This window comes from Camellia sinensis, chromosome 12, assembly GCF_055761805.1.
Source record: "Camellia sinensis isolate YWXY chromosome 12, ASM5576180v1, whole genome shotgun sequence".
Taxonomy (NCBI): domain Eukaryota; kingdom Viridiplantae; phylum Streptophyta; class Magnoliopsida; order Ericales; family Theaceae; genus Camellia; species Camellia sinensis.
The window spans coordinates 30,734,188-30,806,276 of NC_138972.1; the positions used below are offsets into that span (position 1 = coordinate 30,734,188).

The 72,089-nt window shown below is 37.0% G+C and overlaps 1 protein-coding gene across 2 annotated transcripts; it reads right to left on the reverse strand.

Moving 5' to 3' along the window:
• Positions 1-14,049: 14,049 nt before the first annotated feature.
• Positions 14,050-49,632, reverse strand: LOC114281302 (uncharacterized). Of its 2 annotated transcripts, none has more exons than XM_082898272.1 (4): positions 49,526-49,632; positions 30,969-31,152; positions 24,733-24,885; positions 14,050-14,344 (listed from the first exon to the last, which is right to left on the reverse strand). In XM_082898272.1, the coding sequence occupies exons 2-4, from the start codon at positions 31,134-31,136 to the stop codon at positions 14,255-14,257; spliced, it is 411 nt and encodes a 136-aa protein (XP_082754398.1). In that variant the 5' UTR covers positions 31,137-31,152; positions 49,526-49,632; the 3' UTR covers positions 14,050-14,254. The 2 variants fall into 2 exon arrangements, with proteins under 2 accessions (XP_082754398.1, XP_082754399.1); XM_082898273.1 differs by lacking the exon at positions 14,050-14,344 and adding an exon at positions 18,965-19,956.
• Positions 49,633-72,089: the final 22,457 nt, after the last annotated feature.

A 72,089-nucleotide genomic window follows, 5' to 3' on the forward strand; every position in this document is an offset into this window, starting at 1 on the left:
CCATCTTTATGTGCTAGAATCTTGTAGAGAGGAGATACTTTGAGAATTCCACCATTCATGCCTTGCGGTACACCCGAGAGGCATGAAAATGTATCATGACCTTAGTCGCTAGTTTTGGTGGAGGGGGATGAAGAGAGATGCCGCTTTGTTTCTTTCGATGTGCCTTACTTCTTAACAAGTGAATGCCGACCATCAACGACCAGCTAGTTTGTTGCAACCTTTACCTATAGTCGAGTGGAAGTGGGAGCATGTCACGATGGATTTTGTTATAGGTCTTCCGAGGACTCAACGAGGTAATGACGCCGTGTGGGTAGTAGTCGATCGGTTAACCAAATCTACACACTTTATATCTATGCGCATGAGTGACTTGGTAGACTACCTTATTGATCTGTATGTTAGAGATACAGTACGACTTCACAGAGTCCCAGTGACTACTGTCTCAGATAAGGATCCGTGTTTTACAGCTCGGTTGTGGTAGAGCCTATAGAGTGCTTTAGGCACTAAGTTGACGTTTAACACTGCCTATCATCCTCAGACTGACAACCAGTCCAAGCACACCATTCAAATTTTAGAGGACATGCTTCGGGTTTACGTTCTCGATTTTAAGGGGTCGTGCGAGAGGCACTTGCCTTTGGTGGAATTTGCCGATAATAATTTTTTTCAGGCGAGCATTGGTATGGCACCTTTTAAGGCCTTGTATGGCCGACCATGTAGATCTCCAGTGTGTTGGGCCGAGGTAGGTGATGTATTTATGTTAGGTTTAGAATTAGTCCGGAAAATGACAGAGAAGGTTGTGCTTATTTGTAAAAAAGAGTTATGTTGACCATAGGAGGAGGCCCTTGTCTTTTGAAGTAAGGGATCATGTGTTTCCTAAGTTCTCGTCGAAGAGGGGTTTGATGAGGTTTGGGAAGAGTGGGAAGTTGTCTCCTAAATTTATTAGGCCATTTGAGATTCTAGAGCGAATTGGGGAGGTAGGTTATCGTTTGGCCTTAACACCCCAACTTTTCAGGGTTCATGTCGTGTTTCATATTTGAATGCTCCAAAAGTACAAACCTGATCTTTCACACATATTGGATTGGACCGATTTAGAGGCAGATGAGAATGCCTCGTATGAAAAGCGGCCGGTTCGGATGCTAGATACTCGGGATCAAGTCTTGAGGGACAAGACTATCCCATTAGTTAAGGTGTTACAATGGAGTCAAGAAGGCAACTTGGGAGCGCAAGGTTGAAGTCCGTGAGAAGTACCCGGATTTGTTTATTAATGTTTAAAACCATTGTATCCAAGTTCCATTTATGTCGTGATATGTAGGCATTGCAACTGTTTTGAAGACTAAACTTGTAATATTTGTGGTAAGGAGCATCATTTTACCATTGTTATTAGTTTGAATTGTCATTCAAATTGAGCTATGTTAATTATTGTCTTGGCTTAAATTTCAGGGATGAAATTTCTTAAGGGGGAAGATTATGACGGTTTCGGTTTAGACCTGACCCTTTCATGTCCTTAGATCCAGAATTCCATGTCTTTAATTGTTGTTTATATCTTTTCATCATGTTGTTTGTTGAGTTGGGTTGTTTGGACTTGTTGGTTGTGTTTGAAGCAGGTCGGGAGTTAGTTTTTCAGAAGTGTTGTTGTCCATTTCATTTCTTGTTCACTTGAGCGGTGCTTTGGTTGATCGAGTGGTGCTTTGAGATCTTCCAATATTTTTGCAGGTTTGCAAAACTTCTGGGAGCAGGGTGATCTTCACTCGAGCGGTCTTTTCTTCGTTCGAGTGGTCTTCTGTAGTCTGCAAAACTTCTTGGAGGGGGTCATTGTGCGCTCGAGCCATGTTTTGGTTGCTCGAGCAGTGTCACTTATTGTGTCTGACGCTCGAGTGGTGGTTTGGCCCCTCAAGCAGTCTGTGCGTATATCAGATCGGGCAAAGGGCTTTTTTTGTCACTTTTTCATTCTTCTCTCTCTCTCTCTCTCTCTCTCTCTCTCAAACATTTCTAAACTTAATTTCTTCACTTTCTCTCTATCTAGTTGTTTCCTAAATACCTCAATTACACCTAAATCCGTTGATCTCGCCGCTCTTGTGCTTTGGAAAAAAAAAAGTAGAGCTCATTAAGGAGAACATTTTAATCGATGAAAACTTCCATTTTTGACTCTGTCTCAAGTTAGGGCTTGCTCTCTTCTCTTTTTAACTTTGAGGTAGGGATTTCTTCAACCTTCTAGCATGATTCTTAACTTAGTTATGTGCTCCTTCTCAAGTATTGAGATTTCGGAGATGGGGGTTTTAATTTAGGGTTTGATTTTTGATATGCAAAATAGGGGTTTTCAAATGGGTTCTTGAGAAAAGTTGTGGGAGTGAATATTGTTGAGTTATGTTAAAATGTTGGAATTTCCTTCTTTAATTGTGTTTTTGAAAGAAAATTATGTTTTCATTGGAAAATCATCAATGTTAGATTTATGAAAGAAAAAGAAAAGATCTTGTTTGAAAGGATAAGATGAATGTATCTAATGATGACGAGAGAGAAGTTGGATATATATATTATCACTCCCATTTTGAGATTTATGAGATTTTATCTGTTGTTGGATATTTTTCTGTTGAAGTAGAGATATCAGTTTTGGGCTATCGATGGCAGATAGCTTTGATTATTATAAAAATTGCATGAGGAATAGGTTAATTGAAACTAATTACTCATACACGTTGCATTGAGCATTGTTTCATACTTAAACATTGAAAATGCATTGTTTTGAGAAAAAGAGGTGTATACTTTGGTTAATCTAGTTATGGGGTGTGGCTGTGGTTTATTATGTTGGCCCGTGTGTCCTTCTGGTTAGTAACGGTAAAATGGCTTTGGTAGTGCTTGTATAGCCTATTGGTAGACACGTACCTAGAGATTCTATAGCAACCCCGGGTCTCTACTCGACTGTCATGGTATTCTGGATCCAAATCTTGTTGTTTAATGCTGCTGGTTATGTCTTTCTTCCTTATACCTCTTGAATTTGAGTTTTGGAATGACTTGAGCGTGTTTAGAACAGGTTGGTTGCCTTTCGGTCTAGAATCTTGTTGCCCAAATTTTCGGCCTTCCGCTCGAGCGGGACTTCTTGCGCTCGAGCGGAGTTTGCAACCTTTCAGTATCGAGTGTCTTTGCAAAACTGTTGTAAGAGTGTTTTTCACGCTCGAGCGGCGTTTCTTACGCTCGAGCGTGTCTGAGCTCGAGCGGCCCTTCTGGTGCTCGAACAGCTGTCTGCAATCTGTGAAATACTGGGCGGGTGAAATCCACGCTCGAGCAGGTTATTGTTGCTATGTCTGACGCTCGAGTGGGATTCGCGTATATCAGATCGTAAAAGCGACTTTTTACATAACTTTTTCATCTCTTTTTCATCCAAACCCTAAGTTGAGAGTCTCTCTCTCTAGAAATACCCCTCTCTCTACATTTGACCTAGATCTAGTGGTCTTCTCACCCTCCTTCCTTAGATAAAAAGATTAAGCTCTTCAAGATCTTCATTTCCATCCAAGAAGAAGTGGGATTTTGCCATTTTTGGAAGCTTCACCTTTGTCTCGCCTTTCTCCTTGGGCTTCTACTTGGAGGTAGGGTTATTCTTGCGTTATATATATAGTTTTGCTATTTGATGATGTTTTAAGAGTTTCTATTAGATTTAAAATTTTCAATCTTGTGGTTTTGAAAGTGTAGAGATTTCCTTCAAAAGAAGGCTTAGTTCCAAACTTTAAAAAGGTAAATTATCTTGAGGGGTTCATCTTATTGATCTATGATAAATGTTTTGATGAGGGTTTCCACAAGCAAAAAGGGGAAAGTGATTATCTTGAGGAAAAACCCTAGAAATTGGGGGATTTTGCAAACACATGGAAATATTTGTGAAACTTTTTACTATTTTGTATTACGATGATGGGTAAGACGATATTATTGCAAAGTTGTTAAAAATGTTGAAAGTGTATGTTGTTGGGAGTGATGAATGACTTTGTATCATGATTATGAAACTTCGTAAGATCTTGGAATTGTGTTGAGAACATAGTTTGCCTTGAAGGGATTATTTGTTGTAAATTGTTGTTGTGAGAAATGGTGGGCACATGGGCATTTTGTGAAATGACTTGAAGGGAAGAAATGAGAAATGATTGGTTGATATTGTTGTAGAGATATTTTGAGAATAGTAATTATTGCATCATATTTCAATTTATCATTATTATTGTGCACCTTGACATGTTTTGGAAAGACATTTATTTTGAGAAAGATCATATTGTAATGAGAATTATGGAAATGTGAATGGGGTAAATATGTGGTAAGTTTGAATAGGGGGTGTAGTTGAATTTGATAAGTTGGCCTGAGTGTCCTTGGTGAAAGACCAGAAAATCGCGCGAATAGGTATCCAGCCTTCCGGTTAATACTGGTAAAAATGACAGTTTGGTAGTACTCGTAGAGTCTACTTGCAGACACTAGCCTAGGGATTACCAGTGTCGTATTTATTGCCCCTATTGATTAATGATTGGAAAATTTGGTAAAAATGTTGGGATTGTAAACAATTGTTGGAAAGATAGAAACTTTTAAATGTGCATGAAATGGACTTTCTTATAAGGATGCATGGCATGGAATTAACAATTGCATCATTTTAAAGAGTATGCATAACTGTACATACTTTGTAAGAATTCTCTACTGGGCTTTGTGCTCACCCCTATGGGATTTGGTGCAAGTAAAGATGTGGTGATCCCGCCGAAATGAGAGTGTAGATGTTTTTTAGAAGAGTACATAGCTTTTTTCTTTTGTGTAATTCTTTTTGAGCCAAGGGCTAATGTGTATGGGTTGCAGAACCATTTTTGTGTGACCAGGCTTATGCCTTGGAAGATGTAAGCCCTTAAGGGCATTGTATTGTTCTGAGAAATGATGCTTTACATGCTATAGATTCATATGTTTGTATTGATGAATGTATACCCACGTGTAAAACTTTAGTAAAGACTCATTAGTAATTATGTAAAGATGGGCAGATTATTGTTATTGCTGGGTAAATGTTGATTATTTATTGGTAGTTCACGTTGAATTATTTCGGGGCGTTACGACTTGGTATCAGAGCTACCATACTTGGGGCTCGCGGGAAGTGATTGTTATACCATAATGGGTTTATTTCTCATGATTAGGAAATGTCTTGTTTATTTGTGACTATGTGACTATGTGGGTATGGGATTAGACTTTTGGGATGTTATTTGCGCCTATTAGTTTCCTTGAATTCTTTTTAGAAGGGTACTTGATCACTACTCATTCTACTAAGAATTCTTGGTTTCTCATGGGACAAATTTCATCACTGAAGGATGATTCGTATGTGTTTATGTGACTAAGGTGCTTATGTGGAGTGAATTAAAATGTGGTGTAGTAGGAAGCATGAGGTTGCTTTAGCCTAACATGTGAAGTTGGTAGCGAGCACATTTGGAATCGTTTGCTTAATTATTTACCTTGTCTCTCAATTAGGATGTCAGGAAGAGTTCGAACCCGAGGTGGTAGGGGTGGCAGGCGGACGAATGGTTGGAACAAACTGTGAAGACCTTCGAAATGCTTCACATAGATGATGGCGAGTTGAGGGTGACCCTTGCTAGTTATTACCTTAAAGGTGACGCCGGCCAATGGTGGAAGTGTGCGAAGGGCCGGATAGCACCGACATGGGAGGCATTTGTGACGGCCTTCCAAGACAAGTACCTACCTCCCACGGCTCGGGAGAGGTTGAAGCAGGAATTCAAGGACCTTAAGCAATTGAATATGTCTGTGGCCGAATTTGAAGCAGCCTTTTCTAGTTTGTCCCGGTTTGCACCGGAGTTGGTAGCGACGGAGGAACGCCGTTGCTTTGAGTTTGAGCAGAGGTTGAGGACAAAGATTTTGTTCAAGGTTTCCGGGAACATGATCCGAGAGTATGATCGCCTTGTGGAGGCGGCTGCACATGTGGAGATTACGGTGGAGGCCAAGGAGGAGAGACTTTGAAATTTGAGGTCTAGGGGCCATGGATTACAGGGAGATTATAGGCCCAATAAGAAGAGTAAGAGTGTCTTTTCATCCCAGCCTCAGCAGCAACAGTTTAGATCCATATTTCCCTTGCCTAGTACGGGCTTGGGAAGGAGTGCACCGAGTGGGGTTTCTTGCTTCAAATGTGGCCAGCCGGGTCACAAGGCCTTTGCATGTCCGCAGAAAGGGGGAGGACAGCAGATGTTGCCACCACCAACACCTAACCGATCCCAGAGCCAGTCTCAGTCTCAGAGTAGGGGGTAAGGGCCTACTTGTTATCAGTGTGGTTAGTTAGGGCACATGAAGAGAGCTTGCCCACAGTTGGGAGGTGCATCTGGCGCATCCGGGTCGAGGCAGACCCAGAGTCATCAGCAGACCCATTCAATCCAGACTTCGAGAGTCCATCAGGGAGCCGCCTCAGCTTAGTCAGTACAACAGGCTTATGTTCCGAGGGATGAGCAAGTTGATCAGAGGCCATAGGGGTGCGTGTATGCTGTTACAACGCCAGAGCAGTTGCCAGGACCCTCGGTTGTGAGAGGTATTTTTATTGTGTGTAATTCTTTGGCCAATGTGTTGATAGACACAGGTGCGTCTCATTCATTCATATCTGCTGCATTCGCATCTACATTAGGGTTAGAAGTGGTACAATTAGCGTCTCTGCTCAGAGTTGATTCACCGGTTAGGGGTACAGTTGACCTAGATCGGGGATGTCGTGATTGTGAGATAGAGGTTGTCGGGCATAGGCTCCCGTCTGGTTTTGTGTTGTTAGACATGTCCAGTTTCGATGTTATTCTAGGCATGGATTGGTTGTCATTGTATCGGGCTGTGATTGATTGTTTTCAGCAAAGAGTCACAGTGTGCACTTTGGGTGGTGATTGTTTTTATTTTTGGGGGGATAGGGTTTATCGGGTTTTATCGCCGGTGTTTGATCCTCGTAGTAGGAACGAGCTTACCGACCTTCTAGCTACTCTCTTGGATGGTGAGAGTGTCGGAACTCGAGTTGAGTTGCCAAGGGTAGTGTGTGAATACCTGGAGGTGTTTCCCGAAGACCTTACCAGTTTGCCACCCCACCGGGAGATTAAGTTCACTATCGACTTAGTGCCTGGAACGGCACCCATTTCTCTGGCGCTGTATAGATTTGTGCTCGCGGAGTTGCATGAGTTGAAGATTCAACTCCAAGAGCTTTTAGACAAGGGCTTCATTCGCCCTAGTACATCGCCTTGGGGAGCGCCGGCTCTCTTTGCAAAGAAGAAGGATGGATCGTTATGGTTGTGTATCGACTACCTCAAGTTGAACTGAGTCACTGTCAAGAACAAAAGCCCTTTACCCAGGATAGATGACTTGTTCGATCAACTTAGAGGGTCTTGTTGCTTTTCGAAGATAGACTTGAGGTCGGGGTACCACCAGTTAAGAGTCCGAGAGGAGGACATCCAGAAAATGGCCTTTCGTATGCATTATGGCCACTACGAGTTCCTAGTAATGCCATTTGGGTTGACTAATGCACCGGCTTCTTTTATGGATTTGATGAACCGAATATTTAGGGAGTACTTGGATCATTTTGTGGTCGTCTTCGTGGACGACATCCTTATCTATTCGACCTCCGAGGAGGAACATGAGACTCACTTGAGGATTGTGCTTGACTTGCTTAGGGAGCATCAGTTGTACGCCAAATTTGAGAAGTGTGACTTTTGGCTCACCAAGGTGAAGTTTTTGGGCCACGTCGTGTCAAGAGAGGGAGTAACAGTAGATTCCTCGAAGATAGATTCTGTGGAAGATTGGGAGTAACCTAAGAATGTTTTTGAGATTCGGAGTTTCTTGGGGTTGGCGGGGTACTATCGTCGATTTGTAAGGGATTTCTCTAGATTAGCCGTGCCTTTGACTAGATTGACTAGAAAGGGGGTTAAGATTGTGTGAAGTGAGGCTTGTGAGAAGTCTTTCCAGGAGCTCAAATTTAGATTGACCACGGCGCCAGTATTGATCATTCCGGAGAGAGGATTGGGGTATACTGTCTTTTGTGATGCGTCTCAAGATAGGCTTGGTTGTGTTTTGATGCAAGAGGGAAAGGTTGTAGTGTATGGCTCCCGACAGTTGAAAACTCATGAGAAGAATTACCCTACCCACGACCTAGAATTAGCCGCAATAGTGTTTGCCTTAAAGATTTCTAGGCACTATTTGTATGGTGAGAATTTTGAAGTTTTCTCCGACCATAAGAGCTTGAAGTATTTATTCTCCTAGAAAGATTTGAATCTAAGACAACGTAGATGGATGGAATTTTTAGAAGACTATGATTTTGAGTTGCACTATCATCCGGGCAAGCCCAATGTGGTGGCCGATGCCTTAAGTCGAAAAATCGTGAGTAGCTTGGCGAGCGTAGCCATTAGGGAGTGGGTTATGTTGGGTGAAGTTGGCAAATTTGAATTGCAGTTGGGTGAATCAGAAGGAGGTGCGACCTTGTTTAGCTTGAGTGCACAACCTGTCTTGATTAGCAAAGTCATAGAGGCACAACAAGGAGACCAGGAAGTGGAGTTAATCCGGGATAGAATCACCAATGGAAAGGAAGAGAAGGGTTTGAATATTCGCTCGAATCAGGGTGTACATTACTTAGATCGCCTGTTTGTACCTGAATCTTGTAGAGAGGAATTGCTTCGGGAGTTCCATCACTCACACCTTGCGGTACATCCGGGAGGCACCAAAATGTATCGAGACCTTAACCGTTAGTTTTGGTGGAGGGGTATGAAGCGGGATGTCGCATCCTTCGTGTCAAAGTGCCTTACTTGTCAGCAAGTCAAGGCCGAGCATCAGAGACCAGCGGGTTTGTTACAACCCTTACCAATAGCCGAGTGGAAATGGGAGCACGAGACCATGGACTTTGTAACTGGGCTTCCTAGAACGCAGCGGGGCAATGGTGCCATTTGGGTGATTGTTGATAGATTGACTAAGTCCACACACTTCATTCCTATGCGAACTAGCGACTTAGTTGAGCACTTGGCAGAGTTGTATGTTAGGGAGATAGTCCGGCTTCATGGGGTGCCGGTCACCATTGTGTCAGATAGGGATCCTTGTTTTACCGCCCAGTTGTGGCAAAGCCTTCAAGAGGCATTGGGAACCAAGTTAACCTTTAGCACCGCTTATCACCCTCAAACCGATGGGCAGTTGGAACGCACCATTCAAATTTTAAAAGATATGCATAGAGCTTGTGTCCTAGATTTCAAGGGGTCTTGAGAGAGACATTTACCATTGATTGAATTAGCCTATAACAATAGTTATCAGGCTAGCATTGAGATGGCACCGTTTGAGGCCTTGTATGGCCGACCGTGTAGGTCACCCGTTTGTTGGGCCAAGGTAGGTGATGCACCATTGTTGGGACCGGAGATTGTTAGGGAGACTACCGAAAAAGTTGCTCTCATTCGGAAGAGATTAGCCACGGCCCAAAGCCGACAAAAGAGCTATGCTGATAAGAGGAGACGACCCTTATCGTTTGATGTGGGTGATCACGTGTTTCTTAAGATCTCTCCTAGGAGAGGTTTAATGAGGTTTGGCAAGAGCGGGAAGTTGTCTCCGAGGTTCATTGGACCTTTCAAGATATTGGAGAGAATCGGAGAAGTGGCCTACCGGTTAGCCTTACCGCCACAACTTTCGGGGGTTCACAATGTGTTTCACGTGTCAATACTTAGGAAATATGAGCCCGACCCTTCTCATGTGTTAGATTGGGTTGATTTGGAGGTAGATGAGGACACCTCTTATGAGGAGCGACCGGTTCAAATTCAAGATACCCGAGAGCAAGTGTTGCGGGGTAAGACCATACCGTTAGTGAAGGTGTTGTGGAGGCACCATGGGGTCGAGGAAGCAACTTGGGAAAGGGAGGCGGAAGTCCTCTCCAAGTATCCGGATTTATTTGAGCATGTTTAGTTGATTTGATTTAAATGGTAATGTTTCCTTATGGTGAATGGAAAATGTGTTAAATTGATGATCAAATGTTGTTGTATGTATTATTAAATTGAGTATGAGGTTGTGTAGGCATGATGTTTTGCTATGGATGCCTTATTTTATATGTCTTGTATAAGCACATATGGTTTTGATGAAATGATGATGAAAGGAACGATAAATGATAATTGAACATAAATGTTACGACTTGAGAATGTGGTTGAATTGATTAAAATTGCTACAACCTTGGTTTGGTGTTTTGTTTAAATTTCAAGGACGAAATTTCCTATGGTGGGGAGGTTATGGCGACCTCGGGTCTCTACCCGACTGTCATGGTATTCTGGATCCAAATCTTGTTGTTTGATGCTGCTGGTTATGTCTTTCTTCCTTATACCTCTTGAATTTGGGTTTTGGAATGACTTGAGCGTGTTTAGAACAGGTTGGTTGCCTTTTGGTCTAGAATATTGTTGCCCAAATTTTCGGCCTTCCGTTCGAGCGAGACTTCTTGCGCTTGAGCGGAACTTGCAACCTTTTAGTATCGAGTGTCTCTGCAAAAGTGCTGCAAGAGTGTTTTTCACGCTTGAGCGGCGTTACTTACGCTCGAGCGTGTCTGAGCTCGAGCGGCCCTTCTGGTGCTCGAGCGGCTATCTGCAATCTGTGAAATACTGGGCGGGTGAAATCCACGCTCGAGCAGTTCTCTTTGCGCTCGAGCGGGTTGTTGTTGCTGTGTCTGACGCTCGAGCGTGAAGCCCTACGCTCGAGCGGGATTTGCGTATATTAAATCGTGAAAGCAACTTTTTATATAACTTTTTCATCTCTTTTTATCCAAACCCTAAGTTGAGAGCCTCTCTCTCTAGAAATACCCCCTCCCTCTACATTTGACCTAGATCTAGTGGTCTTCTCACCCTCCTTCCTTAGACAAAAAGATTGAGCTCTTCAAGATCTTCATTTCCATCCAAGAAGAAGTGGGATTTTGCCATTTTTGGAAGCTTCACCTTTGTCTAGCCTTTCTCCTTGGGCTTCTACTTGGAGGTAGGGTTATTCTTGAGTTATATATATAGTTTTTCTATTTGATGATGTTTTAAGAGTTTCTATTAGATTTAAAAATTTCAATCTTGTGGTTTTGAAAATGTAGAGATTTCCTTCAAAAGAAGACTTAGTTCTAAACTTTAAAAAGGTAAATTATCTTGAGGGGTTCATCTTGTTGATCTATGATAAATGTTTTGATGAGGGTTTCCATAAGCAAAAAGGGAAAAGTGATTATCTTGAGGAAAAACCTTAGAAATTGGGGGATTTGAAAACACATGGAAATATTTGTGAAACTCTTTACTATTTTGTATTATGATGATGGGTGAGACGATATTATTGCAAAGTTGTTAAAAATGTTGAAAGTGTATGCTGTTGGGAGTGATGAATGATTTTGTATCATGATTATGAAACTTCGTAAGGTCTTGGAATTGTGTTGAGAACATAGTTTGCCTTGAAGGGATTATTTGTTGTAAATTGTTGTTGTGAGAAATGGTGGGCACATGGGCATTTTGTGAAATGACTTGAAGGGAAGAAATGAAAAATGATTGATTGGTATTGTTGTAGAGATATTTTGAGAATAGTAATTATTGCATCATATTTCAATTTATCATTATTATTGTGCACCTTGACATGTTTTGGAAAGACATTTATTTTGAGAAAGATCATATTGTAATGAGAATTATGGAAATGTGAATGGGGTAAATACGTGGTAAGTTCGAATAGGGGGTGTAGTTGAATTTGATAAGTTGGCCTGAGTGTCCTTGGTGAAAGACCAGAAAATTGCGCGGATAGGTGTCGAGCCTTCCGGTTAATACCGGTAAAAATGACAATTTGGTAGTACTCGTAGAGTCTACTTGCAGACACCAGCCTAGGGATTACCAGTGTCGTATTTACCGCCCCTATTGATTAATGATTGGAAAATTTGGTAAAAATGTTGGGATTGTAAACAATTGTTGGAAAGATAGAAACTTTTAAATGTGCATGAAATGGACTTTCTTATAAGGATGCATGGCATGGCATTAACAATTGCATCATTTTAAAGAGTATGCATAACTATACATACTTTGTAAGAATTCTCTACTGGGCTTTGTGCTCATCCCTATGGGATTTGGTGCAGGTAAAGATGTGGTGATCCCGCCGAACTGAGGGTGTGGATGTTTTTGAGAAGAGTACATAGCTCTTTTATTTTGTGTAATTCTTTTTGAGCCAAGGGCTAATGTGTATGGGTTGTAGAACCATTTTTGTGTGACCAGGCTTATGCCTTGGAAGATGTAAGCCCTTAAGGGCATTGTATTGTTTTGAGAATGGATGCTTTACATGCTATAGATTCATATGTTTGTATTGATGAATGTATACCCGCATGTAAATCTTTAGTAAAGACTCATTAGTAATTATGTAAAGATGGGCAGATTATTGTTATTGCTGGGTAAATGTTGATTATTTATGGGTAGTTCATGTTGAATTATTTTGGGGCGTTACAGATTCCAAGCGTTTTATATCCACTGCCCTGTTTTTTGATTTTAAAAGTATTGTTTTATGAATTGATATACATATAGCTGAGACATTGCATTGTTTTGAAAGAGAAAGCGTAATGTTTTGGCAAAATGGCATGCATTGCATTCACCATATAACTTTGTTAAGCTCCATACATTATGTTCAAGTATCTTTACTGGGCTTTAGCTCACCTTATGTGAAAAATAACTTTCAGGTGCTGATGATATGCCTCCACCAATGACGTAACTTTGAAGGACTTGGAGCCTTGAACTTCTTTTTGTTTCTTTTGTGTAATTATTTTTATACAAGCTTTGGGCTTTCTATTTATTAAGTTTAACTTACTTTTGTTGTACTCAAACATTGACTTGGAAAGATATAGCCATTAGGACATAAATTTATCTATTTTTCCTTTTATTCCAATTCATTTACACATGTCATATACTATAGATTCAAAATCTAGAATTTATGAATGTATATATGTATGTCATCTTTTGTATGGTAACAAGTATTGATTAAAGGTTAATTATATATAATTTGCTGCTTTTCCATTGAAAATCATGAGGTGGTTTGTTGTTATATTTTTGGGATATTACATCATTCATTCATTCTCATAAATGTACATACTCATTTCATAACAAAAAAATATATCAGAAATACAGTTAATGAGATATCAAATTGTCAAATAACACAATTAATCATAAAGCAGTCTATAAAAACATAAACAACTGTTATGGATTACATTCAAGACCTATTCAATTGGCAGTTTCTTAATTGTCTTTAACAATAATCCTTTCATCAATTGATTTGTACTTAAAAGTTGTGTACTTACATATTTTATTGACACTTCTGTTTCTGAAGCTTTTTGTTAACAACAAAATATTTTCAATTCTATGTGTTTAACATAATTAGAATATTTGTCATTATGAGAAAATAAAATAATTGTGAAATAATCACAATAAATTCTCAACAACTTGATAAGAAAGTTGACAATTCCAAATCCTAAGACTAAGTTTCGCAATAATGAATTGTGGTCTCAAAGCACAATACAAATTCAATTTTCATAGGAGATACTTTTTTATTATTCGTTTCACACTTTTAATGATATTTCTTCTTCACTTAATAAGAACAAATAGTTAAAGTGAATTTTCTACTATCAACGCATCCTCCAAAGTATGAATCTAAGTAGCCAATCAATTCAAGATTATCAAACATCATAAATGTGAGCAAGTAATCTTTTATTTCTTATGATTATTTTATCACTTCATTATTTTAACATTAAGCTTATTACAATAAGTGTATAAAGAATAGTTTCCATTCCAATTAATTTTATAAAAATTTGCACAAGGCTGTATTTATTTCCTTTTGGAACATGGATAACTTTACGTGAATATGCTTTCTATCACGACCCCATTCCGCTCCCAACAAAATGATGTCATGATGACTAATAATCTTAGATTACCGAAAGACAACTTACAAAGATTTACACATACAGCGTAAAAATATGGAACATAAATGTGTGGAAGTAATAAATTTAAATCTAACTCGCTCCCAACAAAATGATGTCATGATGACTAATAATCTAAGATTACCGAAAGCCAACTTACAAAGATTCACACATACAGAGTAAAAATATGGAACATAAATGTGCGGAAGTAATAAATTTAAATCTAACTAGCCCATAAGAGCTATACATAAATTAAATGAAATGACATTCATATTAATATGGTCTTACAACTTGGACACAAATAAAATAAACTTGATATTACATCTTAATCAAAAGGCTTCTCAAGCCAAAACATACAAAAGTAAATGATCTACAAAGCTAAGAAGCATAATTTTCAAAATGATACAAAACATGAAACAAAACATCTTCCAACAAAGTCTTAGACGACATCGTCTTCTTGTTCATTACCTACATATATATAAGGGAGAGAGGTGAGCTGAAAACTTAGTGAATAATATAAGTAACAAAGTTTTGAATGAATGATATCCAAGATTTTATCAAAACAATAAATATCATAACTTGTAACAAATCAAAGGATGAACCAAGTTCTCAATTAAAGGCTTTCAAAATTTCCAATGATGTTTACAAACATCTATGTAATACAAAGGATGAACATTTATTGACAAAACAAATGAATAACCAATCCAGAATCGATTCGACAAGCCCACCTATTGGTGGCAAAGGAGATATCTCAAACAAATGTACTAGTTATTTTAAAGTCTCCTAGCATACAAGGACTTCTCAAGAATGTCATCAAAACCAACATAATACTTGATACAAAAACTAAAGGATAATCATTCATGCTTTATCAAATACTTTCCAAAACAACGTAAAGCTTTTATCAAAATATTATGACATAACTTTATTAAAAATACCACTTACAATGGCTCCTCGAACGTGGGGATTAAGACAAAGATCTAAGACTTGCAAACACATGGCAAATCTCATTAAATGCACTTCAAGAAGATAAGAAGAGATGCTCAAAGATGGTTATGCAATACACTCTCAAAACAAGTTTCAAATGAGAAAAATATATCTCGGCATTTCTTCCCGAAACTAAGTCAAAACAGAGCAAAACATGTGCTAAGAGTTAAATCAATATTTTTTTCTTGTTGGAAAAGCATGCCGAGTACAAACCAGGTCAATGAATGGATGCACAAAGATGAACTAGACCGAAATGTCCTAGCTGGGTGAACTTAAGAGATCATGGCCGAGGTGTGGTCTCCTTGGCTGAGTTGTGGGCTTCTTGCCTGGGATATTACAAGATAGTCGGCAAAGATGTGCTGCAGTCGGCCTAGGTGTCATGCAAGGTATACCAAGGTGCAAGTGATCATGCTAGGTAGGCCTAGGTGAAATGCAATGCCTGTCCTAGGTGTAAACGTTGGACAAGAGTGGGTCTCGGTGACTACACTTAGGGAATAATGAAATCTGAAAATCTGGATTTCTCTTGAAGAACATGAACATGAAGAACATGAATACTAAAATCATAACTTCTTATTAAAAACTAGAGATTTCATGATTTGACTTCAAAAATATGGACTTGGTACCCATACTTGAAAATTTCATGAAAACAAATATAAAAACATAGAACTTGATACAAACTTTTAGATCAAAACAAAATTTTTCTTCAAGAACACAAGAACATCACTTTCTTTCTCTAAAGCAAAACTTTAAATCAATGCATAGCTCATGAATCATGCTAGATCATACAATGTGATTAGATAAACAAAAAGAACAACAAAAGTAGATCAAAAATCTAACCTCAAAACACAAACCAAATGGTTCAAAGTCTAAGGATCAAGCTTGAAAAATCTAACTTCCTCCTAGAAATTCCTCTTCTTCTTCCTAGAACTTCTCACTCTTCAAGACAAAGAAATGACAAAAGATATGGGTTTCCAACAGCTGACTAACTTAAACCCACTACTGGGACACGTGGCATCATCTGGTCATGTCTCCTCAAAAGGTATCAGAATGAAAGGACAATAGTAGGTCAAAGTATATACAACAAATAAGGTGGCATGGGTACTTCTGAGAAGGCAAGGATCCTGGATCAAAACATAGGCTTCGGACAGGTAAGGTCTCCTTGACCTCGGCTAGGAGGGGTAATACTTGCCCTAGGTGTAGCACACCTCAGCTTAGGTTATACAAGACATGAAACAAGGTTGTTATGTGTTGCCTAAGGTGCACAACTTGGCAAGAAGGTGCCCAACATGGCTGCAAAGTTCAAGGATCAAAGATCTCATATGCCTGAGTGATGCACATGCCTGCATCAATAACCTCCAATGTTATCCAATTTTGTGGCAAACAGAACTCCATGTGTTTGTAAAAAAAAAATCCAAGAAATAAATTTTGATGATTGTCATGGGCAAATTAAATAAACCTAATAATTTCATAATGTATATAATAATTTACTATTTGTGTAGATATTAAATTACGTTAGTTAGTTGGTTTTTAGATTTAATAGACACACTAATATATATTTAAAATTTTCTCATTCCTTGAATTTGAACATAAAACTTGAATAAAATCCTGATCTTATATAGTTTTTTCATACATAAATATAATTAATTGTTCATTTAATAGTTTTAACATAAATCTTTAAACCCAATTTAAATTTTTAAATAAATATGTACATAATTCTAATTTTGATTATCAAAATATTAACAGATATCTATTTATCGATTTAACAAATAAATTGGTCAAGTGATTCATAGGTTTGGCATAGAGTAATATAATTATTTAATGATTAGGCTATAATTAAATTGGCGTAAAGGTTGAGTCAACTAATTTCTAAGTCATTGTTAACGTCTAGACCAATTATACATTCACAAGCCAATCCTAATTCCTTTTTTATGTGAGAGTTATGACATAAGATAAGTTATAATTTTATACTTGATTAGACAAAGTTTTAGCCTTAAAAAAACTAGACAAGCTATAATTTGTATATTCATAAAATTGTAATATAAGTCTAATATGCGATCAACTAAAATTACACAAACAAAATCTATAGATTTAACAAATAAATTGGTCAACTGATTCATAGGTTTGGCATAGAGTAATATAATTATTTAATGAGACCCCATATGAATTATTGAAATGCCCCAAGCCTTCATATAAATTCTTACGAATGTGGGGGTGTCTTGCAAAAATGGCAGTTACAACCAAGCAGGTTAGGATAGGCCCGAAATCCATGGATTGTATATTCATTGGTTATACACAGAACAGGAGTGCATATCGGTTTCTTGTGCACAATTTTGATATTTCAAATATACACAAGAATACCATCATGAAGTCAAGAAATGCGTCTTTCTTTGAAGACGTATTTCCTTATCGTACCCACGTAGAGGATCCAAGTTCCGTGAAGCAAACTGATGAAGTTGTTAGCGATAATGATCACGTAGGAATTAGATGACCCAAGAAGGAATAAAAGGACAAGGACATTCAAGTCCTTCAATCCAGAAATAGTTGACACAACCCAGAATGTGCCTGAAGAATTCTTAATAAAGTGCTTCATTAATGGACTTACATATGAAATCAAGGCTGGTGTGCAAAGGTTCCAGCCCTATACCATGGATCAAACCATTGGTTTAGCCTTACTACAAAAGATGAGCAATTGGAGCACCAATTCTGAGATCAAATCTCATAGTAAGAATTGATTTTTGATGGAAGTGCTGGTAATCAAATACTTAATTCTTAGACAGTTCTTGATTTTCAATGTGGATCCAAATATGCATTGCAATGAAGCAAAGGAATTAGAAGACGGTGTTTTAAGTAGGAATGATGAAGATAGTGATTATAAAAAAGTGACGATTCAAAAGAGAGCTAAAAACAAGGGAATTATTATCCAAATTGATGATGCATTGAAGCCTACAAAGATTATGACAGAAAGAATCATTGTATCAAGTATGCTGGGTATGAGGAAGAATCTTATGATGGACAAGTCTTTGGATGGGCGGATTTCTAACAACAACAGCCACAACAGTTTAGATGATGGGTCGTATACAAATGAGAAGAATGTGGTGGTGGTAGTAGAATTGGGGAAATTAAAAGTAGATGTTCCATATCTGGGTATGAAAACTCACTATCTCTTCCATTTAGAGATTGTACCTAAATAGAAGATTCCTAAATCTGACAGTTCATCAATGAAAAATGACAAATGTTCAAGCATCATTGAATTGGGAATTAAAGAAAACGAAAAAATTCAGATTTCAAGGTGTTGGCACATAAATTTCAACCAAGTTTATGTTAAAGTTTCAAATACGGTCAATCAATCAATGACACGTATGTGATAGGAATGTTGTAGGTAATCACTTCCTAAAAAGATCAATATGATCCGTTGAAGTGCATAAATAAAACGACGTCGTGTCTCAAGACGTAGTTTAAAATACACAAATGACACGTGGAGCCTACGAAAGATGACACCTGTAGAGTTTACAGCAAGGACACCATACAGGATGAAATACAAATAATCAATACAATTAATCAAATATACAATTAATCGAATGTGATTATGCCTAAATTCAAATGACATTATCACTTAATTCAAAATTCAAATGGCGCTATCATTCAATTTGAAATTCAAATTGAGGATGAGGCACTCTTATCACTTAGATGACCCTCTATAAATATGAAGACCTTCACACAAGAGAAGGGATAAGAAAATCAGAAGGAAGAAGATCAGGGAGAGAGAAAAAAAATCAAGAGCTAAAGAAGTCGTTACAAGAAAGAAGAAAAGAAATCTAGAAAACTCAATAGCCTACGCTACAAACGCAGATTGGAGATGAATAGGTAAAGAGTTCCAAGCCCAAGAATTGTACTTTGTATTCAAGGGTTCAAAACCCATAACAATTTCAATAAAATATTTATTTTTCTTAAATTGTCTTCTATTATTTATTTTGTTCTTCATTAATCGGAGGTTTCATTTAAATAAAATATGTAATTAACGATCTGGAATACAGATCGGAAATAAGAACCTCCTATTCAAATAATAAACACTATTTAGTCCAAAAAACTTGATAGTGGGCATTTGTAACATGAGTTTTGAAATGTGTTGAAACACTTTGGTTTTGTTCAATTTGTTTTTGAGAAACAAATTTTGGAGAAAATTTTCTAAAATTTTATTTGGTTTAGTGATTTTCGAAAAAAAAATTTCCAAAATCACTTTCTAATCAATCATTTTTTCTCTCTCCTCTCTCCTTCTCAATCACTTTTTCTCTCATACATATTTACTCAACTACAACAAAATATCAAATCATCCCAAACTCCCACACTCCAAAACTATTTTCAAAATATACAACCAAAAAAATTTCTAAACTTTTTTCCCAAATTTTTTTTTGAAAATTTATCTCCCAAAACCAAACCAAACCAAACCAAACACACCCTTTACACTTCAAAATTTGTGTCTACACGGGGATTTCACTAGATGTGTTGGCTATGGGATATCAAGCCAAGGAGGTTTAAATGGTTTTTTTACAACATATCTGAATTCAACAATTTCTTTAGTTACAATGAGTTCTATAGCACAATATGATGAAGAAACAATTAATGTTGACATCTATCAGTTGTCTATTTGTTCTAGAGGGCATAAAAAAGTTTCTGCTAGTTTTGTTTGCTTATTTCCACTTTGCTTGCTTCGGTGAGACTTGAAACCCTGGTGGTTTTGAGTGTCATTGTATTTCAACTTTGGACACAAGGTTGAACTTGTAGATAGGTATGTGGCCTCCTGCCTCTACACAAGCTACAAAAGTCCAGAGCCTTATTTGGATTCAAGCAATAGAAAATAATCTTTCAGATGGAAGAGAGTCTGTGGCTCAATAACATATTTGTTTTGGCATTTTAATGCAGAGATAAATTGAGCAGCTGTATGTAGGGTCTAGCAGAATTGATACAATGACCATATGGGATCTTCTTGTTATGCAGGAGCTAGAAGTGAAACATAAGCAATGGCCTAATCTTGTTTAGCAGGTCATCATTTTGCCTCTTCTGAAGTCAGGCACAATTTGAGGCTTTGACTAAACAAGCTGCAAAGAAGAAGTCAGATAATGTGAAGAGATTTTTTGTCATCTATGTCTTCTAATGTTTCTGTATTTGATTCCAACCTTAGTCATCTCTCTCACTCTAGCTTTGTTAATGACAGAATGATGGAGAATAATATAATGAGGACTTAGGGTTTTATCCTATCTTTTGTATAAGCATATGATTGACTTCCAAAAGTAATTAATCTCTTTTATTTTATTTTGTCTCTCCATTAATTTACATAAATTACAATTATTAGATCAAATTATATTTTACTATAATTTTCCTCTTAAAAAATAATAATAAATTTTAAATTTTAAATTGTAATTAAATAGATAATTAATTAATTGAAATTCTGGTTCTTACACATGTAACATAGAATTGGATTTATGAGAAGGAATACCAACATTAACATGGATCAGATGATAAGCATGCAGTGTGCGTAGAAAAACGAAGCATGCATGAAACTTTTTGGATTCATCAATGCAAATTGAAGAAAATTGTTATGGGTGTGACTTGAATTCAATCCGGATTATGTCATCACTCATTGGGACCACATGACCCGAATAATTGCTAGGTCCACTATTTGTATTTGGGATATTTTGTCCCGGTTTGATTCTTTTCATACCCTTGTATATATTGGATTATTTTGGGATTTTAGGTTTGATGGTCTTTTGGAGATCTTATGTAAGAGATGGTTGTGTTGAAAGAGCCAGCTCATTGTAATCTTTATATTTATAGTGAAACTCACTCATCACTCTTCACTCTTCACCCATGGAAGTTATAGCCAAACCACATAAATCGTTTGTGTGCTTGTGTATAGCGATCTCGGTATTCCCTGTTGTTGTATATCTATAATCTGGACTCAGTTCCATAGATTCGTTGTTGTCTTATCCTCATTTCTATCCCTTACTCTTTGTGTTAGAGTTTTGGGCTGTGTTGGGCAAGTTGCGAATAAGTTGGTTGTGTTTTGGAGCTTTGAATTTTTGCCCAGGTTTTGGTCTCTCTGCTCGAGCGGAGATTTGACGCTCGAGCGGGCATTTGTTGTTGCCTTTCCGCTCGAGCGGCAATTTGGACGCTCGAGCGTGAATTTCCTTCCCTCAGCATTTTGGACGTCTGCAGAAAATTCTGGGTGAGTGCATCCGGCGCTCGAGCGGATCTTTGGACGCTCGAGCGTGAACCTGTGTCTGACGCTCGAGCGGGGTGTTGTACGCTCGAGCGGACCTGTTATTACATCAGTCCGTGAAATCACTTTTTTGTTCACTTTTTGATTTCCTTTCTCTCTCTTACTTTTTCAAAACTTCTATTGGAGAGCACCTCACTCTAAAACCTAACTTCTCTCTTAGGATTGATCTAGCTAGAGTGTTTTCCTCACCTTGGGCCTTTGTAAAAAGTGTGTGGATCGTCGAGGGCTTCGTTGTGATCCAAGAAATTTGGGATTTGGAGCACTTCCGAGTTTTGCTCATCTTCTCCATTTGAGTTCTCCATTTGAGGTAGGGATTCTCCTTGTTCTTTTTCAATACCTCGTCTATAGATAGACATGTGGTAATTTTGTATTGCATAAAAATCATATCCATGTTGGATTTGTTTGAAATCATGAGAAGGAACCTAGGGTTGTGTATATGAAAATGGTTATGTTATCATTGAGGGTTGTTTTGGGCTAATTGGAGTGTAAATTAGCATGTTGTAGTTGATAAAGGAAAAAGGCCTAAATCATATTTTGATTGATAAATTAAAATGGAGAATAATGAACCTAAATTGTAACTCTCTATTGTTGATGTGCGTGGGTGAAGGTGTTAATGCCTAAGGGGTTAACTTTGGCTTTGGAATGGGTTTGAAATGTATGTAGTGTACTAATGTGAGTTATGGCTTCCTTATTGGTAGAAATCGATTTTTGTAAAACAAAAGGGATGGGTTTGGTTTTGTGACAACTAAAGAGACGGAGTTGGTTTTGTTAAAACAAAGAGGGAAGTGGAACTTGTTTTGTGAAATGGGAAAAGTGTTTTGAAATACGTATGAAAATTGGATTATTGTTTCATGAGTGTTGAACACACACATGTGTGGAATTGTATCTTGAACTACCATGTTAATGTTGTTGTCGGGTTTGTGGTCTCATAGTAATTGAGTCTTTAATAGGTGTACTATATATTTGCATCTAGAGGTTTTGTCCTTGGTCATCGGTGGAGGATGACGTGGTTGTGTTGAATTGCCGTGTATGTAATACACCATTGTTGATTGAACATCATATGTAATGAAATGCTGAATTACATTATATTTGTATACCGGTTGGGGAGAAGAGAGGGGTTGTACTCCAGTGTGTGTGAGAAGATAGGGGATGGACTCCACACACTTATGTGTTCAGCGCTTATAATCAGATGTATCATACCCTTCCAGCTAGCGCCTGGAGAACTGACGCGCTGATAATCTAAGGTACCATACCCTTCCAGCTAGCGCCTGGTAAACTGGTAGATTGTGGTGAGAAGTGTATCTTTGGCTTACTACGCATATAGCTAGTAGTGCAGTGTTGTTTTGTTATTGTTTTAGTGTATCTGGAAACATTGTGGATTGTATTTGTTACAGTGTTGGAGGGACGAGTTGACTCATTGATTGATTTTATGTATGTAGTTGAGTTGTTATCTTTTTTATAGAGGTGTGCATGGATAATTATGATATAATTGGAATTGTATTGAAATGCCAAATATGTTTTGAAAAGGCACATCTGTTGTATGTGTGGCAAATGGAAGAGTAATGGGCTTAGTGAATCTATTTTTCTAAGTAGTTGTTAATGTTATAAAAGATTGGGAACGAGGGTTAATGGAAGGAAAAAGGAAGGATAAATCGCTTATAGCGGTGAATTAAATGATTGTTTTCAAGAAAAGTTTATATATATATTCATATATATATTTTGTATAAACTGTCACATTATTATTCTAGTATGAGAATGGGTGTTCATGATCATAGCTATCTGTAATGTTGTTATTGTTAAGGAGCATGTTGAGTTCCCTACTGGACTATATGTTCATCCCACGTTGTTGAATCTTTTTCAGGTGTTTAGCAGGGTGTGCTACAAGATTTGGATCTTCTTATTTGTTGGCCACGGGGCCTCAGTTATGTTGGCGGAATGCCATTGTTGTAAAGGGTTACACCCTTCTTCTTGTACTTTTAATGATGTAAGCCCAAGGGCAATTTATTAAGTTAGTTCATGTAATATTTACTTTGCATACGAATGAGAGTATTGTTAATCACTTCTACGGATTGAATGTATGAGTTTATTTCCGCATGTTATCTCTGAAATTGAATTAAGTTAAAGAATTTGGTAATGACTCCGAGTAAAAAAAAAATGGGGCATGACATTGTGTGTTTATTTCCTGTTTATTATTTCTTGATTTCTGTTTTTGCCATAAAAAACACCATTTTTTAATAGGACATTTTATTGTTTGGCTTATTATGAAAAGAAAAGGTCAAGCCTGATAGAGAAAGAGGGTTAAAATGATAAGAAAAATCATAAATCAATCCTGACTTTGGGCAAGAAAGAAAGAGTGGAACAAATGAGGAAGAATGTAGTATGCATAAAGACTTTCTTTTTCGATTTTATTTTCCCCAATGCAAAATCAAGATAACGCATTGGAGTGAGCATTCTACAAGACGACCCTGAATTTCTGAAAGAATGGGAGGCCAACAACCAACATTGACATCTTTGCTTTGTTTTACTTTTTATTACTTATTTATTTATTTTATTGGCACTGGGGTGTCCAGATCAAAGCCCAACTAATCCCCAGGGGTGCACAGGCCCTCAACAATGAGTTTCCCGCAAGTGCACCACATTTAATTCAAAGGTTTTTCCTCAGTCCGATGGCCCCAAAGAATTGCTAACACCTAAGAGGTTTTGATCCTTGAACCTTGGAGGGAGCACACCCCCAAGACCTTGCCATTAGGCCTACTCCTTGGGGTTACTTTTCTTATTTTTATTTTTGAAGTTCTTTTGCCCAACAAAGCTGTCAGACTCATAGAACAAAAGTAGGCATAAGGAGTATGTTGTTTGATAAGTATATAAAATAGAGTCAATGATACATTCAACACAATGATACAAAAAAGAAACTGCAAGGCCATTACTTGAAATCCTGAATTATTGGCACATTTAAACACTATGAGCACCATAAAGTCCTCTCAAATACAATGAAAAACATGATTCCCCTAATTCAATTTCTAGAGGATGCATAACACTTCAGTCAAGCATTGCTTTCTGAGGATCCCTGAATTCTAGATAACACGACATTCATGTAAACAGGCAACTGCAGATGACAGTTATTCAAAGGGAACTTCTAAGTAGACTCGCACAATTTGTTTTTACACCCACCAGATGCATTGAGATCCTTCCGCCTTACGAAAGAAATTCATGTACAGTTGGTGTAGAGAGATGCTTTCGATGTATTTTCCATCTCCCTTATTCAATGGGGTAAACTTGCAGGTGTAGAAAAATGTAGAAATGGGAAAGGACATGGATGGTCTAGTCTATTGCTTATTGAGGTGAAGTAAGGCAAATAAGCGATTATTAACCCAAGGCGCCCAAATACAACACGTTCACTTTTTCTCCAGAAAAAATGCAAACCTACCCAGAAATGTACTTACAGTGCATGCATATATGGCATAAAACACGAGCCAAAAGATGACAATACAAAGTGAAACAAGAGTAGGAAAACAATATATTAAACAAAGGTGGCATGTAAAAATAGCAGTCAGCTAATGTAGAATCACACGCAACCGGAGACAAAGATGTTCACCTCAAAGTTAAACTTCCTCCTAATCCCTGTCTGGTAAAATCCCATTAATTCTCCAGCTGAGATGGTGAAAGCAGCTCCCAGGAATAAAAAGCAACTTCTTTTCAATACAATGCAATTGAGAAGTGCAGTAGCAGCTAGAATGAATACATGATCCTGCAAAATTAAAATGAGAAATGAATATTAACAACAGTTTCAGTTGTTCAGAAGTATATGACGACAGACAACTAACTGTACTAGGCCCTAGAAGTTGGGAAAGGTTTCAGATGTTCATCCTGACTTGGATAAAGTTTTTCATAAGGCAGCACTGACATAGGTATCCATTCGTGCCCCACATTATTTGTCATCCAAGAGGTCAACCACCAAAACATTCATGAACACCATAGACATTATTCTTGTGCCTCTACATCCATGATTTATTGGCAGCCTTCTTCCAGATGGAAGCTGAAGTATCAACAAATCCAGAAAACAAACCTTTGATTTAGACGCATATGTAATTACAGCAGAAAGTCAAACCAAGAAAAGATTTTAAAAAAGAAACCAAAAAAAAAAAGGCATCTAAATATATATATAATGTCCCTGATTGTGATGAAAAATGATCAGCTTCTTGTTCCAGATTAATAAAAGGCATCATGAAGCTCATACTAGAATTTAGGTTGGTAAGAACAAACAAAAAAAAAATAAAAAGAAAAAAAAAAAACACCTTTCAGCAGGATGTGGACGTACTTGTAAGTGAAATCAAAATGATTACGAAGAGTAATATTAAAAATAATAACCTGAAGTCAGATTGGGAGTGCAAAAGGCAACAATTGCTCAGCATCTCCATGAATTTATATTTTGTTCAATTACGATTGCCCAATACCCCTAATGTTTCATTCCATGTCAAATTCTTCTGATATAGCTAACGGGAGGAGAGCTTGATATTCAAGCCACTAGGGAATTTAGGCATCCTGTGACAACAGTTTTTCTAAACCCAATTTCCTCCAATTTTTGCAATTTGTGCAGATTCAGTGCGTGCAGCTACACGCAATGAATCTATAATGCATCCAATGTTCGTTAGTTCGTTAGTTCTAGTAATCTGCACAAATTAAAGCCTGTGGAGAGGGCAATCTGCATCCAATGTTCGTTAGTTCTGGTAATTCCCACAGATATAATGTCTCTAGATTTTGCAATTTGGGCTCTGGAGATGATTGTTCAAATACTGTCTCCAATTTATCACAAAATCTGACTTGAAGAACTTCGAGGTTTTCTAGCAGCTGGGATGACGAGAAAACAATTGAAAGCTTAGGACAACAGTCAAGATATAGACATTTAAGCTTTTGAAAGCTCCGACAATGCACATTCCCACTGTGTATACTACTCAAATTTTTGGCATTTGAAATCCCTAAAATTTCTAACCCCAGTTCAGCGATATCATCTTCCTTTCCTGCTTGAAAAACACCCTCCATTTTTGTGCATCTTTCAATCCAACAGCCTTTGATTGCCTGAAGGCTGGAAACACCAATATCAGAAAACCATTTGTTGAATGTGTTATTGATAAAAAGCACACAGTCAGCATTGCAGAGCACATCCCCTACACCACTGGGGAAAAGATCAAATCCATGTATCTCCAATGATCGTTGCTCTTTAAAACGGTCAAATTCTGCAGTCCAGAAGAGGATATCTCCGAAAATATGGTCATTTCTATAAGAATATGTATCCCCATTCTTATTTTTCTCCTTGGTAGGATAGACACATAAATGAAATCGTGTCTCCAGTGAAGAGGGGTTTTTCTTTAAAATTTGAAGAAACTGAATACCACTTATAGCAATGTGAGGATTGTCAAAACTGGACATACTCCACTGATAAGGATCCTCCACTTCTGGCAGGGACTTCATATTTCTGCTCTCAGCTCCTTCTATTTTTTCCGTGTGTGGCAGATCAAGGCACTCGAGATGAGTCAACTTTGAGATTCCATAGGGAAGCTCTTTAACAGTGGTCCCCAACAGATCAATCATTTCCACATGCATGAACCCTTTCAAGTTTGAACAACCCCTAATGAGGAGCTGCCTGAGGTTGCTAAAATTCTCAAGGGATGGTATATGAGTGACTGCTGTGCCAGAAAGATCCAGAACCTCAAGGCTCATGAGCACTTCCAGATTTGGCACTGTTTGTAAATGCTGACAACCTCTTATAGATAGCTGACGAAGGCTTTTGAGGTTTGACATGGATGGTAACTGTTCAATCTGGGTTTCAGAGAGGTCAAGAATCTGAAGGCGGCTCATGTGCACCAAAAAACCAGCCCCAGTTTCCTTCAAAGAACTAACACCACATAAATTTAGCTCCTCAAGATTTGATAGAGTTTCTAGAGGTGGAAGTGCTTTCAAGTTAGTACATCTTTTAAGAGAGAGCACAGACAGGTTACTCAGATTTGAAAGTTCTGGCAGGCATATTATCCCACTGTCAGAGAGGTCAAGATGTTGAAGGCAAGACATCTGCTCAAAAGATGTATCTTTTATCTCTGTCAAAGCAATACAGCCACGTAGTGAGAGATGAGTAAGTTGTCCAAGATTTTGAAGTTTTGGTATCCTGTTAATAGAGGTATATGAAAGATTAAGCGTCTGAAGTTTTGGAGTGTGTCGAAAGGTTTTGTCGATAAAATTTGTCAAAGATGTAGCACCTGAAACATCAAGCACCATGAGATTTTTGAAAATTTTCAAACTGTGTACTGTTTTAAAGGAAGAACACCCTCTAAGAATGAGCCAGCGTAATTCTTTAAGGTTGTAAAGAGATGAAGGTAAAGGATCAACCTTCAATTCAGATATATGCAAGCTTTGAAGCTGGAGCATATGTGCAAAAAAATCATCTGGAATTCTTTTCAAGGAGCTAGCATTAGATATCTCAAGAACAGTCAATCTCGTAAGTTCAAACTTGTGGTCCATCTCCACCAAAAATCACAACCTCTGAGAACAAGCACAATGAGTTGGCGCATTTCAGACAAGAGTTGTGTCAATGATTTGGAAGTCAGGTTGAAAAGGGCAAGAACTTGGAGTTTCTCCAACCCAGAGAGACTATCAAGGATTTCCAGACAACGATTTCCATTAAGGAAAAGCGTTTTAGTTGAACAAATTGATTTTATCATGCCATCTGCTTGATTGATTCTCCCAAAGCCTTCCCACTTGCAATCCTCATACAAATCAGCCAAGCCAAGACTGGTGGTCCCCCCGAATCCATAGCGATCAAACTCATCCAAATTTATGATTGCTCGGTCACTATCCATGATAACATAACCACTATCCAATTTTTTCAGCAATTGGCAATCCACAAGCTCCATGAAAACAGAATGGTCCTTTTCATATGCCTTCTCCATACAATCAACATGCCCAAGGTATCCTTCCAATATCCAGTAAGCTATCAACTCACTGTAATGAATGCTTCCACGGTCGCGAAAGAAGTGACTACCATGCCGACAACAGTCAATTAAAACACTCCTTGGCAACATGTCATACCCACTACGTAGTAGCCATGCTAAATTATAGTTTTCACCATCAGATTCAGATGCTTCCTTCAAAGCACTCTTAAGCATCTGTGTTCCAGAATCACATTGAACAAAATAACCGAAGGTTTTTGCCATCAACATAATTGCAGCAGGAAAATATTTTGTCTCTTCTATGAAAGTTTCAGCTAAACCTTGAATGACTGGATCTTCATAAACTCTTCTCCCAACCCTATCTCGAAATAAGGACAATGACTCTTCCACAAACAAGGGCTTCACCAGAATCTCCTCTTTGGATCCCATGGGAGCATTTGTGCTAGTGATTAGAACCTTGTATGAACTTACACTGGGAAGATTCAGCAGAAGTTCCAATTTGGGCATTATCTGTCCTTCCTTCATTTTGTTTCCCTCATCATCCAAAATTAAAAGAACCTTCTTCTTCTCAAGGGATTTAGCTATCATCATTTGCAAGTCTACATGGTTCTCCTCCTCCTCTTTCCCCTTATTTCTATCCTCAGCTTCCCACTCGTCAACAATGGGAAGAAGAGACAATTGACGAGCAATACTCTCACTAAGAGCTGTCCCATGATATTCTCTGTTGCAGAATACCCAGAGAACAATCTCAAATAAACCCTCTTTAATTGCATGCTTACTTAACTATTTAGCTGTGTAACGCCCTCAAAATAATACATAAAATCCATCACTATAGACATGCATTGATATAAAAGAAACCAACCATTTCTATTCATCAGAGTAATTCTTACAACAGTATTACATGTTAACAATAAAAACAAATTCCCTATGTGCTTACAGCTTTCCAAGTCAACACCTGGTTACACAAAAGATGAGTGCTAACTCTATACAAAATAAGCCCTTGGCTTGATATACATGTAATACAAACAAAATAAACAAAAAGAGTCTTCAACTCTCATCATCATCTAAGCTATGTCCTTGGAGGTGGCATACTACCTGTACCTGAAAATAATGTCCCATGTAGGGTGAGCCAACGTCCAGTAGAAATATGCTAAACACAGTATGAGCAATAACTAAGACATAAGCAATTGATAAATGTTCAATTTCCATAAATCAATTCATAACCCATTTCCATTTCATGACCACTATATTCATGTTTCATTTCAGTTTCCATTTCTTATCAATTTCACAATTTACATCAACGGCTCAGAACCTAGCCAACCACTTATACGAGACAGTGACTCATATTAAACATTTCCCATTTTACAATAGATAAACATACTAGTTGTATCAACATCTCAACAGATAAGCATACAAGTTGTATCCACATTTCAACAGATATGCATATTAGCTATATCAGTACTTCCAAAGATAAGCATATGAGCTGTATCAATACGTTAACTGACAAGCATATGAGCTGTATCAGTGGAGTCCATCCCCTATCTCCTCCCAAACAACATCCGGTTTAGAGGTCCATCCCCTATCTTCCCCTAAACCGTGGAGTACATCCCCTATCTCCTCCCACACACACAACGTATATACACATATACATAACGTTAATGTATTCTATCAACCGTCATACTCTATGACATATCCAATTGATTAGTTTTAGTTTGCCTACTCATCATGCATTGTCTACTACACTCAAAACTACCCTCCACCGGTAGCCCAAGCAATTATTTCTAAACAGATAATAAAAGCTCCAACAGATAAAATATCAATGTTTTCAAAAGTGAGCGATTAATAAATCCAACTCCACTATTCTACTATATAATGAGCCAATTTCATTATTCCCAATTCAATTCCATATAATCACAATTTTTGCAAATTAATTATACCAATTAATTTATACAACCAATTAGGGTTTTCTACGCCATTTCCCAATATTGACCCAATGGTCTATATATCAACAACCAACAACAATTTAATTATTTTGAAACCCAAGATACACATTTTAGAATCAAGATAGCAAAACCCCTTTTCAACATTTTCAAACCCTAACTTTCCAAAATTAACCATTTAACAAAATGCCCAAAAATCTAGGTTAAAACGCATAGTAGTGAGTAGGAATCCCTACCTCAAAAGATGACACCCAACGAAGAAGATGACGAAAACGAAGTTGTTCCAAATCACAAGTTTCTCGGATCAAAATGTAGCCCTCGACGATCAACCCAACTTTTATAAAGGCCAAAGGTGAGGAAACAACTCCTACTAGATCAATACTTAGAGAGAAGTTTGAGTTTTAGAGTGAGGTGCTCTCTAATGGCTTTTTCGGAAAAGTAAGAGAGAGAGAGAATGAGAGAAAGTGATTTAAAAAATGCCCTACAGCCAACTGATATACGACATTCCTGCTCGAGCGGAAAACACAACGCTCGAGGGTCAAGAACAAAAACTAGGTCCGCTCAAGCACCAAGACACAAGAATAAAGTACATCTGATCAAGCGCGAAAACCAGTCCGCTCGAGCGTAGATTTTCCCCTCCCAGAACTCACACCAAAAATGTACTACCCGCTCGAGCTCCAGAGTACCCGCTCGAGCGCGACCGCTTGAGCGTAAAGAAACCTGCTCCAGCGTGAAAAACATGCTTGCAGAAGTTTCGCAGAGCACCAAAATACTGGGAGTGTGCAATCTCTGCTCGAGTGCAAGAAGACCCGCTTGAGCAGACCTCCTAAAAACTGGGCAACAAGGAATTGAAACCAAAGTCCAACCAACTTGTAACAACTCTGCCCAATACAGCCTAAAACTCAATCAAGTGGAATTAAAGGATGACAGCAAGGTATAGAACCACCAACCTCACGGAACCAAAGTCCGGAAAACAACAGATACAGAAAGGGAAAACCGGGATCGCTATAAGCTGTCCATGTTTTCCCAACTCCAGAAGCCCCAACAAGAATAATTTTCTCTACACTAGTGTCCCTCAACATATCGTCCCCCTGCTGAACCACTGTACTGGATGCCATTGCAGAAAGAATTCCACTGCAAAATTTTGATCAAGGAATTAATAGACTTTGGAAAAATAAATTAATAAAATAAAAATTGAAGATAGCAGCCAGTTCAAGTTTTGTCCAAGTTTAGATGCAAATGAGCAAGACCATCCCAACATTAAATGTTGCATGCCCTCATTTGACTTGGGTTGTATTGTAAATACCTAAAAACACAAACATTTGGAGGTTCTGTGTGTTGGACATATATTGGACACATTCATTGGATACTTTTTGGTCCAACACATTGGACATGCATTGGAACATCCCTCATTAATTTTTTAGAAATGGACATTCTTCAAATTGTTAGGGGGACACTGAGGCACTTATCCATCTTTGAGACAATCATGAAACACAATGCAAGTTTAAAACAATGCTCAAATAATACACATTAATGTGTTTGGCAGGGGAAAGATTAGGTACACACCTAATCTTTGGGATCTAATGATAAAATAAAAATAATGTGAATTTGCACAGATTAACATCTATTTCTTTAGAATTTTTAAATTTTCGGAATTCTCAATCCCACAATTTCTAAAGTTTTTTATGATAGAGCTTTCTAAAATAGATGTTAGGATTTGTTTGTCATTATTTTCCAATATGTAAAACTAGCAATGAACTCATGCAATGCATGAAATAAGAAAATATTTTTGAAAGAAATAATTACGGACAATTATTTTATTACTGTATGTATATATTTGAAATATTACATTATATGTAAATTATTTATGATCACAATTATTGTTTCTTAAATTTTAATTGATAGCAAAAAGGTATATAATATATATATATATATATAATAAAAAACTTTTTCGCAGATTAAATGCAGGAGAATAACTATTTTAAGTTACATTTTTTTTTATATGCATTTAGAATAATTACATGAAAATTAAGTTTAGCATTAGGCATTTGGTACGTAATGCATGGTTTTTAACACGACAAACCAAATGTTTGTTTGTAAAATTAACTGATCCAATGAAATTTAGTTTATCTTGGCTAGGACCTACAACTTTATATCATAGACAATGCACCCTAAAAATTAGGGCAAAAAATTTTGGTTAAGAGACATTTGACTCATACTAGTACCTAATTACCTTTTGATTTATTATAATAATTTTAAGGATTAATTACCTATAAGTCCTATTTGGTGAGGTTATGCTAGGACAAGTCTCATGTGAAAATTTTTATCCCAAGAAGTCCATTTTTCCCAATTGTTTTTATTGTGAGATGATTTTGCCCTCAATTAAAAAGGGAAAGGAGCCGGAAATGTGCTGATGCAAAAGCTTGATGATATGGCGAAATATCTTTTTTGTATTTTAAACTTTAAAATTTCATAATTTTCATATTACAGATCCGCTTTTTTATAAAATTTATATTTTTAGAACCTACTCATGGAGATCTATCAAACAAGACCAATATTGAATGTAAAGTTATATAAAAAATAATAATAATATTTTGACGAAGCAACTGTATGCAACATTACTGTGTGAAATTGAAAAATTTCACAATTTTAAAACTCAGAAAAACTAAGAAATTTATCAATTTTGCAAATTGAGAAATTCTTAGTTCTTTATAGCTAAAATAATAATATTTTAGTTTTACAAAATTTTATATTCAATTGGTCTTGTTTCAAAGATCTTATTGTGTAGATTCCAGAGATATAAATTTTATTAAAAATGAATGTGTATAATGAAAGTAATGTAGTTTAAAAGTTTTTAAACAATAGAAATAAACGCCACATCAGCATTTGAAGTGTGTCTGCAACTAAGAGAAGTTATTAGTGCTCTTGGGGCATGGTCAGGTGGTACCATAGGAGAGTTGTGTTAGTGGGAGAAGTGGGACTCACAATTTTGTGTTGGGGCATAGAGGCATGTTGTTTGGTGATTGATGGATGACATTATGTGATGCACCTAGAGCACCTAATAATTTTTCTTTCAACTAGGTGTACTATTTGCATGTATGGGTATTGAGAGAGAGAGAGAGAGAGAGAGAGAGAGAGAGAGAGAGAGAGGGAAGAGGGGGGAAGAGAAAACTAACAAGACTAATTGGAATAAAATATCTTAAGTAGGACCTAACCCCAAACAATTTTATAAAATAGGACTTCTCACTTAATGCCTTTTTAACATGTCAATATAATGTCTGCATATCTTGATCCGATAACCTAATATCTATGTGTGAGAGCCGAAAATAAATAATCAACTTTGAAGTGAACCAGTCAATTGGGCCATACGAGGCCAAAGCCCATTGGGCTATGGATCGTCGCCGAATAGGTGTTAAAGACCACATGGGATGCTGAGTAAGAGATATTCATGCCATGTGTCGAAGCCGAGTAGTCCAGGGTAGTAGGAAGGGTCCCGTTGGACAACTATGTTGGGCCATCCTAAAACAAGCATGACAAGAAAGTGGGACCAGAGAAAGACTATAAAAGAGGAAAGGAGCCTGAGAAAAGAGGGGGGTAAAAACAATGTATGCTCCAAGAAATATACAAGATCAATGAGCCAGAGATAGAACTGACAAAACTGTCAGAATGCTAAGTCCGACACTACCGACCAGAGTTGTTTATTTGTTTCAGGTGACAGTGCAAGGATCTTTTAGGCCTGTCTAGATTCGAGGAGTATTTCCGAAATTCTCATCCCCACACTATGTTACATAGACTCAGGTACGGGTGTTAGATGAAAATGCATATCTAGAGGTCGGATCCATCAAAGCTCAAATTCAAAGTAAACAGATTTGGCAAAAATCTTATTTATATTTTTTAAATCTATTATATGATGGTGTCATATGTGACATTTAATGTCAAACAAACATTTTACTCATTATATAGCAATTATACAACAATACATACATATAATGATAGTGTTAAATACACAAATATAAGAAGCATCCGATGAAAAATATTGGACACATATCCCACACCCTTATCCAAGTGTTGGGTGTCCGACATATGGGTATTTATTTTTGAGAGTCCATGTAACATAGCCTAATATCATAACATAAAGCACATGACAATTAGGTTGGATTATTTAAATCGAGTGGGTTACTCGGTGCATATATCAAATTAAGAATAACCTCTTCATAATAATTTGGATGCATTCATTTTTCATTCCTTTCTTTCCAATTTTTGTTTTTGATTTTTCTTTATAATTTAATAAGAAAATTTTCTCTTCGATTGAAAATAAAACGTAGCGCCAATAAATTTCAATAAATAATTACGGTAATTATAAATAGAAAAAATATATATATCATATAAAATCACTAATTTTATTATATAATCAATGATTGTACGCTAAATGGTCGCAATCAATTGTAGGGTATAGATTATGTTGGAAATAGTAATATTGTTTAAGCTCCTTTCCAACTTTTGCCCCCTCCCCTAAGAAATAGAGAGCATGACAATAATCTTAAATATTAATCTTTAATAAGTTGATAATATAAAGTTTGAATAAGATCCCATTGAAACACCTGCACACTTAATCCATTACTCTTTAAAAATAAATAATTTTTTTTTTAAAAAATGTTAAATTAAATCAACCTCCTAAAAATTTAATATTATAAGCTTAAACCTAACCTATCTTAAATTTTGTACATAATTTTTTATCTCATAGATCAAAAGAGTTGTAATTATTAATCTACTCCTTATGTTTTTGGCAATTAGTCATTTATCAACTTTTTATTACAAATTAATTAACCTTCATTAAAACTTTTCAAATTACATGAATTTCTCTTTTAATTTTCGATTTTTGGGTTTACAATTTTACCAATTTTAGAAATTGCTGATTATTTCTTAAGGCCAAAAAAAAAAAAAAAAGATTCAAATGACTCATGGGCTGCCAATATATATTGCGGTAATAGAAATGTATTATTTTGAGGTATATCACATGTTCAATACCCGGACCTAATACAAGCACAATAGCATGAGATGAGTACAATGAGGATCAGACCGAGACATAGCAACTCCAGCACATATTGATTTTGCACCTTCTAACATCTCAAGTTGAGAATTCTCGTCAGGTTTTTACATTCACTATTTTATGTTATAGATTCCTCATCAATTCTTCCCCTCCTTCCTTTTCTCTTGGGCATCTCATTTGGAATGCAAAGCATTCTTTGCAATCTTGTACTAACAAATTCGGTAGATTGAACACCAATCGATGAAAAAAAAAACTACAACAAATAACCTACGTCAACGGATACTTTCTTTTAGTTATAGTTCTATAACTATATAAATAAATATAATGAGAAACTTTTGTGTTTTTTGTTAACCCGTCTCATGTTCTAGGCTACACCCGCGAACTGGGACAACAAATTGATTGACTATTAAGTGCCACCCTATAACTAGATAGACTTGCCTTGCCTTCTTAGAGAGATATAGCCACCATAGACTAGATCATTCGTAGGGCTATGATCAGGCTAAGATTTGCCAAGCGATCTAGAGATCTAGTTAACACTTGGAAGGAGTACATTGATATCCTTAAGATATACATATATAGCTATATACATATATATTGGTGTAAATTTTTACATTTGGTTTCTATTTTTTTCTAGTCCTCAATGAAAATTATGCGTGAAGCCAACTTATATTTATCCCTTCTTCCAATCGATTCTGTACGGGGAAGAAATAATTCTCCTCGTATAATCCTGTTGACTAAGTCCACGCTCCTCCGTACGACGTCGCTTTGTCACCTGAAAACACAAATGTGAGCTAGCCGGCGGGTGTGTGCCGGAAACCTCTCCGATGCCTAAGTCAGAAAACTTGACAAATAGACAAAGCTCAATGTATTCAGGAAGCAAAAATGGTATATTGTGTTATGTTACCTCCTCCAAGGTGATGCTTGTGAGCTTTTATAGGTTTCGAGTGACTCAATCCTAGTAGGACTTTTATTCCTCCATGCAGAGTCCTCCTAGGATTCGTACTCCTAAAGGATAATGCTTATCCTTTTACACCCCCCCCCACTGCTTAAACCAAGTGGGATGGTTTTTATCACGGCCGAACTACTATTTGACCGAAGTAAAACTGGCTATGCTGAGCCACAGAGTAGGCCGAACTATCCTTAGTTCGGCCCTTCCTGTTACTCCTCCTTATGTTGGTTCTCACCTGTTCAACCCATGGTGCGTTTGGACCGAACCAACGATTCTTGACCGGTATAACTCCAAGACCGGTATACCTCTAAGGCCGGTATAACTTCAAGACCGGTCTAACTTCAAGTTGCTCCCGGACCGAAGTAGATTTACAATTCACGAGCCGAAGTAACTTCATCTCTTTTGGCCGGAGTAATTTTCAACCCTCTTGGGCCTGAGTAACTTTTCGGCCCTTTTTACCCTGTCCTTCATACTCTGGGCCATAAAGTCCATCTCACAGCTCGGCCCAATTTTCGCCAAAAATTACCCTCTCAATTGCCCCTTAATTCCATCTGCACAGCATGATTGGGATTACCTGGTGATCAGCCAAGCTAACGTTTTTAAGCCTTTCCAGCCGAGCTAAAAAACCTCTTTAGCCTCTCCAGCCGAGCTTATTTCACTCCGGCTCTACTTGTTCGGTCAATACGTCTCTTCAATCACTGTGACTGTAACGCTTCTCATTCTCATGACACGTGGCACACTTTGATTGGCCGAGGACGGCTGTCACGCCGTCTTCGTACTTCGTGATTTTGAAACAGTCCCGCCTTTTTCTTTTCGTCTTTTTCACAAAACAATCCTTTCATTTTCGAATCATTTACTCTACTCCTTACTTCTTCTCTCTCTTGTTCTTGAGCCCTGAGTTTGAGCTTTCTGTGTTCGTGCCCTTCATCGCTGCCATTGCTTCCATCTTCCAGCTTCTTCCTTTTTACTCTGGTAAGCAAATCTAACCTCCTTGCTTTATTTGTTTTCGTAGTTTGCTTTCCATGTTGTTGCGAAACATATTAGTCTATTTTCTGCTTTGCTTCTGTACTTTACTGGAAAAACTTCACTGAACTTGTACATGTATGTAAAATATCCTGTAGAAGACTAGTCTTTGATCCAAAAACATGTCCCAACCGAACTAGGATACTGTTTTGTGCTATATAAGTAGATTAATTCAGGTGATAACCGAACTACAACTTGTAGAAATAACCGTAGTTGCAATAAGTTACCAACTCCTGATTTACTTCAGCCGAGATAACCCTACCGAATGAGGTTTAAACTTAGTAAACTTAGGAACCCCAGCCTTTAACCGAGCTAGGCTTTTGGGGCTAAGCCAGCTTTCTTAGTTTCTAAGCCAAACTCAGAAATCTGCCCCAAGAGGCTCCACCGGAGTAACAAAACTCATAGGTCAATCGATTTAGGCCTCGGGGCTAAACCAGCTTTCTGAGTCTTTAGACCGAACTCAGGAAGCTGCCCCTAGACGATGAACCGGTCTAAAAATTGATTTCAAAGCCAATATGCCGAGATATTTGCCAAGATCTGGCTAATAAAAACCCTGCCCGAACCGAGCTACCAATCATTTTTGCTGAACCGAGATAAAACCTTTCCATGAAACCGAAGTAGGGCTTTTATTACCTTGTTTTTAATTTGTAGCACGGTCTTATGATCTGTGCTTAACCCCATTGTTTTCTTCTTTGCAACTTAGGTTGCCCAGACACTCCTTCGTGCGCTCGACCGAGCTATCGAGCACCATTTTTGCACCGATATAACTTATTTGTAATTTATACCACAAATGGGGAAGTATAGGCACCTAGTAAATACTCCGGGCGGTCTAGCCGAATTTAGGAAAGACTACCAAATACCTGATGATGCCCATCTGATCTTGGCCGAAAAAGACGTTATTCCCTGGGATAATGAAGGCTTCGTCCCCTTCACCCTTTTGTCCATTATTGAAACCGGACTGCGATTTCCAGTCCAACCTTTAATCTGTGAATTTCTTAGGCAAACTAGATTATGCCCTACCCAACTATCCACCAATTCATACCGAATAATTATGGGAATAGCCGAACTGAACCGACAGGCCAGACTAAACCTTGGGCTGGCCGAAATCTTCCATCAATATTCCATTGGCTCAAAAGAGGATGGATGGGTTTATTACCTTAGAATACGTCACCGCCGAGAGAAGATAATAAAATATACACCGGACAAAGACTTAAACGACGACGATTTTTTCTGGGTCTCTGGGAATTTTGAGGATTTTCAAGCCCAGATTCCTGGCCGACCTATAAATTGGAAAAAAGGAGAGCCTGGTAATTTAACTTCGGTTCTATGCATGTTTTTCTTTCTTGCACTTTTTTATTTCGGTTTGTTAGTCTATCAACCGAACTAACAGTTCTTCTTTCGCAGATTCTGCCCACCTTCATTCCTTGTACAGCTATCCAAACCTTGCAACTTTGTGAGCCGCACTACGATATCCTGAACGTAGTTGGGCCAAGTTGCTGAAATTCGAGCCGACCTACCGATACAGTGGTCGCCGGAAAGCCAGAGTAACCGACTTTCTACTTGAGGAAGGCCCAGAACCGGACCCATCCTTGCCTCAAATCAGATTAATTCCACTTACAGCCGAAGAAGAGATGGCGAAAAAGAACAGAGTCAGGGCTCTTTTAACCGAGACAACCAGGCCCAAAGTAACGCCACCCAGCCAATCGCAACCTGCTATTGTGGCCCTCCCTTCTCAACAACCGTCCTCTTCCCGCCGAACCAAGCGCGCCCGGACTGTTGAAACCGAACAAATTTTGGTTGATGAAGCAGAACCTGCACTTCCACCGAGCTTGCCACCGAGCCCCCAACCAGAACCTTCTGACCGAACTACCGGCAGCTGGGCCCCAAAACTTACTTTCAACGACCGAGACATCCGAGATATAGACTCGGTTGTTGCTGAGAAAGACCACCTGTTGGCCATTAATCTGGCCAAGAGTGTGTGTCTGCCCAAAGACATGGAGCACCACCAGAAACAGTTAAACACCGAACTGAAGGCCATCCGGTCTACGACTAAATCCATGATTCTGGTAAGCAACTTCGGTTCTCTCTGTCTACTTTACTCAACTTTTACTTCGGCTAAAAGGAGATCTTTGCTTTGTCAGGCCATTCAGAAAAATCAAATCACTCACCGGAAAGTGCTAGAGCTTAGAAAAATAACAAGGCAAGCCGCGGCAGAGGCTGAAGCAAAATCGACCGAGCTAGAGGAGGCCAGAAAGCAAGTGGCCGAGCTACGAGGTGAGATCGGCAGACTGACCGGACTGGTTAGTTCAGCCGAAGCCGAAAAGCAAAAGACTGCTATTGCTCTGAAGGACAAGTACCTGCGCGAGCTGGTAAAACTTGAAAAGAAGAAAGACACTGAGATAAACCAGCTGAAAGAGAGAGCAAAAGAAGCCGAGAAGAAATGTTTCAAGAAGGCAGAGGATGTATACGTCAAGCAATGTGAGGTTGCCAAGGAGCTGTTCTTTAAGTGTGGCTGGAGGGGAGCCGTTGAGAAGCTCGGTCATGATCCACAGACCGAAGTTTTCAACCCTCCAGCCCACTTCATACCGAACTCCCTTCTGGAATATGCAAATGCCATGCAACAGGAGTTTCTTGAAGGCTCAGATTCTGATGAAGACTCTGCCTCTGAGGATACTCCGGTTGTCGACGTAGATCAGGCAGTTCGGTCGGAGCCCATAGTGGAAGATCTAACTATTGGACAACCAGGTGAGACTGTGGTTCCGACCGAAACCACTCTTGCGATTGAAAACGAGCTTCCGCCTGAAACCGGTCTTCATGTTGATGCTGATGCTGCCTTCGACGCCGAAATTGAAGATCTTTTCTCTTGACTTTGTACTTTTTCCTTTTGTTACTTTTTTGTCTTTGTAACCGGGCTATGCCCCTCCTTTGTAATTTCCTTTGGATGAATGAAAATTTACTTCAACTCTTACTTCGGTTGAACTGTATGTTTTGTACTTGCTATGATTTTTTCATGATCTTTGTACTTTCAACTGTTATCTCAGTTTTTGCTGCTTCAAACTAGCTATGCTTACCAGCCAACCACTCCTTAGTCGACATAATTACTTCGGCTGAGGAGTACTCAGAGTTGGTTTAATCCAGCCAACCATTCTTCAGCCATAACCATACTTCGGCTGAGGAGTACTCAGAGTTGGTTTAATCCAGCCAACCACTCTTCAGCCGTAACCATACTTCGGCTGAGGAGTACAAAGAGTTGGTTTATTTCAGCCAACCACTCTTCAGCCATACCCATACTACGGCTAAAGAGTACAGAGAGTTGGTTTAATCCAGCCAACCACTCTTCAGCCATACCCATACTTCGGCTGAAGAGTACAGAGTGTTGGTTTAATCCAGCCAACCATTCTTCAGCCATACCCATACTTCGGCTGAAGAGTACAGAGTGTTGGTTTATTCTAGCCAACCATTCTTCAGCCATACCCATACTTCGGCTGAAGAGTACAGAGTGTTGGTTTATTCCAGCCAACCACTCTTCAGCCATACCCATACTTCGGCTGAAGAGTTCAGAGTGTTGGTTTAATCCAGCCAACCACTCTTTCGGCCATACCCATACTTTGGCTGAAGAGTACAAAGAGTTGGTTTAATCCAGCCAACCACTCTTCAGCTATGCCCATACTTCGGCTGAAGAGTACAAAGTGTTGCTTTATTCCAGCCAACCTCTAAGTTAGTTTTTTCCAGCTAACTTAGATCAATGTTTGGTTATTCCGACCAAACGTTCTGCAGCCTGGATCCTTATCCTGGGCTTAGGAAGGGTGTTGGTTTATTTCAGCCAACCTCTAAGTTAGTTTTTCCAGCTAACTTAGAATAAAAGGTTTGCAATATTCCTATCTTCACTAAAGCTAACTTTTACAAAGAACAACTCATGCTGAAAAGAATTGATTGTCTTATTGAGGAAAAAAGAAAATTACATATGTTTGAAAGAGAAAAAGCTAAAAATAAAACAACTTGAGATTGGCCGTGTTCCATGGCCTAGGGATTGCTTTGCCGTCCTTGTCTTCTAGGTGGTATGCCCCTTTGCCTGCTAACCCAACCACTTTGTAAGGACCTTCCCAGTTCGGCCCTAACTTGCCATCTCCTGGTACCAAGGTGTTTCCCATTACTTTGCGCTGTACCCAATCGCCGATCTTGAATTGTCTTGGATGTACTGTCTTGTTATATTTTCTGATTAACTCCCGTTGGTATGAGGCGATGTGAACCAGTGCTCTTTCTCTCATTTCTTCCGCAAGGTCGAGTTCTAATGCTATGGCTTCTCTATTCAAGTTTGGATCAAAATTTTCGCTTCGAATTGTGGGGAGGCCAACTTCCAATGGGATTACTGCTTCCATTCCGTAGGCTAAGGAGAATGGTGTTTCTCCTGTTGATCGCCGAGGTGTGGTGCGGTAAGCCCATAAAACATGAGGAAGTTTATCCGCCCACTTGCCTTTTGCCTTTTCTAGCCTTTTCTTTAGTCCATCCAAGACGACTTTATTTGATGCTTCTGCTTGTCCATTTGCTTGAGGATATGCCAGTGTAGAATTGTAGAACTCTATCTTGTACTCTTCACAAAAGCTTGTGAAGATTTTGCCGTCGAACTGAGTACCATTGTCTGAGATTAGGGCTTTTGGTATGCCAAACCGAGTGATGATATTCTGCCAAACGAACTTCTTCACATCTTTTTCTTTGATTGATGCCAATGCTTCTGCTTCCACCCACTTTGTGAAGTAGTCTGTTGCTGCGAGAAAGAACTTCCTGTTGCCGGGTGCTATTGGAAGTGGTCCTACTATGTCCAAGCCCCACATTGCGAAAGACCATGGGCTAGTTAATGGTAGGAGTTCTCTTGCTGGTTGATGTATTTGGTGCGCGAATTTTTGGCATTTCTCACATTTCTTCACATATTTCTCTGAGTCTGCTTGCATATATGGCCACCAATATCCTTGTGAAATGGCCCTGTAAGCTAGCGATCTTCCCCCTTGATGGCTTCCGCACACCCCTTCGTGTATTTCAAACAAGAATGCTTCCACTTTGCTGGGATGAACGCACTTTAGGTAAGGCCCTGAGAATGACTTCTTGTATAATGCCAAAGATGGAGATAGCCAAAATCGCTGCGACTTCGCTCTTATTCTGTTGGCTTCTTTTTCTCTTCTGGTAGGATGCCGTCTTTTAGGAACAGGATGATGGGATCCATCCAAGAAGGGCCTAATTCTGCGCAACATACCTCTTCTGTTTCGGGGTCTTCTATGCTTGATCTTGGTAAGTAGTCGATGAGCAATGGATGAGGGATGGATGCATCTGCCATTGAGGCAAAGCCTGCTAGTTCGTCTGCTCTGCTGTTTTCCTCTCTGCCGATTTGTTCTATCCTTACTACATCAAACTTCTTGATCTCTGTTCTGACCAATTCTTAGTACTTGGCCATCCTATCATCCTTTGCTTCGTAGTCGCCAGAAATTTGGTTTACCACTAGCTGTGAGTTGCTGTATACCATTAGTTCGGTGGCCTTCATGTAGTGTGCTGATTTGAGTCTTGCGAGAAGCGCTTCATACTCCGCTTCATTATTGGATGTTGGGAAGCCAAGGTTGATTGCTTGCTCTACAACCAGGCCGTCTGGAGAGATGAGGACTATGCCAAGTCCTGCACTATGCCGGTTAGATGCTCCATCCACAAAGAGCTTCCACATCTCTCCAACGAACAACTTCCAGCAAGTGGAAGGGTCAGATGATGTCGTGGGGTCAAGAATGGTGTTTTCTTCAAGATCCATGCCTGTTGTTTGCCCCTTGTCATCTCCTTGGACTGTTGGTGAGTCTTGGTTTGCTTCTTTCTTGCTATCTTTAGTCTGGTCTACCTTAGAGTCTGACTGAGTGCTTTTTGCTAGGGGCTGCGCTATTCCGGCGTCAACTTCCATCCCTAGTTCGGTTGTGTCAGTTAGGTCGACGGGGCAGATATGGTGACTACCAGGAGTAAACTCTGCGACGAAGTCTGCCAAAGACTGGGCCTTTACTGCGGTTCTGGATTGGAACTTGATGTCGAATTATCCCAACTCTACTGCCCACTTTAAGATTCGCCCCGAAAAGTTCGCCCTCTCAAACAAAGCTTTTAGTGGAAAAGCTGTGAGGACGACTATGGTGTGGGCATGAAAGTAGTGTGCCAATTTCCTGGAGGCCATCATTAAGGCCAATGCTAATTTCTCCAAGGGTAAGTACCTTGTTTCGGCTCCCAACAATGTCTTGCTGACATAAAAGATGGGCAAGTGTTGTATTCCTTCTACACGAACCAACACTGCGCTTACTGCGTGCTGAGAGACTGCCAGGTACAAGAAGAGTTCTTTACCAGGTACTGGGGTAACAAGCAGAGGTGGGGAAGACATGTATTCCTTCAAGCTTTCCAGAGCTTGGTCACATTCTTCATCCCACTCAAACTTGGCCTTTAAAGCTTGAAAGAATGGTCGTAGTCTGTCTGACGATCTGCTTATGAACCGATTAAGCGCAGCTGCCATGCCGGTGAGATGCTGCACTTCTTTTACTGAGTTTGGTCTCTCCAAATCTTGGATTGCCTTGATTTGAGAGGGGTCTGCCTCTATACCTCGGTTGGTCACGAGGAAGCCCAGGAATTTGCCAGATCCTACTCCGAACGCACACTTGGACGCATTGAGGCACAACTTGTGCTTCTTCAGGATCTAGAACATCTCGCCTAGGTCTTTAAGATGGTCATTCTCATTCTTGCTTTTGACCACCATGTCGTCGATGTAAGCTTCCATTGTTCTGCCTAACAATGGTTCAAACATCTTGGTGACCATCCGTTGGAATGTTGCCCCTGCGTTCTTCAGGCCAAAGGGCATGACCTTGTAACAGTATAATCCTCTTGGAGTTGTAAAAGATGTGACCTCCTGGTCTGGTTCATGCATGGCGATTTGGTGATAGCCTCTGTATGCGTCCAGAAAGCTAAGTCGGTTGTGCCCCGCCGTTAGGTCCACTAGTTGATCTATCCGTGGTAGAGGAAAGCTGTCTTTTGGGCACGCTTTGTTGACTGTTTTGTAGTCGACGCAGACTCGCCATTTGCCATTTTTCTTTGGCACTATGACTGTGTTAGAGATCCATCTTGGGTAGTGCACTTCTCTAATTGCTCCTGCCTCCAGCAGGTTGCCTACTTCTTCCGCCACTATTTTGGCGTGGTGGAGTGCCGATCTGCGTGTGCACTGAATGACTGGTCTGGCGGATGGGTGGACATTGAGTTGATGACAGATGAAGTTTGGATCAATGCCTGGCATGTCGTAGGGCGTCCAGGCAAACACTTCGATGTTAGAGGTTAAGAATTCCAAGACCTCTAGCCTCTCAGTGCTGGACAACGACGAACCGAGCAAAAAGAACTTATCCGAGTTCTTTTCATCTATTTTAACCTCTACCAAGTCCTCCACTGCTTTCTGATCCGCTGCTTTGCCGACGTCTGCGAATAGCTCATTACTCTCTGGTTCTTCCACCGAATGAACGTATCCTTTGGCAGCGCGGCTGCCATTCACCGTGGCGAAGCATTGTTTTGACATGATCTGATCTCCATAGACTTCTTCAATTATACCAATGTCGTTGGGGAACCGCATTACTTGGTGGTAGGATGACGCCACCGATCGCATGGCATGCAGCCATGTTCTGCCCAGGATGATGTTGTAAGTGGAGGGGACCTTTAATACCCAAAACTCCACTTGTTTTGTTACTGTTCCTGCTCTGACTGGGAGAATTATTTTGCCGACGGGCCATTCTGGCATGGAGTTGAATCCAATTAGGGGAGAAACTGCAAGCGCCAAGTCTTTGTCTTGTAACTTCAGTTGTTTAAATGTGTCGTAGTACATGATCTCACATGAACTACCCTGGTCAATCAGAATCCACTTGACGTCAAAGTCCTTGACTCGGAGAGTGACGACCAGAGCATCATTGTGAGGACAGTATATTCGATCCAGGTCCTTATCCGAAAAAGACATGACGTTTGCTGCCTCTGTCTTTCCCTTCTTGATGGCAGGTTGGGCACTTAACACCTCTCTGAAGTGCTTTGCCTTCTTGATTGATCCCCTGAGCTCGCATACACGCTCAGGTTCAAAGACTCCATGTATTACATTGATAACGCCTTGAGGCGGGGCGTCAATTGGCATTCTGTTGGGGTTATTGTGATCCTGGGGGGCTGGTTGCGTTCCTCCTTTGATGTACTTATCCAAGTGACCTGCTGCCACCAGTTCTTCCAAGTGTTGTCTCAGGGGCATGCAATTCTCAGTTCGGTGCCCCTTTTCTTTGTGGAAGGTGCACCGCGATCTGTCATCGTAGTCTTTCTGAGCTTCTCCCAGCTTGGCTGGCCACTTGACGAAAGGCTCATCTCTTATTTCGCTCAGTATCCGATATATCGGTTTTTTGAACACCGTTGTTATGGCAGTGCGGATTCTCAACCATCTTTTGTCTGGGTCTTCTCCGTTATCTCGTCTGCCACGTCTGTTTCTGTTCTGTCGATCTACTGCATTAACCTTTGCTGAGGTTTTCTTTTCTGGCACTGCGGTCGCACTAGATTTTGCTTTGGCACGTGCACCATCCTCTTCTACCCTGATGTGCTGATGCACTCTTTCCATCAGGGCCTCCATGGTGAGGGGTGGCGTCATGGTGATCGAGTCCCTTAGTCTGTTCCCGACTGGAAGGCCTCGTTTATACTGTGCAATGGCAAGATTGGTGGGGCAGTCTCCAATCTGATTGAATGTCTCCCAGTAGCGACTGTTGTAGGATCTAAGGGTCTCTTTATCCCCCATGTCGATGGAGAGTAGCTGGTCGATCTCCACTGGTGTTTTAGTGTTTGTTCGGAACCTTGTTACGAACGTTTCTGCCAATTGAGCCTAGGAGGCTATACTGCCCTCTGGAAGTTTCTCGAACCAAGTCAAGCCTAGGTCGCCAAGGCTTGATGGGAAGAGTATACACATTAAGGCCTCGTTTCGCCTGTACACAGACATGACCTGGCGAAAGTGGCTTAAGTGTGAGTAGGGATCCGTCTTCCCTTCATACGTAGTGAATTTTGGCTGAAGGAAGCCTGACGGTAGGGGCGCGTTTTCAATCGCCGGAACAAACGGCGAAGTCTGCAGCCTTGCCAATGCTTTGTCTGTTGGTTCATAGGCAGGGCGCGGCACTGGCATTCCAACCTCGACGCTTCCATGCGTCCGAGGAGCCAACCGCTGTAAAGAAGAAACTCTGTGTGGATCTCGTGCCCTGGCATCCTCCTTGCATCGTGCTTTTTCTTCGAGCACGGTTCGTAAGTCGGATGACCTGGGCAACTCCGTCTGTCTAGATCTCGTTTGGTGCGAATGTGAGGGCCAATATGTGCTACCTTCAGTGTATGACCTTTCGGATCTCGTCCTCTCAGACCTGGAGTGACGAGTTCTGGAAGACAAGGATTGAGTGTCGCCTGTCTTGAGGCTTCTGCTTTCTCCTTGCAAGGGTGTGGTATTCCTCCCTCGATTTTCTGAGTGGCGAGGGGGCGTCTTGTTTTTGCGCCCCTCTCCTGTCGTCACTTCTTTTTTCTTCATCTGGCACTTCAGGGCCTCCATGTCCGCCGCCATCTTCTTTATCAATTCATCTTGCTCTTTTACACGGTCTTCCAGAGCTTGAGGATCAATCCTCCTCCTTTGCCTGTCAGGACTTTGCGAGCGCGAGTGACGGGGGCTGTTAGTCCACCTCCCCCTAGCATCCCTCCTGGAGTTATGTCGTTGGGGCTCCAAGTCTGCCATGGGAGGGACAGAGGGTAATCCTTCACGTCTTGCGCCCCCATCTGGAGTTAGCCCGTCGACGGCGGACTGCGGTAGTTCCTCAATGTGTGCCATTGATCGAGAGAAGGAGAAGCTTTAGTCAAGAGGTTTTGTTCTGTCTGTTGTTCCCACAGACGGCGCCAATTGTACGGGGAAGAAATAATTCTCCTCGTATAATCCTGTTGACTAAGTCCACGCTCCTCCGTACGACGTCACTTTGTCACCTGAAAACACAAACGTAAGCTAGCCGGCGGGTATGTGCCGGAAACTTCTCCGATGCCTAAGTCAGAAAACTTGACAAATAGACAAAGCTCAATGTATTCAGGAAGCAAAAATGGTATATTGTGTTATGTTACCTCCTCCAAGGTGATGCTTGTGAGCTTTTATAGGTTTCGAGTGGCTCAATCCTAGTAGGACTTTTATTCCTCCATGCAGAGTCCTCCTAGGATTCGTACTCCTAAAGGATAATGCTTATCCTTTTACACCCCCCACTGCTTAAACCAAATGGGATGGTTTTTACCACGGCCGAACTACTATTTGACCGAAGTAAAACTGGCTATGCTGAGCCACAGAGTAGGCCGAACTATCCTTAGTTCGGCCCTTCCTGTTACTCCTCCTTATGTTGGTTCTCACCTGTTCAACCCATGGTGCGTTTGGACCGAACCAACGATTCTTGACCGGTATAACTCCAAGACCGGTATACCTCCAAGGCCAGTATAACTTCAAGACCGGTCTAACTTCAAGTTGCTCCCGGACCGAAGTAGATTTACAATTCACGAGCCGAAGTAACTTCATCTCTTTTGGCCGGAGTAATTTTCAACCCTCTTGGGCCTGAGTAACTTTTCGGCCCTTTTTACCCTGTCCTTCATACTCTGGGCCATAAAGTCCATCTCACAGCTCGGCTCGATTTTCGCCAAAAATTACCCTCTCAGATTCTATTTTTAACTGTAATATATCTCTTTGTTAGATGAATTATACTGTTTCAATCAATTTCACTAATCAAACAATTCACATTAATGTAATTATTTAAGTCTTAATTTTATTTTTATTTTTGTTTTTGAATTATACTATTTCTATCAATTCCACTTATCAAACAATTCACATTAATCCACGTCTTTTAATTCTCAATGTAGTCATTTAAACTTTTCTTCACATTTCAGATTCTTTATGATAATCGTAGTTTCGTATCATGAAAAATATTTAAATTCATTCATTTCAAAAATTGCTTTCATTTTTTTTGTAAATAGTTGACAATTTTTATGCCCAGGTTTCGTTTTTGTTTTTATATTCAATGCATCATATAATTTATCTAAACGTTAGCCTAAAATCGGCATGCCTATCCAATATAAACCACTAAAATTGGTTAGGAAATAGACCCAACAACATATGTTAGGTTATTTAACACTCCTCATCCCATGCAACCCTATCTCGTATGTGGAGAGGCAAACAAAAAAGTTGAACAAAGTCCATAAATACACACAAAGTGCAAAATAATAAGGGAAATTACATAAATATCCCCATGCTTTCAACCCATTAACAAATTACACCCTGTGTTTTATTTTTTCAGTTAAACTTTGTATTTTTAATTGATATAGTTTCAATCCAAACTAACAGAGAATGGATAATTTAATCCTTTTACCAATCTCCTTTTGGATAATTTTTCAATTTAATCCTAGTTCCGGTGAGTGGCATTGTTGTTGTCATAACTTGGGGCAAAAAAGGAAAGAAGGAGAGTGACATAACAAAAAAAAGAGGAAGAAAAATAGAAATTATGAGAATGAATTAAAAATATTAACCTTTCTCTTTAATTCTAATTAACAGAAATGGGCAAATGGTTTGAATTGACATCACACTGAAAGATCAAGGTTTAATTTGACAAAAAATTAGAATAAGAGGGTTTAATTCATTGCAAAGGTCAAACCTTGATGTTTATTTTGTAATTTCCCCTAACAAATATAATGGGCAGACAAGAGTATACCATAAGACTTGTACCCCAAAATTTTTTGGAACCAACTACATAAATCTTTAGAACACTTGGTGATCTAACACAACAAATGTAAAGATGATAATCATTTAATATGTGTATAAATTCCAAAGCATTGGCGCGACCCTAACCTAGAAAGGCATATACATACATTATTATAATCAAGAACAATCTTACAAATGTATACACAGATTTATCTGCTAAGAAATTAATTATAGAACTAATATTTGCCAAGGAAACAATATTTGTAATTTGACTTGAATGGCACTCAAAATTCTCAAATTGCAAGCAGACATCTGAAATATCAATTTTATAGTTCATCCATTAAATCAAACTGTTTAACTTTATGCTTATCCAACCAGTTGTCAAGGGAAAAGAAAATCAAAGGAAAAAATGTAATCAACTTATACATATACATTTTTTTAATGGTTATTTATTTATTTATTTGACAAATACTACTCACTTTCTTTTCTTAATTCAAGCAAAAAAAAAAAAAGGGAATTTAGTATCCTTCAATTTATTTTCATCTCTTATCTTTTTCCTTTTCCTTAACAATTTTGAAATCCAAACATAGGATACTTACAATTTTATTTTATTCTTCTAGGTGTACTTACAAATTTGATCGGGACGATATACTAACATAAACAGGGGAAAAAATGTATTGGATCATGAGAGAGAGACAGAGACAGAGACAGAGAGAGAGAGAACCTAGAAAGGAAGAGGGCTCCTTTACTTTTTCGTCTTCGAAGTAGCTTGGATCAGCAAAGTTGGAGATGCTTCGCATTAGTCAACTGGAGTCGCTGATAGACGTAGAAGGGAAATACTAACCATGGTCAATTTAACCATGATTAATATTATTCATATGGACAACATTTTCCTCCAACATATTAGGTTAGAGATGCTACAACCCTATGTGTTAGTTCATAATTGGCTAAAAAAGTTACACAATTCAAAATTTAAGGGTTGTTTGAGATGTGCTAAATAAGTGCACTTTTTGACTTTTTGGACTAAAAAGTTGAGGAAAAAAAGATGGTTATTTGGGATAATTTTTTGACTTTTTACGAAAAAATGTGATTAAAAATTTGTATAAATTAGTATATAGGAGAAGCTTTTTGGCGAGTAGACAATACGGTGGGCAGCATGGTGCAGAGTAGTGTGTAGGAGATGCTTGCCTCCTTTTCGGGCATTGAATTGAATGGTGTTGTTCGGCCTATGGGGCCCATCATGGGTTCTGTTTTGCTAATCGAAACCGTTCAATGTGTAGAACTCGTCGAGTACTATGTGCTTATAAAAAATCATGTTAATCGGATATCGATAGCTATCTGATCGGATTAGTTTTTTTTGTCAACCGTTAACTATAACACCATCCATTTTTTTATACAAAACTGATTTGATCATGTAGTTAGCGATATCCAATCAACGTGATTTTTTACAAGCATATAGTACTCGACGAGTTCTACACATTGAACGGTTCATATTATCAAAACGGGATCCGTGATGGGCCTCCACGGGCCAAACAACACCATCTTGTTTGTGCACCCACCTGTTCACTTTGTCCAACCAAAGTCAGCTAAAGTACAACTCACGTGAGAAGTGAGTTGTACTTTTTTTGTGCAAAATTATTTATTTATTTTTTTTTGTGAATAGTGATAACATTTTAACTTTTTTAGTAACTTTTTGACTTTTTGATTTTTTTGAAGGATGCCAAACGAACCCACTCTTTCCCCAGTTTCACATCAATTTTCTTTTTTTATGATATATGTTAATTCTAATTTTAGGGAACATGTATTACGAACAGTTGCTTTTATAAAGCAAGTTATTCGTTGATCTTGGGACGCAGTCACATGATGTTTTAGGTGTCTTATAATTGATAGAACGGCATAATTAATAATTTTATGTTAGATGATTAAGAAACATAAGGAGTATTGTAAGAATTTTTCCTAAATATTACTTAATGTGACTTATACATGATTATACTAGATTCATCTCATTAAGCAAAATACATGTACATTAATTAGATGGTGACTAATTATTGATAAATGCACCTATATATACATAATGTATAGAAGACTAATGGAGATAGTGCCAATACATTGAATGTGATAGATTTATTATGAATGAATCTTAGAGATACATTATATATCTATTGTGTATCTATTTGAATGTAGAAGATACATTAATCTATCTAATGAGGTTCATTGAATAAATGAATTCTTTAATAGGAAGATTACTAGTATAAATAGTGTAAGGTCCCAAACCACATTCTTTAACACAAAAACTCAAGTTATCACCACAAGAAGGCTTACATCGCATAGAGAGAGAGAAGTGGCTTGAAGATCTTAGACAAATAAAGAACTTGAAGATCAAGGTCTTCTTTTCAAGGTTTCTCTTTCTTAAAAGAGGTTTTCATACTATCACAGATCAAGGTATACACTTATTTTGTATAGTAGAAATTCATATAACTTTCATATATAAAATTGAATCCTTAACAGTTTTTATTTTATGTTTCACAAAGTTTTCTATCAATTGATATCAGAGCTTTGGTTCTCAATTCTGATGCATGAAACGTATAAGCATGAATTTCATTTTATGATAATGTTTTGTGTAACTAGTGCATAGCCTTGATTTACACTTGTCCAATTTTATCTTTGTTTTTTGTCAATATTTTATTCTATTGATATTAAAATATAAAATTGTAAATTATTAAACAAGTAGTAATTAAGATAATGACTTATGCACTTATAATGTTTTGTTGCACACCTTATGAGTTGAAATATTGTTGATTAGCTTAACGGAGGTTCAACACTACTGAGATGATTAGTTTAATAAATATAGCAATAAGTTTTTCTATCCAACGGTGATAAACTTCTCACGTGCTTTAGTTAATTAAATAATATAAGACATTGAGTTTTTCTGCCTAACGGTGATAAACTCGTTACAGTCTTAATGATTATTTTATTTTATTTTATTAGTCATCTCATTTACTTTTATGAAATTGCTAAAATATATTGTTATTCGGCCCAACAGAATGATAACTTGATTTTGTATCTAACTAATTATGTTTTCTAGTTAGATATATTTAACTTGTGGTGTTATTTTTATTCATAACATGTGAAAAGTAATTTTCTTGATTATATTTAGTTATGTAATGGATATTATGTGTTTGCAGTATTGAATCCTACTGCAATTAATAGTTACTTGTCTAGTATTGAAGCTTTGAGTGGAACTAATTTTAAAAAATGGAAGCAACAAATTGGAATTGTTTTGGGAATTATGGATTTAGACTATGTATTAAGAGAGCCAGCACCTACAAAGCCTAATGATACAAGTTCTAAGGAACACATGACTTTATATGAAAAATGGAAACGCTCTAATCGTTTAAGTCTAATGATTATAAAAGGCTCAATTATGCCTGCAATTCAAGGAGCAATCCCTGCTTCTGAAAGTGCAGTAGGTGATATGAAATCTATTGAAGAACAATTCATTGGAACTTCCAAATCCCTTGCTAGAACTCTTATGATTAAAATGATGACAATGAAATATGATGGTTTGAGTGGTGTTCATGAACATATCTTAAAGATGAATGGCATGGCCTTTCAATTAAAGGGAATGGACATGGAAATTTTTGAAGGTTTTCTTGTTCATTTCATTATGGCTTCTCTTCCTGCGCAATTTGGTCCTTTCAAGATCAATTATAATATGTAGAAAGATAAGTGGAAGATGAGTGAATTAATTGCCATGTGTGTTCAAGAAGAAGAGAAGCTTAAAGCTGAAAAGCCTAATATGGCTCACCTTATCACCTTGGGTCCAACCAAAAAGATTTTCAAGAAAGGCAAAAGTAAAAAGAAGAAGAATGTAAATGATGAAACTCACAAGGCTAATGAAAAAAATAAGATTCGATGCCATTTTTGTCGAAAGAAATGTCACATAAGAAAAGACTATCTAGGTTTTAAAGGTTGGTTGGACAAGAAAGGTAACACTCAATGCTTTGTGTCTTATGAATCTTTTTTGGTAGATGTTCCACCAAATTCTTGGTGGATTGACACTAGTGCAAGTATTCTCATAACAAATTCCATACAGGGATACCTTACAAGTCGGAAACCAAATAAAGGAGAACGAACCATTACGGTCAGGAATGGAATAGAAGTAGATGCTGAGGTTATTAGCACACTCCGTATAATTTTAGACTCTGGTTTCATTTTAGATTTGGTAAACACAATTTATGTTCCTATTTTTACTAGAAACCTAATTTTTGTTTCACAACTTGATTCTTTTGGTTATGAATTTAAGTTTGGAAATAATAGAGTCTTTTTATTCCACAATTCTCATATGATTGGTTCCGGTAATTTATATGGTAATCTTTATTCATTGAATTTAGATTCCACTTATGCACAATCTCTTTTATCCTTTTATGTAAATGACTTGGTAAATAAAAAGAGAAAGCGAGTGAATGAAAATTCATCCATGTTGTGGCATAAGCGCTTGGGTCATATATCAAGAGAAATGATGGAACGTCTTATTAAAGACAGAATTTTAAGTTCAATTCATTTTTCTGATTTTAGTACTTGTGTGAATTGCATAGTCTAAATCCATAATTGTGATTTTAGTACTTGTGTGAATTGCATAGTCTAAATCCATAATTGTGATATTAGTCTAATTCTGATTTTAGTACTTGTGTGAAACGAAAGAAACCAGTCATATTAGATGACTATGAGGTTTACCTAAATGAGTGTGATATAGGCTTGGAGAACGATCCTGTTTCTTATGCCTAGTTAAATGCCATGAAAGATGAATTAAAATCTATGAAAGACAACAATGTCTGGGATCTTGTAGAATTGCCTAAGGGAGCCAAAACTGTTGGATACAAATGGATTTTTAAAATCAAGCGTGATCCTAAAGGCAATATCGAAAGATACAAGGCCAGATTAGTTGCTAAAGGATACACTCAAAGAAAAGGGATGGATTGTAGGCTTGAGAAGTCCATATATGGTCTAAAGTAGGCATCTCAACAATGGTATCTTAAATTTCATGAAGTTCTCACCAAATTTGATTTTAAGGATAATGTGGTTGATCAATGTGTCAACCTTAAAATTAGTGGGAGCAATATTTGCATTATAGTTTTGTATGTTGTTGATATATTGCTTGCTAGCAATAATCTGGAAATGATACATGAGACAAAGCAATTCCTTACAAGGAATTTTGAAATGAAAGATCTTGGTGAAACCTCTTTTGTCATTGGGATAGAAATTCACCGAGATAGGTCTCGTGGTATTTTAGGATTGTCCCAAAGAGCCTATATCGAAAAGGTTCTTAAAAGGTTCAACATGCAGAACTGTTCAAGTATTGTTGCCCTTATAGTTAAGGGTGATAATTTTAGTGAATTTCAGTGTCCCAGAAATAATTTAGAAAGGGAACAAATGAAAGAAATTGCTTATGCCTCTACAGTTAGGAGCATTATGTATGCTCAAGTTTGTACACGTCTTGATATAGCATTTGTAGTTGGTATGCTTGGTCGATACCAAAGCAATCCTGGACTTGATCATTGGAAAGCAGTAAAGAAAGTGTTGCGATATTTACAAGGCACTAAGGATTACATGCTTACTTATCAAAGAGCAGACAACCTTGAAGTAATTGGTTATTCAGATGCTGATTATGCTGGATGTAAAAACACTTGAAAGTGCACTTCTGGGTACATTTTTATGCTTGCTAATGGACCCATTTTATGGAAGAGTCATAAGCAGTCTATGATAGCCTCTTCCACTATGGAGGCAGAGTTCATAGCATGTTATGAAGCCACATGTCATGCAGTATGGCTAAAGAATGTCATATCTAGATTACAACTTGTCGATTCAATTTCGAGGCCCTTACAGATTAACTGTGATAATGATGTTGCTGTTCGGTTCTCCAATAATAACAAAACTTCAGGGAAGTGGTTTGAAGATCTTCTATATATACATAATGTATAGAAGACTAATGGAGATAGTGCCAATGCATTGAATGTGATAGATTCATTATGAATGAATCTTAGAGATGCATTATGTATCTATTATGTATCTATTTGAATGTAGAAGATACATTAATCTATCTAATGAGGTTCATTGAATAAATGGATTCTTTGATGGGAAGATTACTAGTATAAATAGTGTAAGGTCCCAAACCACACTCTCTAACACAAAAAATCAAGTTGTCGCCACAAGAAGGCTCCCATCGCCTAGAGAGAGAGAAGTGGTTTGAAGATCTTAGACAAATAAAGAGCTTGGAGATCAAGGTCTTCTATTCAAGGTTTCTCTTTCTTAAAAGAGGTTTTCATACTATCATGGATCAAGGTACATATAAACTTATTTTGTATAGTAGAAATTCTTATACTTTTCATGTATAGAATTGAATCCTTAACGGCTTTTAGTTTATGTTTCGCAAAGTTTTCTATCAGTATATAGGTTTGTGATTAGTTAGGGATTCTAGATCAACCAATAATTTTTTCTTTTACCGTGCAAAAGTCAAAAACGTAATTATGAGATGTCAACAATGATTAAAAAAGTGACATTTATACATAAATGTCTCTTAACTTACTTATATTCTACTTAGAATAAATTATTTCTTATGTTCTAATAAATCTTATGCGTGACATAATTATTAAAATACCTGTAATAATAATAATATTCACATTAATAGTGTAAATGTTTTATGATGTGAACATTCATCCTGTAAAATATGAATGTTCACATCACCAAATTGCTAAGCGTTAAAAAATATTTGTAAAGATAAATTGTCAATAAAAAATCTTAACTATGAAAATTAGGATTTGATGAATTAAATATGCAAATAATATAATTTATTGAAATATAAGAACATGTTATGAATTGATTAGAATTTAAGGACTTGAAAAATGATTTCCTAATACTAATTAATTTAATGTAAAAAAAAAAAAATACACAATTCAAAATCTATTCCTTGTACAATTCCATATAATAAAAAAAAAAATTGGGGACAATATATGTTAATTCAAATTTTTGGAAATATGTATTATGAAGGGATTGGATTGTTTCTAGTTGGGCAACCTAACTAGACCGTACAGTCTGGCCCATTTCGAGTATCTTGATAATCATAAATTGTGATCTGATTAAGTAGCTATCGATATTCGATCAACGTGATTTTTTGTAGGAATGAATTACTCGACGAATTCTACATATTGAACGGTTAGAATTATCGATTTGGGCTCCGTGATGGACCCATGGAGGCCCAACAATACAGTCCAGTCCAATTAGGACTAGAGACTGGCCTAAGCCTATTATGAATTGTTGGTAGAAGCTATGGCAATTAGGGAGGCTATGTGTTTGGGGGTAAAGATGGGCTACCAATCCATTTTAGTAGAAGGTGACTTGCAATCAGTAATTAATGGATTGAATGGAAGGGAAGATGGGGATTGTAGAGTGGCTATATTTCTGGAGGATGAGTATAAGAAATTGTTTAGGTTGTGCGAGTTTGGTTTTGTTCGCCAAGGTTGCAATGCAGTAGTGCATGCACTGGTGCGTTTTGGAGTTGTAGGGGTTGATTCTCACACCTGGGAAGGCTTTGCTCTTACCTGGCTTCTAGAACCCTTGAGGGGTGATGTCTACTCAGTTTTGTTTCTATTTGCTGCTATACTTTTGTTATCTTTGTGGGGAGAGGGGAATTGTTGGTTTTTTGACAATTTGAAAATCAAAAATATAATTGAGAGGTGTCGGTAAAGATTGAAAAATTCTTACAGATTAATTTAAAGTAGAAAAAACAAAAAGTTTACACACGTCAAAATTTACTCATTGCACAATTCCATATTGTTTTCCTTTTTTTTTTTTGGTTTTTTGACAATATATGCCAATTCAAATTTTAGAAAATAAGTATTAGGAATCGTTGACTTTTTTGATAGTTCTGTTAGGATTTTAATCCTAATGAATTTAATGAGTTGTGTTTTGGCAATACCTCTATTGACAAAACTTATTTCTAATTATTGATTCCAGTTATTTTGACTTTTATATTTCAGAACATTTGTTTTTCCTCTTCTTGGTAAGACATGTTCTAGATGATTTGATCACCTTGTTTATTATGCCATTATTTATTGATTTTGTCTTATCCACCTTGAACTAATTGAATTGGTGTTTGTGGAAAAGTTTGACAGAAGCATGCTTATAGATTTAAAAGATCAAATATGTGTTTCTTGTCTCATATTAGTAATTGATTGTGCAATATTTTTTTATATATTCAATCTAACTTTTTGTGGAAAGATGGTTGAAGGAGGAGGATATTCAGAAAACAACATTCCATAAGCGGTATGGCCATTACAAGTTCTTAGTGATGCCTTTGGGTTGACCAATGCATCGACTTCGTTCATGGACTTAATGAACTGAGTCCTTCGTGGGTTCTTAGATCAATTCGTGGTTGTCTTCGTCAACAACATCCTAGTTTACTTACCCTCCAAGGAGGAACATGAGGAACACTTACGGGTTGTACTTGAGTTTCTTAGAACACATCGGTTATACACTAAGTTTAGGAAGTGTGAGTTTTGGCCCACTGAAGTTAAGTTTTTAGGCCACGGGGTGTCCGAGGAATGGGTGATAGTGGATTTATCTATGATAGACACAATGCAAGATTGGGAACAACCCAAGAATGCCTTCGAGATTCGGAGTTTTTTGGGCTTAGTTGGGTATTACTGACATTTTGTGAGGGATTTTTCTAGACTGGCCTAACCATTGACTAGATTGATAAGGAAGGGAGTTAAATTCATGTGGAGTGAGACTTATGAAAAGTCGTTTAAAAAACTTAAGGTTAGACTAATCACTGCTCTAGTTTTGATTATTTTGAAGAGGGATTTAGGTTATTCGGTTTATTGTGATACGTGTCGAGAAAGTTTGGGTTGTATATTGATGCAAGAGGGAAAGGTGGTAGCATATGGTTTATGGTAGTTGAAAACACATGAGAGAAATTACGCCACTTACTACCTAAAGTTAGCAGCGGTGATTTTTGCCTTGAAAATCTAGAGACATTACCTATATGGGGAAAAATTTGTGGTGTTTTCTGATCATAAGAGTTTGAAGTACTTGTTTTCACAGAAGGACTTGAATTTGATGTAGAGGTGGTGGCTGGAGTTCATAGAAGATTATGATTTCGAGTTACACTATCATTTGAGAAAGGCCAACGTAGTGGCCGATGCTTTGAGAAGGAAATCCATAAGTAGTGTAGCTAGTATTGCCATCCGAAAATAGGAGATGTTGGGTGTAGTGGGCGAGTTTGACTTGTATCTTAGAAAGTCCGTCGAGTCCACCGTTTTGTTTATTGTAGTTGCACAACCTACTCTAGTGAGCCACATTTTAAAAGTATAACGGAATGATCACAAAGTGGAATCTATCCAAACAAAGATATCTAATGGGAAGGTAGAGAAGGGTTTGAACATTTATGCTGACTCAAGTATGTGGAACCTGGACCGCTCTTTTGTGCCAGAATGTTGTAGAGAAGCAGTACTTCGAGAGTTCCATCATTCACGCCTTGTGGTACACCCATAAGGCACAAAGATGTATCATAACCTTAGTCGCCAGCTTTGGTGAAGGAGGATGAAGAGAGATGTAGCCTTGTTTGTTTTGAGGTGCCTGACTTGTCAACAAGTGAATGCCAAGCATTAGCGACCAACGGGGTTGTAACAACCTTTATCTATAGCTGAGTGGAAATTGGAGCATGTCACGATGGATTTTGTTATAGGTCTTCTGAGGACTCAAAGGAGTAATGACGCAGTGTGGGTAGTAGTCGACCAATTGACCAAATCTGTACACTTTATAGCCATGCGCACGAGTGATTCAGTAGACTACCTTGCCGACTTGTATGTTAGAGATATAGTGCGACTATTATTTCCGATAGGGATCCACAATTTACAGTTCGGTTGTGTCAGAGCCTACAAGGTGCCTTGGGCACTAAGTTGACCTTTAGTACTGCCTATCAGCCTTAGACTAACAGGCAGTCCATGCGCACCATTCAGGTTTTAGAGGACATGCTTCGGACTTGCGTTCTCAATTTTAAAGGGTCGTGGAAGAGGTATTTTCCCATGGTGGAATTTGCCTGCAATAATAGTTTTCAAGTGAGTATTGGTATGGCACCTTCTGAGGCCCTATATGGCCGACCGTGTAGATCTCCTGTATGTTGGGCCGAGGTGGATAATGTACCTATGTTAGGTCTAGAGCTAGTCCGGAAAACGATGGAGAAGATTGTACTTATCTGTAAGAGATTAGCTTCGGCTTAGTCACTAGAAGAGCTATGCCGATCATAGAAAGAGACTTTTATCTTTTGAGGTACATACATCTATATATATATATATATAGAGAGAGAGAGAGACATTCATATATATATATAGAAAGAGTGTGACATACATATATATAAATATAGAGAGAGAGACATACATATATATAGAAAGAGATCAAAAAAAGTAACATAAAGAGAAATTAGAACCAGGAAATGAAGATGAGAATTTCTGGGTTTTATTTGAGGTGGGTTTTGTGGGTTTGGGCAAGAAAAAATAACGAGTCCAAGACCTAGAAACCGACCAACAAATCCATTTTATGCATTTCGAGTTATACATACATATATAGAGAGATAGAGCAAAAAAACATTTACATAGAAACGAGGTTCTAACAATACAATCCCGATCTACATAAATATATATATATATATAGAGAGAGAGAGAGAGAGAGAGACATACATATATGTATAGAGAGAGAGAGAGACAAACATATATATAGAGAGAAATCAAAAAAAGAAAAATGAAGAGAAATTAAAACTAGGAAATGAAGGCGAGAATTTTTGAGTTTGATTTGAGCTGGGTGTTGTGAGTTTGATCAAGAAAAAATAACGAGTCCAATACCAAGAAACCGACCAACAAACTCATTTTGTGCATTTCGAGTTATACATACATATATAGAGAAATAGAGTAATAAACAATTACACAGAACTGGTGTTCTTACAATACAGTCTAGATCTATATGCATACACTTACATATATATATATATAGAGAGAGAGAGAGATACATATATATATAGAGAGATTGATCATAAAAAACAAAATGAAGAGAAATTAGAACCAAAAAATGAAGACGAGAATTTCTAAGTTTGATTTGTGCTGGGTTTTGTGGGATTGAGCAATAAAAAATAACAAGTCCAAGACCACAACACTAACCAACAAACCCATTTGTACATTTCGAGTTATACATACACATATAGAGAAATAGAGCAAGAAAAAACATTACACAAAAACAAGGTTCTAACAATACACTCTTGATCGACATATATATAGAGAGAGACTTATACATATATATAGAGAGAGAGACATAGAGAGAGACGAAAAAAAGCAAAATGAAGAGAAATTAGAACCAAGAAATGTAGATGAGAATTTATGGGTTGATTTGAGCTAGGTTTTGTGGGTTTGAGCAAGAAAAAATAACGAGTCCATGACCCAGAAATCGACCAACAAACCCATTTTGTGCATTTCGAGTTATACATACATATATAGAGAGATAGAGCAAGAGCAAATTACACAGAAATGAGGTTCTAACAATATACTCCAGATCTATATACATATATATATATATAGAGAGAGAGAGAGAGAGAGATCAAAAAAAGTAAAATGAAAAGAAATTAGAACCAGGAAATGAAGACGAGAATTTCTAAGTTTGATTTTAGTTGGGTTTTGAGAAGACCCAGAAAATGACCAACAAATGCATTTCGAGTTTTACATACATATATAGAGAGATAGAGCAAGAAAAAATTACACAGAAACGAGGTTTTAACAATACACTCCTGATCGACATATATATATACACAGAGAGAGAGAGACTTACATATATATATAGAGAGAGAGAGAGAGAGACAAAGAGAGAGAAAAAAAAAGCAAAATGAAGAGAAATTAGAACCAAGAAATGAAGATGAGAATTTCTGGGTTTTATTTGAGGTGGATTTTGTGGGTTTGAGAAAGAAAAAATAACGAGTCCAAGACTCAGAAACTGACCAACAAATCCATTTTATGCATTTCGAGTTATACATACATATATAGAGAGATAGAGCAAGAAAAATTTATACACAGAAACAAGGTTCTAACAATACACTCCAGATCTACATACATACATATATATATATATAGAGAGAGAGAGAGAGAGGCATACATATTTATAGATGGAGAGGCACACATATATAGAGAGAGAGATCAAAAAAAGAAAAATGAAGAGAAATTAGAACCACGCAATGAATGAGAGAATTTTTGAGTTTGATTTGACTTGGGTTTTTTGGGTTTGAACAAGAAAAAATAACGAGTCCAATACCAAGAAACTAACCAACAAACCCATTTTGTGCAATTCGAGTTATACATACATATATATATAGAGAGAGACAGAGATAGAGTAAGAAAAAAATTACACAGAAACGATGTTCTAACAATACGCTCTAGATCTACATACATACATATATATATATATATATAGGGAGGGAGAGACATAAATATATATAGAGAGAGAGACATGTATATAGGCTTCGTTTGGAATGTGGGTTAGCTAAAATAGCCTCGTTTGGGATGGGCTTTTTGACTTTTGTAAAAGAAAAAATGAAATGATTATGGGTTGATGTGACAACTTTTAGCCTAGGGACTAAAAAGCCTATTGTGTCTTTTTGTGACTAAAATAGTCCCAACCTCACCCAAACCTTCATCCCAAACGACTACATAGAGAGATATAGCAAGAAAAAATTACACAGAAACGAGGTTCTAACAATACACTCAAGATCTACATATATATATATATATGTAGAGAAAGAGACATAGTTATACAGTATGTCTCTCTCTATATATATGTATATATGCACGCATAAAATGGGTTTGTTTATCGATTTTGGGGTCTTGGACTCGTTATTTTTTCTTGCTCAAACCCATAAACCCAGCTTAAATCAAACTCGGAAATTCTCGTCTTCATTTCCTGGTTTTAATTTTTGTACATTTTGCTTTTTTTGATATCTCTCTATATATATGTATGTATGTAGATTTGGAGTGTATTGTCAGAATCTCATTTCTGTGTAATTGTTCTGTGCTTTATCTCTCTATATATGTATGTATAACTCAAAATGCACAAAATAGGTTTGTTGATCGGTTTCTGGGTCTTGGACTCGTTATTTTTTCTTGCTCAAACCCACAAAGCCCTACTCAAATCAAACCCATAAGTTCTCGTCTTCATTTCCTGGTTTCATTTTGCTTTTTTTGATCTCTTTCTATGTAGCCGTTTGGGTGAGGTTGGGGCTATTTTAGCACAAAAAGATAAAATAGACTTTTCAGCCCCCAAGCTAACCCACATCCCAAACGAAGCCTATATATATGTATGTCTCTCTCTCTCTTTATATATATAGGTATGTATGTCTCTCTCTATATATATGTATCTCTCTCTCTCTCTATATATATATATATGTATGTATGTATGTATGTAGATTTGGAGTGTATTTTTAGAACCTTATTTCTGTGTAATTGTTTCTTTCTCTATCTCTCTATATATGTATACATAACTCGAAATGCATAAAATGAGTTTGTTGGTCAGTTTCTGTGTCTTTGATTGCTTATATCTTTCGTATTTGTTTTTGTTTTTCTGTAGAATAATGGCGAGGTATTATTATGGGTAAATTTTGCCAATAGTTCTTGTATTTTCTTCAGCAGTTCATTTATCCTAATATTATTGTTGATTCTTTGTTCTTGTTTTTGTTTTTGTTTTTGCAAGTTTCGAGAATCGTAGCCGATGAACTGTTGAAGAGATGAGCCATAACTACTGTTGAATCAAAAGAAGATGAAATCATAGTTAAGATGGAGGTTTAAAAGTACGTCATTCCTCATCGTTGGCCATTGAATAACTTGTCAGTAGTTTTTCGACTATCCAGACAAGACATTATGCAGTTTGGGGTTCAAGCTAAGAAAAATGGCAAAGAAATTACCGAAATGGAGGAGGATAGAGGGTTAAACAAGTATCTGAAAATCATATTAACAATGGTCATTCCGGTTATGGCAGTTGAGTATGCCTACAAGGCATTCAAGATTTTTTGTATGCTGATGAAGGATCCCAAAGTTGTGTTTAAGAAAATTTTGGATGAAGAACCACCACCATCAGATGGGAGGGACAAGTTACTAAAAGAGATCAAGGCTCAACTTGACAAACTAATGAAAGTTGCAGAAGATGGGTAGAATGGGGGAAGCAAGTAGCGGCAATGATTCTGATTGATTGAGTTGTTAGTTAGGTTTTTTTTTTTTTTTTTTTAACAAAGTTGTTAGTTAGGTTGTTTTTTGAATTTAATTTATCCTTTCAATATATATATATATATATATCCATACAATATATAGTTAATAGTATTTTTAGACCTAGGATGAACAGTAATTCCTCACGTGTGTAAAAGTTGATTTTAGCCTGTTGTTTTGGTTAAAAACTAGCGTACGCCCGTGCCTGAAGGCACGATGTAAATAATGTTAGTATTAGGATATAATTGTAATCCCAATACTATTTAAATTAATTTTTTAATTTGATAAAATCACAAATTTATTATAAAATTTTGGAGTTATCACAAAACTCCTCACAAAAACTCGCTTTTGCTTATATAATATATAGCTAGATAGATAGATGTGTCTAGCATACATACAATTTTCACGAGCATACATACAATATTGCTTTTGCTTATATAATTATATGGAAATTGTATGTATGCCTATAATGCCCTAGTGTATTGTGGGCATACAAACATTATATGGAAATATGTGTAAAATATATTGAACAAAAAGAAGAAAATAAAAAAAAAACAAATAGAGGGAAAATTTAAAACGGAAGAAAATAAAAAAAAAAATAAATAAATAAAAGAGAGAGGAAGGTGGGATCATGGGATCATGGAAGGATGGGTGAGAAAAAGAAAAAGTAAGAGAGAGAGAAGCGGGAAAATATAAAATGTACGTGTAAGATATTTTTTGAAAAATATATCTCAGCCATTATTTTATAATTTGAATAGATCCGAGCCATCCAAATGTACTAGTAGGACAAATGTGTGTAGGTCAAATTCAAAAACCATCATACTTTATTATATAGATACTGAAGATTCATATGAGGTTTAAATTTATGAAGTCTATCAGGTATTCGATATTTTTAAAAATAATAATTAATTGTTCAAATTCATTTAATTTGTGGAATATAAAATTCATTAATTTAATCTCCACTACACACAGTAATACCTTGCTCCTAATTTTGGGATCGCAGACTTTTCCATATAACATGAATAAAAATAAGTGAACAAAAAGGAGAAAATAAAAAAAATAAACAAATAGAGAGAAAAATAAAAATGGGAGAAAATAAAAAAATAAAAAAGAAAAGAGAGAGGAAGGTGGGACCATGGAAGGATGGGTGAGAAACGGAAAAAGTAAGAGAGAGAAGCGGGAAAATAGAAAACATATATGTAGGATATTTTTTGAAAAATATATTTCAGCCGTTATTTTATAATTTGAATAGAACTGAGCCGTCCAAATGTCCTAGTAGGACAAATGTATGTAGGACAAATTCAAAAACCATCATGTTTTATTATATAGATTGTCTACTTGTGCAAGGTAATTTTGGGAATTAAAGATATATTTATGGGATTCTAGATGTTGCAATTTACTTCTATTCTGTCTAATAATTTTTTTTTTCTTTTTTTCCTGTGCCTCTCTACGATTTGTTATGCTTATCTTCTCTTCTTTTCCTCATCTTCTTCATTTTTTGTGTTTTTTTCCCCTCTAAAGGAATTTGAAACTTTTATCTCTAAAATTGAAGGAAAATCTTAAGGTGTAGACAATTATTAAGCCAAACAAATGGACGAAAAATTATTGGTTCGTTATGGGGCACTACGTGGTCATACACCATACCAATCACAATATACCATGCCCCTCAAACTAATAAATTTCATAATTTTTTTAAATTAACTATTTTGTCATGTAAATAAACTCCATTTGAATGAAAGGGTGCAATCCTTTCATGGTATCTCTTTATTTTAAAGGAAGGGTCATGTCCCTTATTTATGCCTTTTCTATTCAAACCGAATAGGTGCTAACAAAGCCTATGTAAAGGCAGGCCCCATTCCAATTTTCTTTATTCCAAATTCCATAAGTTCAAGCATTCTTCTTGTATTCTTCATCTGTGTGAGTTTGAATTTTGTGAGTGTAAAAACATATTTTTGGTTCCCCGTACAATCAAAAAGTATGCTCTCTTCGTTTGTGGTGATTGTTGTATCTTGGAGACATGACGTCCATTGTTTTCAAACATCATTGGAGAAGACGAAATTTTGTCTTAAAGACACAGTGTTCAAACACTAGCCTCAATTACAAATTTGTTCATGAACCATCTGCAGAAGTGTTATAAGGTTTAATTTTGTTGTTTACTTTATTTATTTTATATTGTTTAATTAGTTACTGCCAAAATTATCTCCAACAATTTTAAGGCAAAATTTCCATATTGTTTTTTGTATTACAGTATTGATTTTTCAGTTAAAATTAACTTTTAGCAAATTAGTTTCTTTTATACAGTGTATTAGAATTATGGGTTTATACTGTTTGATTTATTTATTACACATTTGTTTACTAATATTTACCCGAATATGTATTTGAGTATAACTCTTTTTTTTGTTAACTTTTGATTTTAAGTTTAGCGAATCCTACAATATTTACTTATGGGTTTACTATTTTTTTTCTTGGGTTTCGTTTACAGTAAAATACTGGTTTGGTTTTCTGTGTTGTTCCGTTATATATATATTTTTAAAAATTTTGCTTTATCATATCAATATTGTTGTGGGACTCTGTTTTCTTTCAGTTTCACTGTTATACGTGTGGCCTTTCAATATTGTTAAGACAATATTGTTTTTAACCGTAACAGTGTTTCAGTGAAACTCTGTTCTTCTGTATTCTGGTTCTAGTGTTAATTTTCCAAAATATTCCAAAATACTATTTTTTAGGAACGCGATTGCTCCTGATAAGATTTTCAACCTAAATAAGAATTTTACTAAATTTATTTGGTTATTGTTTTGGTAGACATTTTTAATTTGGAAAAAAATTGTTTACCTGAATTCTTTTTGCAATAGAACTTTGTTTTGTTGTCCTAATAATTTGTAGTATACTAGATTATTTAGACACTTATTTTTACATTTTTTTATTCGGGTATTGTGAAGTTTACTATATATAAATATATAAATTTATTTTTATAGTTATATATATAGTGAAATCTTCTGTTTAATATAAATTATTTGTGTTAATCAGAAATGGCTATAGAAAGTAATTTTACAACAGGAAATGATACCCTACACCCGTTGTGTGTACATCAGTTGCTTCCATTTCGACGATTGTTGCACATGGTAATGTTCCTGTCAATCATGGGGAAAAACCTAAAACAATCAATGGTACAGATTTTAAGCATTGGAAACAAAAAATGTTATTTTATCTGATCACCTTGAATTTGGCAACGTTTTTGCAAGAAGATGCTCCATCTCTTAGTGAGAATGAAAGTGATGCACAAGTTGTTGCAGCGGTGGATGCATGGAAACATGCAAATTTTCTCTATAGGAACTATATCCTCAATGTTTTGGATAACACATTATACAATGTGTATAGTCCAATCAAAACTGCAAAAGCTTTGTGGGATTCACTTGATCGCAAATATAAAATGGAAGATGCCGGAACAAAAAATTTGTTGTTGGTCAATTCCTTGATTTTAAGATTGCGGATTCCAAAACAGTGATCAATCAAGTCCAAGAACTTCAAGTTATCCTACATGAAATTCATGCAAAAGGAATGTCTCTAAGCGAATCTTTTCAAGTGGCGGCTGTTATTGAAAAATTACCACCGACTTGGAGGGATTTCAAAAACTATTTAAAACATAAACGCAAAGAGATTTCACTAGAGGATTTGATTATTCGATTGCGGATTGAAGAAGATAATTGTGATTCTGAAAATAAAAATGGGCATCATGTCATGGAATCCAAGGCAAACATTATGGAACATATGCCAAATTTCAACAATAAGAAAAGGAAGCATCCCGAAGAGAGTTCCAAGCAAAGTGCTAAAAGTGGAGACAGTCAGAATTTTAATGGCAAGTGCTTTGTGTTTGACAAAATGGAACATCGTGCCAAGGATTGTTGCAAAATGAGCTTCTAGAACATTGGAGAAACTTGGAGAAGTTTGGAGAAATCTTGTGAAATGTAGAAGGTCTTGAAAGATTCTTGAATATTTTAGAGAAGTATAAAAACTTTATTATATACTATAATAGTTTAAAGAATTCTAGAACATAATGAAAAGTATAAGTATGCGCTACAATATTCTAGAGATTTAATAATAGCCCTTGAATCAAAATGATTTTAGCCATCCATTAAGGAGGTGAATGGCTATATAAAGGGAAGTGGCCTCATTTGGAAAAACAACAACAAAAAATGGAGTCAAGTTCTCCAGTGTGAGTGATTCTAAGTAAGGTGTTTTTGAGAGTTTTCTTTGTATACATAAGTGTATTTTTATACTTAATAAATATTCATTTTTGTGAAATTTGTTGTGTTCCAACTCCACATATACTCAAGATCTAGAAGGGTTATCGGCCCTATAGGCCACCACTCCCTCTATTGATGGAGAAGAGAGAGGGTGTTAGTTGAAGACCAAAAAAAAAAAAAAATGAAGAAAAACCGGCAAATCAAAAGAAACTTTTTTGCCTGAGCTTCTTTTCAACTCCTTTTAGGCTTCGTTTAGAATGTGGATTGGCTTTTTAGCCATTTTAGCCTGGGGCTAAAATAGCCTCTTTAGGGATGGGTTTTTGGAAATTTTTTTTTTTACTTTTATGAGAGAAAAAATGAAGTGATTATGGGTTGATATGACAACTTTTACCCGGTGGACTAAAAAGCCTATTTTGTCTTTTTGTGGCTAAAATAGCCCCAACCTTACCCAAACCTTCATCCCAAATGGCTACATACAAAGAGATCAAAAAAAGCAAAATGAAGAGAAATTAGAACTAGGAAACAAAGACGAGAATTTTTGGGTTTCATTTGAGCAGGGTATTGTGAGTTTCAGCAAGAAAAAATAACGAGTTCAAGATCTAGAAGCCGACCAACAAACCCATTTTGTGCATTTCGAGTTATACATAAATATATAGAGAGATAGGGCAAGAAAAAATTACACAAAAGAGAGGTTCTAATAATACACTCCAGATATACATACATAGATACATACATATATATATACAGAGAGAGAGTGACAAACATATATGTATAGATAGAGAGACATACATTTATGTAGCGAGATATCAAAACAAGCAAAATGGAGAGAAATTAAAACCAACAAATAAAGACGACAATTTCTAAGTTCGATTTGATCAGGGTTTTGTGTGTTTGAGCAAGGAAAAAATACCAAGTCCAAGACCAAGAAACCAACCAACAAAGCCATTTTGTGCATTTCGAGTTATACATACATATATAAGGAGATAGAGCAAGAAAAAATTACACAAAAATGAGATTCTAACAATACACTCCAGATCAACATGCATACATATATATATATATAGAGAGAGAGAGAGAGAGGAGAGACAAACATACATATACAAAGAGATTAAAAAAAAAAAAGGCAAAATGAAGAAAAATTAGAACCAAGGCATGAACACGAGAATTTATGAGTCTGATTTGCACTTAAAGTTATGGTTTTTGGGTTGTTATATATATGTGTGTGTGTCTGTATGAACATGGATGTGGGTGTGGGTGGTGATTGAATGATGGAATGTAGGCATGCCGCAGGAGAAGAAGAAGCAAGCAAAGGCAGCAAAGATTAGTTTTCATTTTTATGGTAATTTTGGAATGATTTTATGAGAATAAAAGCATTTGCAATAAAAAATAACGAGTCCAAGACTACGACACGGACCAACAAACCCATTTTGTGCATTTTGAGTTATACATACCCGTATAGAGAGATAGAGCAAGAAAAAAATTACACAAAAATGAGGTTCTAACAATACACTACAAATCTATATACATACATCTATATATATATATATAGAGAGAGAGATATACATGCATATATAAAGAGAGACACACATATATATAGAGAGAGATCCATATAGAGAGAGATTAAAAAAAGCAAAATGAAGAGAAACTTGAACTAGGAAATGAAAATGAGAATTTCTAGGTTTGGTTTGATCTGGGTTTTGTGGGTTTGAGCACAAGAAAAATAAAAATAAATAACGAGTCCAAGACCCACAAACCGACCAATAAACCCATTTTCTGCATTTCGAGTTATACATACATATATAGAGAGATAAAGAAAGAAAAAATTACACAGAAATGAGGTTCAAACAATACACTCAAGATCTACATACATATATATACACAGAGAGAGAGAGAGAGACATACGTATATATAGAGAGATCAAAAAAAAGCAAAATGAAGAGAAATTAGAACCAGGAAATGAAGATGAGAATTTCTGAGTTTGATTTGGACAGAGTTTTGAGGGCTTGAGCAAGAAAAAATAACAAGTTCAAGACCCAGAAAATGACCAACAAACCCATTTTGTGCATTTCGAGTTATGCATACATATATAGAGAGATAAAGGAAGAAAACATTACCTTGAAACGAGGTTCTAACAATACACTCCTGATCTACATACATACATATATATATATATATATATAAAGAGAGAAAGCGAGAGACAGAGAGAGATTTCAAAAAAAGCAAAATGAAGAGAAATTAGAACCAAAAAATGAAGACCAAAATTTATGTGTTTTATTTGAGGTGGGTTTTGTGGGTTTGAGCAAGAAAAAATAACAAATCCAAGACCTAGAAATCGACCCACAAATCCATTTTATGCATTTCGAGTTATACATACATATATATTAAGAGATAGAGCAAGAAACAATTACACAAAAACGAGATTCTAACAATACACTCCAAATCAACATGCATACATTTATATATATAAATATATATATATATAAAGAGAGAGAGAGAGGGAGAGACAAACATACACATTGAAAGAGATAAAAAAAAAAAAAGCAAAATGAAGAAAAATTAGAACCAAGGAATGAACACGAGAATTTCTGAGTCTGATCTGCGCTTAAAGTTATGGTTTTTGTGTTGTTATATATGTGTGTGTGTGTGTGTGTGTGTGTGTATGCACATGGATGTGGGTGTGGGTGGTGATTGAATGATGGAATGTAGGGATGCCGCAGGAGAAGAAGCAAACAAGGGCAGCAAAGATTTGTTTTCATTTTTATGGTAATTTTGGAATGATTTTATGAGAATAAATGCATTTGCAATAAAAAATAATGAGTCCAAGACTACGACATGGACCAACAAACCCATTTTGTGCATTTTGAGTTATACATACACATATAGAGAGATAGAGCAAGAAAAAAATTACACAAAAATGAGGTTCTAACAATACACTACAAATCTATATACATACATCTATATATATAGAGAGAGAGACACACACACACATATAGAGAGAGAGAGAGACATACATATATATAGAGACATCTATATAGAGAGACAGATTAAAAAAAGTAAAATGAAGAGAAATTAGAACCAGGAAATGAAGATGAGAATTTATGGGTTTGGTTTGAGCTGGGTTTTGTGGGTTTGAGCACAAAAATAAATAAATAAACAAATAAATAACGAGTCCAAGACCCACAAACCGACCAATAAACCCATTTTATGCATTTTGAGTTATACATACATATATAGAGAGATAGAGCAAGAAAAAATTACACAGAAATGAGATTCCAACAATACACTCAAGATCTACATACATATATATACAGAGAGAGAGAGAGAGAGAGAGACATACATATATATAGAGAGATAAAAAAAAAAGCAAAATCAAGAGAAATTAGAACCACGAAATGAAGATGAGAATTTCTGAGTTTGATTTGAACTGGGTTTTGAGGGCTTGAGCAAAAAAAATAACAAGTTCAAGACCTAGAAAATGACCAAGAAACCCATTTTGTGCATTGCGAGTTATGCATACATATATAGAGAGATAAAGGAATAAAACATTACCTTAAAACGAGGTTCTAACAATACACTCCAAATCTACATACATACATACATACATATATATATATATATATATATATAAAGAGAGAAAGCGAGAGACAGAGAGAGATATCAAAAAAAGCAAAATGAAGAGAAATTAGAACCAAAAAATGAAGACCAAAATTTATTGGTTTTATTTGAGGTGGGTTTTGCGGGTTTGAGCAAGAAAAAATAACAAATCCATGACCTAGAAGCCGACCCACAAATCCATTTTGTGCATTTCGAGTTATACATACATATATATTAAGAGATAGAGCAAGAAAAAATTACACAAAAACGAGAATCTAACAATAAACTCCAAATCTACATGCATACATTTATATATATAGATATATATATATATATATAGAGAGAGAGAGAGAGGGATAGACAAACTTACACATACAAAGAGAAAAAAAAATAAGCAAAATGAAGAAAAATTAGAACCAAGGAATGAACACGAGAATTTCTGAGTCCGATTTGCGCTTAGAGTTATGGTTTTTGGGTTGTTATATATATATGTGTGTGTGTGTGTGTGTGTGTGTGTGTGTGTGTGTATGAACATGGATGTGGGTGTGGGTGGTGATTGAATGATGGAATGTAGGCATGCCGCAGGAGAAGAAGAAGCAAGCAAAGGCAGCAAAGATTTGTTTTCATTTTTATGGTAATTTTGGAATGATTTTATGAGAATAAAAGCATTTGCAATAAAAAATAACGAGTCCAAGACTACGACACGGACCAACAAACCCATTTTGTGCATTTTGAGTTATACATACCCGCATAGAGAGATAGAGCAAGAAAAAAATTACACAAAAATGAGGTTCTAACAATACACTACAAATCTATATACATACATCTATATATATATATATAGAGAGAGAGATATACATGCATATATAAAGAGAGACACACATCTATATAGAGAGAGATCCATATAGAGAGAGAGATTAAAAAAAGCAAAATGAATAGAAATTAGAACCAGGAAATGAAGATGAGAATTTATAGGTTTGGTTTGAGCTGGGTTTTGTGGGTTTGAGCACAAAAATAAATAAATAAATAACGAGTCCAAGACCCACAAACCGACCAATAAACCCATTTTGTACATTTCGAGTTATACATACATATATAGAGAGATAGAGCAAGAAAAAATTTCATAGAAATGAGGTTCTAACAATACACTCAAGATCTACAT

What these genes read in the sequence shown, in the direction of transcription:
- LOC114281302 (XM_082898272.1), bottom strand. Translation starts at nt 31,136, where the DNA reads ATGGCATCCAGTACAGTGGTTCAGCAGGGGGACGATATGTTGAGGGAC. An exon ending in CCGGACTTTGGTTCCGTGAG is followed by an intron (nt 24,886 to 30,968) that starts GTTGGTGGTTCT and finishes TTAATTTTGCAG; the next exon opens with GATCATGTATTCATTCTAGC. An exon ending in GGAGGAAGTTTAACTTTGAG is followed by an intron (nt 14,345 to 24,732) that starts GTGAACATCTTT and finishes ATATATATGTAG; the next exon opens with GTAATGAACAAGAAGACGAT.